We start from the raw sequence: 72,089 nt of genomic DNA on the forward strand, positions 1-72,089 counted from the left end.
AGATTGGTAGGAAAAGACCATCGCTCATCCCCGACCGCCACTCATAAGGAAGACAATCAATAAATAAATCATGCTCCGACTTCGTCACATAACGGTTCACCATACGTGCATGCTACGGGAATCACAAACTTTAACACAAGTATTCCTTAAATTCACAACTACTCAACTAGCATGACTTTAATATTATCACCTCCATATCTCAAAACAATTATCATGCTTCAATCTTTTCTTAGTATTCAACACACTCAAAAGAAAGTTTCACAAATCTTGAATACCAAGCATATTATTATTAAGCAAATTACCATGCTATTAAGAGACTCTCAAAATAATTTAAGTGAAGCATGAGAGATCAATAGTTTCTTTAAAATGAATCCACCACCGTGCTCTAAAATATCTAAGTGAAACACATAGAGCAAAATTATAACGCTCAAAAGATATAAGTGAAGCACATAGAGCAAAATTATCTAGCTCAAAAGATATAAGTGAAGCACATAGAGCAAAACTACTTAGCTCAAAAGATATAAGTGAAGCACATAGAGTATTCTATCAAATTTTAATTCATGTATGGCTCTCTCAAAATGTGTGTACAGAAAGGATGATTGTGGCATACTAAGACACAAAGACACAAATAATACAAGACGCTCCAAGCAAAACACATATCATGTTGGTGAAAAAAAATATAGCTCCAAGTAAATTACCGATGGAACTGGACGAAAGAGGGGATGCCTTCCGGGGCATCCCCAGGCTTTGACTTTTTGGTGTCCTTGGATTATCTTGGGGGTTCTGTGGGCATCCCCAAGCTTAGGCTCTTGCCACTCCTTGTTCCATGATCCATCAAAAGAATTCACCCAAAACTTGAAAACTTCACAACACAAAACTCAAAATAGAAAACTCGTGAGCTCCATTAGCAAAAGAAAACAAAAGACCACTTCAAGGTACTGTAATGAAATCATTCTTTATTTATATTGGTGTTAAACCTACTGTATTCCAACTTCTCTATGGATTATAAACTATTTTACTAGCCATGGATTCATCAAAATAAGAAAACAACACACGAAAAACAGAATCTGTCAAAAACAGAACAGTCTGTAGTAATCTGTAGCTAGCGCAAGATCTGGAACCCAAAAAATTCTAAAATAAATTGCTGGACGTGAGGAATTTATCTATTAATCATCTTCAAAAATAATTAACTAAATAGCACTCTTCAAATAAAAATTACAGCAGTTCTCGTGAGCGCTAAAGTTTCTGTTTTTTACAGCAAGTTCAACAAGACTTTCCCCAAGTCTTCCCAACGGTTCTACTTGGCACAAACACTAATTAAACACAAAAAACACAACCAAAACAGAGGCTAAATAATTTATTTATTACTAAACAGGAGCAAAAATCAAGGAATAAAAATAAAATTGGGTTGCCTCCCAACAAGCGCTATCGTTTAACGCCCCTAGCTAGGCATAAAAGCGAGGATAGATCTAGGTATTGCCATCTTTGGTAGGCAATCCATAAGTGGCTCTCATGATAGTTTCATATGGTAATTTTATTTTCTTTCTTGAAAAGTGTTCCATGCCCTTTTTTAATGGAAATTGAAATCTAATATTCCCTTCCTTCATATCAATAATCGCACCAACCGTTCTAAGGAAAGGTCTACCAAGAATAATAGGGCAAGAAGGATTGCAATCTATATCAAGAACAATGAAATCTACGGGCACATAATTCCTATTTGAAACAATAAGAACATCATTAATCCTTCCCATAGGTTTCTTAATAGTGGAATCCGCAAGATGCAAGTTTAGAGAGCAATCATCAAAATTACGGAAATCTAGCAAATCACACAAAGTCTTGGGAATAGTAGAGACACTAGCACCCAAATCACACAAAGCATAAAACTCATGATCTTTAATTTTAATTTTAATAGTTGGTTCCCACTCGTCATAGAGTTTTCTAGGGAGAGAAACTTTCAACTCAAGTTTTTCTTCATAAGATTGCATCAAGGCATCAACAATATGTTCGATGAAGGCTTTATTTTGACTATAAGCATGTGGAGAATTTAGCACGGATTGCAACAAGGAAATACAATCAATTGAAGAGCAACTTTCATAATTAAATTCCTTGAAATCCAATATAGTGGGTTTAGCAACATCTAGATTTTTATTTCTTTCAATCCCACTTTCATCAATTTCATCATTAAGATCTAAATACTCTGAATTTTTAGAACGCCTTCTAGGTAAAGGAAGATCATATTCAGTTTCATAAAGATTAATATTGCAAAATAAAGATTTAATAGGGGACACATCAATAACTTTTAGATCTTCATCTTGATTTTCATGGGAATCCGGTTTAGCAGCCATCTTATTAACTAAGGTGGCTTGCATATCCGAAATTTCAGCAGTCATCTTTTCTAGACGAGCAATTTGGGATCTTATACCCTCAAATTCTTTAGACATATAATCAAGCTCTTTATTCATATAACTCATAAAACTTTTTTGTTCCTTAAGCTCGTTTCTAAAGAAATTATTATGCTCAAATTGCAAAACCATAAACTTCCTAACATTGGTTTCGATCTCCTCTAACCTTTTAAGGTGAAGATCACCAAATCTCGGTTGAGACATCGCGACAAACAAGCAATCTAGCACACGAGCAAACAAAAAGCAAACAGGCAAAAGGAGGCAAATAGAGAGGGGGGATAGAGAGAGAGGGCGAATAAAACGGCAAGGGTGAATTGGGGGGAGAGGAAAACGAGAGGCAAATGGCAAATAATGCAATGCGAGAGATAGGGATTGTGATGGGTACTTGGTATGTTGACTTTTTGCGTAGACTCCATGGCAACGGCGCCAGAAATCCTTCTTGCTACGTCTTGAGCTTGCGTTGGTTTTCCCCGAAGAGGAAGGGATGATGCAGCAGAGTAGCGTAAGTATTTCCCTCAGTTTTTGAGAACCAAGGTATCAATCCAGTAGGAGGCCACGCTCAAGTCCCTCGTACCTGCACAAAGCGATAGCTACTCGCAACCAATGCGATTAGGGGTTGTCAATCCCTTCACGGTCACTTACGAGAGTGAGATCTGATAGATATAATATTTTTGGTATTTTTGGTATAAAGATGCAAAGTAAATAGTAAAGGCAAAGTAAAAAAGCAAAACAAGATTAAAGTAATGGAGATTGATATGATGAGAATAGACCTGGGGGCCATAGGTTTCACTAGTGTCTTCTCTCAAGAGCATAAGTATTCTACGGTGGGTGAACAAATTACTATTGAGCAATTGATAGAATTGAGCATAGTTATGAGAATATCTAGGCATGATCATGTATATAGGCATCACGTCCGTGACAAGTAGATCGAAACAATTCTGCATCTATTACTATTACTCCACTCATCGACCGCTATCCAGCATGCATCTAGAGTATTAAGTTAAAAACAGAGTAACGCCTTAAGCAAGATGACATGAAGTAGAGAGATAAATTCATGCAATATGAAATAAACCCCATCTTGTTATCCTCGATGGCAACGATGCAATACGTGCCTTGCTGCCCCTTCTGTCACTGGGTAAGGACACCGCAAGATCGAACCCAAAGCTAAACACTTCTCCCATGGCAATAACTACCAATCTAGTTGGCCAAACCAAACGGATAATTCGAAGAGACTTGCAAAGATAACCAATCATACATAAAAGAATTCAGAGAAGATTCAAATATTATTCATAGATAGACTTGATCATAAACCCACAATTCATCGGTCTCAACAAACACACCACAAAAAGAAGACTACATTGAATAGATCTCCACAAGAGAGGGGGAGAACTTTGTATTGAGATTCAAAGAGAGAGAACAAGCCATCTAGCTACTAACTATGGACCCAAAGGTCTGAGGTAAACTACTCACACTTCATCGGAGGGGCTAGGATGATGTAGAAGCCATCCTTGATGATGGCCCTCTTCCGACGGAGCTCCGGAACAGGCCCCAAGATGGGATCTTGTGGATACAGAAAGTTGCGGTGGTGGAATTAGGTTTTTGGCTCCTTTTCTGATCGTTTGGGGGTACATGTGTATATATAGGAGGAAGAAGTACGCCGGAGGAGCAACGGGGGGCCCACGAGGCAGGGGGTGCGCCCTAAGGGGGGCGCGCCCCCACCCTCGTGACCACCTCTTTTGTTCCTTGGAGCAGGGTCCAAGTCTCCTGGATCACGTTCGGTGAGAAAATCATGTTCCCGAAGATTTTATTCCGTTTGGACTCCGTTTGATATTCCGTTTCTTCGAAAGACTGAAATAGGCAAAAACAACAATTCTGGGCTGGGCCTCCGGTTAATAGGTTAGTCCCAAAAATAATATAGAAGTGGAAAATAAAGCCCAATATAGTCCAAAATAGTAGATAATATAGCATGGAGCAATCAAAAATTATAGATACGTTGGAGACATATCAGTTCCATAGGTAAGAATACATGCTCTTAGCATGTCCTCTAGAATTTGGTTCACACGTTCAGTTTGCCCTCCAGTCTGGGGGTGGTATGCTGTACTGAATACTAGTTGAGTTCCCAGAGCTTGTTGTAAATGATCCCAAAATCTAGAGACGAATTGAGTGCCTCTGTCGGATATTATGGTCTTTGGAATTCCATGCAGACAAACTATACGGGAGAGATTAAGTTTGGCAAGCTTCTGAGTGGTGTGGGTTGTCTTTACTGGGATGAAATGTGCCACCTTAGTTAATCTATCTGTGATGATCCATATGACATCATTTCCATGTCGTGACCGAGGTAGTCTGACACTAAAATCCATTCCAATTTCGTCCCATTTCCACTCAGGTATCCTATTTGGCTGTAATAGTCCTGCTGGTTTTTGGTGCTCGAATTTAATGCGCTGACATGAATCACAACATGCAATGAATGTGGCTATATCCCTCTTCATACCGTGCCACCAATTTTTTTTCTGAATGTCCTTGTACATTTTGGTTCCTCCAGGGTGGATTGAATATGGAGCGGTGTGGCCTTCGGCTAGAATTTGCTGTTTGAGGTCCTCTATATTTGGTACGCAAAGTCTGTCTCCGTACCATAATATTCCCTTATCGTCTATGACGAATTCTGAGGCCTTGCCCAGACTCACTTTTCTTTTTATGCCTTCGATGCTGGGGTGTCCATGCCGAGCCTTCTTAATCTGTTCCATTAGGGTGGGCTGTATTTCCAAATTTGACACATTGCCTTCAGTGACCATCACCAAGTTGGGTTTAGCAAACTCCTACTGAAATTCAGGTCTCAAGTTCTGTAGACTGTTGTTGCCTGAGCTGGGGTTTCGACTAAGAGCATCTGCCACTACATTCGCCTTTCCTGGATGGTAGTGAATGCCAACGTCATAATCTTTCACTAATTCTAACCAGCGCCGTTGTTGTAAATTGAGTTCTGGTTGTGTGAAAATATATTTGAGGCTTTTATGGTCCGTATATATTTCACAATGATTTCCAAGCAAAAAGTGCCTCCACTCTTTGAGTGCATGAATGACTGCTGCTAATTCCAAGTCATGAGTAGGATAATTTTCTTCATGCTTTCGTAGTTGCCGGGAAGCGTATGCGACTACTTTGCCTTCTTACATTAGTACGCATCTGAGGCCCTTCCGGGATGCGTCACAATATACTTCAAAACTTCTGTGTATGTCTGGTACAACCAATACTGGTGTTGTTGTTAATTTCCTTTTGAGTTCTTGGAAACTTTTCTCGCAAGCTTCAGTCCATACAAATTTCTTATCCTTCTTGAGTAACTGTGTCATTGGTTTTGCTATGGTGGAGAACCCCTCAATAAACCTTCGGTAATATCCAGCCATCCCCTGGAAACTTCGTACATCTATCACGTTGGCTGGTGGTTTCCAGCCAAGTACGGCCTTGACTTTTTCTGGGTCCATGGCAACACCTTCTTGGGTCAATACGTGGCCTAGAAAACCAACCTGTCTCAACCAAAATTCACATTTGCTGAATTTGGCGTATAATTGATGCTTCCTTAATTCTCCCAGTACAATTCTGAGATGTTCACATGTTCTTCTGGTGTCTTAGAGTATACCAGAATATCATCAATGAACACCACCACAAATTTGTCCATAAATTTCATAAACACTTTGTTCATGAGGTGGACAAAATATGCGGGGGCGTTTGTCAGTCCAAACGGCATTACTGAAAATTCATATAATCCGTATCTGGAGGTGAATGCTGTCTTAGGGATATCTTCTGTCCGTACTTTTAATTGATGATACCCCGACCTTAAATCAATTTTTGAGAAAACTTGGCTTGTGCGAGCTGGTCAAATAAATCATTTATCCGTGGCATCGGATATTTGTTTTTGATGGTGACCATGTTGAGTGCTCGATAGTCTATACATAATCTCAGTGTCCCATCCTTTTTCTTGATAAATAATACTGGTGAACCCCAAGGTGAGGAGCTGGCCCGTATAAATCCTTTGTCCAGTAATTCTTTTATTTGCTTCTTTAACTCTACCAACTCGGAGGGTGCCATTCTATAGGGTTTCTTGTAAATGGGGGTGGTTCCAGGTGCTAGTTCAATGATGAACTCTATTTCCCGGTCTGGTGGCATGCCTGGTAGTTCTTCGGGAAATACGTCACGGAACTCACACACCACTGGAACTTTTCTTAACTCCGAAATGTCCACCTTGTTCAACCTTGGTTGCCGTGATATTGGTCTTTCTTGAGCTGCAACTTTTATCGTCCTCCCGTGATGATGAGTAAGAATTACAGTCCGATTGAAGCAGTCTATAAATCCCTTGTTGGTGGTTAACCAGTCCATTCCTAGGATAACATCCAGTCCCTTATTTTCCAATACAATGAGGTTTGCCTGAAACTTTAGTCCCTCAATCTCAATAACCAAACCTTGGCAGTAACTCTGAGTGATTTGCTTAATCCCGGAGGACTTGATGGTCATGGATTTTTCCAAGGGAAGCATCGGAAAATCATGTTGCAAAGCAAATTTCTTTGAAATGAATGAGTGAGAAGCTCCAGAGTCAAACAAAACCGTGGCAGGTATTGTGTTGACAGGGAACGTACCGAGTACGATATCCGGGGCATTCTATGCTTCCTCCTTGGTCACATGGTTCAAGTGACCCTTCTTATGATTGTTATTGGGGTTGAAGTTGTTACGCTTGGGTGTTGAATTATTTCCACTATTATTCGGCTTGGGGGCCGAGTTTCTTGGCTTTGGGCACTGTTTGGCATAGTGTTCGTCCTCTCCACAAGCATAGCAAGTAATACCTGGGCGATATGTAAAATCCTTGTCTCTTGCATGAATTTTTTTGTTTGGGCATGGAATAATGGTTGTGGATTTGTTCGCTCCAATTTTTTGAAAATCAGTCTTGTTTCGATTGTTGCGAGCATGAGTAGTCTTGTCCCTTTTGCGCTTGCGAAAATCCTCCAAGCTGTGGCGCTCATTTTCCAATGTAATAGCTTTGTCCACAAGTGTTTTGAAATCTGGAAAGGTGTGTACGACCAGCTGGCATTTAAGTGCTGGTGCCAGACCGTCCAGAAATTTTTCCATCTTTTTATTTTCAGTCATATGCTCTTCGTTGGCATAACGAGATAATTGAGTAAACTGACTATTGTACTCAGTCACTGTCATGCTTCTTTTCTTGAGGTCATCAAACTCCCTTTTCTTGATCCTCATAATGCTTCTGGGAATGTGCGCCCCATGAAAACCTTCTTTAAATTCTTCCCAGGTGATGTTATTTTCATTGGGGTGCATGTGTAGGAAATTTTCCCACCATGATGCAGCTGCTCCAGTGAGGTAGTGAGGTGCATAAAGTACCTTCTCACGGACCGAACATTGTGCAATGATTAACTTCCTTTCAATGTCTCGAAGCCAATCATCGGCCTCAAGAGGTCTATTAGTGTGAGAGAACGTTGGGGGACGTGTCTTTTGTAGTTCTGACAATTTGGAATACTGCTCATATGGTTCACGGTGATTTCCCATATTGATAACATGGTTCATCATTTCTTGATGCTGCTTCTGGCTTTGCTCATAAAGGCGGCATACTTGAGAAAATGCTGCTTCACTGCCTTGCTGACTTGACTGCCCCTGTGTGAAATTGTTACCTGTCTGGGTACCATAATCTTCTTCCGGCGGACTTGGCATGGAACGAGTCCAGGGACGAGGCATTTTCTACTATGGGGTATTTTTGCAGAATTCATGAGAAAAACTGAGTGGCAAAAATAAATAATTTTACAAAGGCGGATTTTTTTTCAAGAAAATACTTGATTGCGCATGGAGAAGGACCGCTCAGTACATATCTTACACGCAAGACGTAATTATACAATACATCACTCAGGATGTGCGTACATATTCCTGACATGTTATTTAGGCTAGTGCACTTCTCCAGGTTCCTACATGATGCGCACACAAACTACTTCTCATCAAACCTATATACATATAAACATATCATACAAGCTGGTACATCGCACGGCTGCTTTGCGCACTTAGTCAGAGATGGTAAAAACCTCCCTCGGCCTGCCGAGGGTAAGACCCAGTGATGCTGGAGACTCAACCTCCTCCTCACTAATAGGCTCCAGACGTGAAGTACTGGGTTGAGGAGCTGGTGCGGGTGCGGCAGGTGGTGCAGCACTGACTGGAGTAAGAGCAATGACTTGGTCAAACTCCTCAGTGGTAGGCAGGCGGCGAGCGGTGGCTAAGATGGCAGGTGTATATGATGTTGAGGACGAGACGTAAGTCAGTGGTGGTGCTGTATGGAGGAGCTCCCTCCTGTTGGCGGCACAGCCCTGAACGAAGTCCATACAAGCAGCCACAAAATCATCCACGAGGTTATCAAAAGCTGCCTCCAGAGCTTTGAGATACTCAACCAACATTTCAATAGCCTCATCTCTCTCTCCCCTAGCGCAAGCGAACACATAGTGACAAGTGTATGGCACGTTGCATGGGAGGTAGCGGTAGCGACGAGTCTTCATCGAAGGGAGGGCATCCCGAAGACGTGCTATTGCCTCACGGGCAGCCATCCGCATGGCATGCCTCTCCGTAGGCATGGCCCTTCCCACAAATCGGAAGCGGCGTGACTCAGAACGTCCTCCCTTGAATTGCATCGCGGCCTGGTGCATAGACACGCTGTCGCTGATCTTGTGCTGGTAGAGTGTGAACTCCGGACGAGTCGATGGCCCGATCGCGACCTTGGTGATGGAGACGAGAAGTTTGATAAACCCCTCAGGTACATTGGCGAACACCTGTGACTCACAGTCGGCCATCTACAAAAGTAGACAAAAATTCCAGATAGTCAATTCATAAATTTATGATGACTAACAGAAAATTGCTACAATTGCAAAATGTTAAAAATAGCACTTATTATGCTAATAACCGATTAGCGATCGCACCTAGTGGCTTCCTACAGTCAGCCTGGCTCTGATACCAATGTTGTCAGGACAGGTTATCCAATAAAACATTTATTGAAAAACCGACCATTACATCAGACCAGTATAGAAGAATCCTCCTTACTGGTAGACAAATCCTTGATACAGAAATCCAGAAGTACTAAATAATATACAAGGTTGAGCTGAGGCTGCTCAACAATTTTATTACAAGCACGCCGATATTATACATAAAGGCGGATATGACACAAAGGGGTATGGTGGCATAACTACTGACTCGTAATAAAAGTGGTGGTGGATATGTCACAGTGAAGTGGGTGACATGACTCCAAAATCTTACAGCTCATCAAGTGCCGGAGTGAGGCTTGATGATTTTATTAGGGTAGCGGAAGCGTATATAATACAAGTGACCAACTCCAGGATCGCACAGGACTGACTGGGACTCCTCTAGGCGTCGGACTCGCTATCGTACTCTTCATCCATAAGATCGCCTTTGTCAACATCTGGCCAAATCAACAAGCCAAGTGAGTACTTTGAATGTACTCGCAAGATAGTTTGGACATAAGATATAACAAATGCAAACATGATGCACATGAGCAGATTAGTAATGCACACTCAGGTAATAAATTTGCACTGCATGATAAATGAAAGGAAGTTAGGCGGTAGTCCTCCCGAAATCCCAATAAAATAGCTGAAGACCGATCGGGTGTCTGAAGCGACGCCTCAAAAGGAAAAATAAATTAACATGCCGCAGTCGGGCGTCAGGGCGAAACCACATAAAGGGCTTATATTGAAACGTAAATGACAGTGTGTGCCACAGTCAGACGTCTAAGCGACATCTCGAAAAGGGCTTATAATGAAAGTAAATAACAAGGATGCCACAGTCGGACATCTGAGCGACATCACATAAAGGGCTTATATCAAAAATAAATAGCAAGAATGCCACAGTTGGACGTCTGAGCGACATCACATAAAGGGCTTATATCAAAAGTAAATAACAAGAATGCCACAGTCGGATGTCTGAGCGACATCACATAAAGGGCTTATATTTCGTCATTCGAATTCAAGTAACTCATGAAAGTAACATCATCCCCAAGGGATACTCGGTACATAAAAATAAACTGGTTAGTCCATCCATAGGAATAACATTCAGCCAGGTTTACCATTCATGCTTATTCTCCGGAGACTGTCACTGAGACTGACACTGAGACTGACACTGAGACTGACACTGAGACTGATACTAAGACTGACACTAATATGTTGATCAAAGTCCTTGACCACGGATATGGTTACTCGACTGGTTTTGACTCTGCAGAGTTTGTACTCTTTACCCACAGCCAACGGATTTCAGTAGTCACAAAGGACTAGTTCCGTTTACGGTATTTTAGAAGGAACACATCTAACCAGCACACACCCATTCCACATTCTGCTGCCAGGAATCACCCTAGGCAACGTTCAAGAAAAACTCTAAGACGAGGAGGCTACAACCTCGAATAGCATGGGCTCAAATTTATATCGCGCGCTCTAAGGGGTGCCCCCCTCTCGGTCCCAACCGGAAACACCCATGCCCCCTGACCGGATGACGGGCTTTAATCCAGGGCCATGGAACCCTCATCACGGCCCCCCTATTTGGTGTGTACAAGGAAAGAGGTTTGCAACTTACTAAACCGCATTCTTTGCAGGAAAACATGTGGTAGCACGGAAGGGGACGAACGGGAACAAGACTTGATCCATGTTAATACTGGAGTTAAACAGCTGATATAAAACTGGCATGCTTCAACAATACCAGCTTGCAACCTATCATGCCACCACATGATCAGGTTATATCACCATCATAAGAACGCATCAATATCGAAGCTCACTCGAGCTTACTTTGCATGAAATATGACCTTCACAAATGCTCATATAAACATGCCATGCAAAAACTACTCAAGCAAACATGAAAAACACTCATCATATCAAAGGTTCAAACATGCTTGCTGGTTCGGAGTAGTCAGAGTCTAGCTCGGCGAAGTTGGCGGCTCCGTCACCTCCTTCGGTATCTACGGTATAAAAGAAATCGAATACTAACGTAAATACCGTGTGTGCATAAAAATTGTTCCAAATATTTTTCAAACAAATATGATAAAAACTAGATAGAAAAATAAAGATGACAGAAAAAGAATCAACTCAAAATCATCTAGAAGTTATAAAGGTTTTAGTCCAGGGACTAATCTGTGATGAAACAGAAACTATCCAGGGGCTAGTTTAGAAAAACAGAAAACGCTTCGGTTGGAAATACGCCAACCCAAAGGGAACACGTACTTTGCACGAAGGCGCTTTCAGAAAACGGTTCGAATAAGAGAGGGGAGGCTGATGAGGGGGCCCCACCCGTCAGGTTTAAAAATTGAAAACAGAGCACACCGGCGCCCGAGGATCGCGGTGGTCGTCGGCATCGATCCACGGCGAGGTAGGGGGAACGGAAAGTACCTACGGACACACGAACCTCTCCCGCGTATGTGGGTGGTGGAGTTAGTCGTCGGCGAGCACCACGTCGACGGTGGCCTCCACTCCGGCGGGCGGTGGTTCAGGCGGTGATGGATCCCACCGAGGAGGGCTGCAGACGCCAAATTGGGGCTCGGGTTAGAAGAGGTAGTGGACTAGGAGGTTGCTGACAAAGTTAGGGAAGTGGGGGTGTTCTCACCAGAGAGAATCTTGCCGGAGCCCGAAGCGGATCGGGGCGGCCGGAGTCAGGGAAGAAGGCTCTCCCGAGGCCCTCTGATGAGCGTGGCGAGGTCTTGAGGCGAGGAAGGGAGGTGCTGGGTTGAGGACGAGCTCGGGGCCTCTATTTATAGCCGGCCCGAGGCGGTTGCCGAGAATGGTATTACTCCGGCGAGCGATTACGGCGAGGCAGAGGTTGGACAGAAGGTTAAGGTGACTGGGCAGCTTCGTTTTGGTCCACTGGCACCATTCAACGGCTAAACCTGGTCGGATTTGGCCTGCTCCCGTGGTTTCGACGAAACAGGGCTCATGGGCTCGTCGGCGGCAGAGAGCGCGCTCTGCGCCTCTCAGGCCACGGCGGTGGCTCTGCAGCGCGCCCAGAGAAGAGGACGGCCATGCGGAGGCTCAGAGTGGTGTGGGCGGTGCTGGACGGCGCCGTATGGCAGGGCTGGCCCTGCTGGCCGCCACGGGCGGTACTGCCACTGCGGGAGGCGCCGGAGTTGATGCAACACGTCGCCACCGACGCTCGCAACCGGTCAAGCAACTATGCGGCGCACTGGATAAGAAGGGGGAGCAGTGAGCAAGGCGCCAACGCGTGCACTGGCAAGATCGATGCCAAGGTTTTGAAGAAAACGACACTGCCACTGAAACTTAACACTGAATTCTGAAATTGAACAGAACCAGTGCACACCGGTTGTTCGACGAAATGTTTTAGGCACATGGAAAACTTTTCTTGAGCTGAACCTTGGTGAGGTGATCTCTTGATGCATCTGGAGACTGCCTGAATTATCTCAGATTTTTAGGAAAAGAAAAATAATGAATTTCACCAAAATTGGCAAATCTGGTCCAAACTTGCAGCAAGCACATTTTGAAAAATTTGAACTATGGACCAGCAGATCTTGACGGATCTAGGTTGAGGGTACTAAGGACTAGCCAGAGGAGTTTATTTGGGACCAAGACTCAAAGGAAATCTGGCAGTTCCTTTGTAAACCACCAAAGTCCAAATAAATGACAAAAAATGATTTTGAGATTAAAACAAATAGAAATAAAAATCTAGGAGAAGTTGAACCTTGCTGGACTTGATGCTTGACTTGACCCAAAGTAGGGAGGTGGGTTTTGGAAGAAGATTTTCTACATAGGCCATGGCAAGAGAGAAATTTTTGAATGGGGAAGAATAGATCCATAATTTATAGGAATTCTTTTTAATAAAAAGGAGTTGTAAAAACCTTCCAAAATTATTTGTGTTGAGCCAACACAATATGAAAAATCCTCAAGACCAAAGATCAAGATTGGGAAGAACCCAAAAAAATACTTGTCACAAATGAAAATTTTGAGAAGAAGAGTCTTTTAGAATTTTTTTAAATAATCTCCTTCCAATTAAATAAAGAATTTGATAAAAACCAAATCAAAATTTTTGGAGTGTTACAGCCCGCTTCTTCTTCTTCTTGCTCCTCCTCACCGGCTCCTCCTCCTCCTCCTCCTCTTCGTCCTCCTCCTCCTGCTCCTTCTGCTCCTCCTCGCCGTAGATGTAGCCGAACTCGCTGTCCATGCCGCCGCTTAGATCCACGGTGTCGTCCGGGGTGACGAACCTGGGAGACGCGGCGACCGCGACCGAGCCTGTCATGATGATGTCATCCATGTCGGCCTCGGTCTCGTCGGTGTCACCGAGGTGCGAGAAGGGCAGCGCACCACGGCGGAGGGGGGCGTCGGGAAGGACGCGTAGGCGGGCGGCGAGTAGTTGTATGGAGGGTACTGCACGTCGGTGAAGGCGGGCGAGGGCGTCCACTGGGCCGGGTGTCCATGGGGAAGGTGACGTCGGGGTTGAACCCACCGTGCGCGTCCCCGTTGGCGTAGCCCGGTCAGGGCGCGCATCCCCATGGCTGCAGTGACGGAGAACTGACGCTTTGCTGGCCCCAGGGCGCGTACTGGGCATGGCTGCCGGGTGGATTCATCATCCCGCGCGAGTCGCCTCGGCCTCGGCTTGGTCCGCCAAAGCCATAGCCGCACGCGCCACATTGTCACGGGCCTTCTTGGCGATCGCCCTGTTCTGCCGGTCGGCGGTGACAGCCTCCCATCGCTAAACTTCCACCCTTCACTCGGCGTTTGTCATGCCCGGTGGCTTGGATGACGGCGCCCTCTGCTTCCTCTGCTTCGGCTGGGCGACGGAGGCGGTCGCGGTTGCCGCGGCGCGAGGGACGACGTACTTCTTCAGTGGCATGGCGGCGGAGGCGAGTGGGAGATTTGTGACGCCCCCAATTCGATCGTACACTAATCATACACGCAAACGTGTACGATCAAGATCAGGGACTCACGGGAAGATATCACAACACAACTCTACAAATAAAATAAGTAATACAAGCATCATATTACAAGCCAGGGGCCTCGAGGGCTCGAATACAAGAGCTCGATCATAGACGAGTCAGCGGAAGCAACAATATCTGAGTACAGACATAAGTTAAACAAGTTTTCCTTAAGAAGGCTAGCACCAATTGGGATACAGATCGAAAGAGACGCATGCCTCATGCCTGGGATCCTCCTAAACTACTCCTGGTCGTCGTCAGCGGTCTGCATGTAGTAGTAGGCACCTCCCGAGTAGTAGCAGTCGTCGTAGACGGTGGCGTCTGGCTCCTGGACTCCATCGACTGGTCGCAACAATCGAATAGAGGAAGGGGGAAAAAGGGGGAGCAAAGCAACCGTGAGTACTCATCCAAAGTACTCGCAAGCAAGGAGCTACACTACATATGCATTGGTATCAATGAAAGGGGGTAGTATATGTGGACTGAACTGCGGAATGCCGGAATAAGAGGGGGATAGCTAGTCCTATCGAAGACTACACTTCTGGCAACCTCCATCTTGCAGCATGTAGAAGAGAGTAGATGGTAAGTTCACCAAGTAACATCGCATAGCATAACCCTACCCCGCGATCCTTCCCTTGTCGCCCTGTGAGAGAGCGATCACCGGTTGTATCTGGCACTTGGAAGGGTGTGTTTTATTAAGTATCCGGTTCTAGTTGTCATAATGTCAATGTACAACTCCGGGTCGTCCTTTTACTGAGGGACACGACTATTCAAATAGATCAACTTCCCTGCAGGGGTGCACCACATTTCCCAACACGCCCGATCTCCTTTGGCCGGACACACTTTCTTGGGTCATGCTCGGCCTCGAAAGATCAACACGTCACAACCCCACCTAGGCACAACAGAGAGGTCAGCACGCCGGTCTAAATTCTATGGCGCAGGGGTCTGGGCCCATCGCCCATTGCACACCTGCACGTTGCATACGCGGCCGGTGAGCAGACCTAGCAACCTCCATTACAAAGGAAGTTGCGTTACGCGGTCCAACCCGGCGCGCGCCGCTCAGTCGCTGATGTCACAAAGGCTTCGGCTGATACCACGACGTCGAGTGCCCATAACTGTTCCCGCGTAGTTGGTTAGTGCGTATAGGCCAGTGGCCAGACTCAGATCGAATACCAAGATCGCGTTAAGCGTGTTATCTTGAAGTAACCGCAAACGCCGACCAGGGCCAGACCCACCTCTCACCTGGGTGGTCTCAACCTGCCCTGTCGCTTTGCCACAAAGATCCACACAGAGGGCCGTCGGGAAAGTATGTCCTTTGAGCCCCCAATTCATGAATCAACCGCGACTACTCAACGAGCCGACCCGACCCGACTTTAGTCACAACATGTATCATGTGTAATATGTATAGTATATACCCGTGATCAACACCCGACGTGATCATGGCCCGATAGTATAGCATGGCAGACTGACAAGAATGTAGGGCCACTGATGATAAACTAGCATCCTATACTAAGCATTTAGGATTGCAGGTAAGGTATCAACAACTGTAGCAACAATGACAGGCTATGCATCAGAATAGGATTAACGGAAAGCAGTAACATGCTACACTACTCTAATGCAAGCAGTAGAGAGAAGAATAGGCGATATCTGGTGATCAGGGGGGGCTTGCCTGGTTGCTCTGGCAATTAGGGTCGTCAACAACGTAGTCGATCAGGGCACCAGCAGCGACGTCAGTCTCGTAGTCTACCGGAGAGAAGGGGGGAAGAAACAATGAATACAATGCAAACAGATGCATATCGATGCATGACATGTCAAGTAACAGTACTAGGTGTGCCCTAACGCAGTAAGAGGTGATACCGGTGAAGGGGGGAAACATCCGGGAAAGTATCCCTGGTGTTTCGCGTTTTCGGACAGATGAATCAGAGGGGAAAAGTTGTGTGTTCGCTATGCTAGGGGTGTGTGGCGGACAAACAGGCTGCGCATTCGGATTCGTCTCGTTGTTCCGAGCAACTTTCATGTACAAAGTTTTTTATCCGAGTTACGAATTATTTTATATTAATTTTCAAAGTTTAAATTCATTTCTGAAATTAATTTAATTCGAAATTAAATATTAAATGCTAAATGCACCTTGCCCTGTGTACACAGCAGTGTGTACAGAGGCTGACATGTGGGCCGGGGGGACCTAGTTGACCAGTCAATGTTTGACTGGTCAACAGGGGGTGGGCCCCCTGTCATTGACTGCTTAGGTTTATCTATTAGTTTAATTAAGTTACTAACTAATTAGTTAGTTAATTAGGCAATTAACTAAGTTAATTAATTAAATTACCAATTAATTAATATTATTATTATTTTTAGGGCGCTGGGGCCCATATGTCATAGATTAATTAGGAGGGGGAATTAGCACTAATTGGGGTTATCCCCTAAACTAATTGGGGTCGGGCCCATGGGGTAGTGGCCCAAGCCAGCCACGGCCACCGAGCAGCGCTCGATGCCCCCACAGGCAACGATGGTGGCCCGGGGCGCCGGCGGCCATGACGGCCAGGAGGAGCGCAGGTGGGAGGCGGCAGGGCACGCGAGGCGGGTGAGGCCAGCGAGGCCGGAGCGTGGGCGTGTGTGGCCGTGAGGTCGGGGCATGGCCCAGCGCAGCAAGGGAGAGGCGGTTGGGGCACAGCTGGGCGGCGGTGCCGGAGCTAGCAGCAACATGAGCAGTAAGAGACATCGGCATCGAAGAAGCACCAACAACAGCTACACGGCAGTAGTACGTGCACACACACAAGAGCTCGAGCTCCCATCCATGGTGGTTGAGCACGCGACGAGCAGCAGCAAGCGCAGGTCTCCTCGGTTGCAACCAGGGGTGCAACGAGCGCGGGCAGGGAGCCGGGCGTGTGGCAGGGCGCAGCAGTGGGCACGCACGGGGAGGCCAAGGTCGCGACGGGAGCGGGCGAGTACGCACAGGAGCGGAACTTCGGCACTCCGGCCATTGTGAGCTTTGGCCACGGCAGAACAACGACGAAAAAGAGGAGATTCGAGGGGGGGTGAGAAGGGGAATCGAAACAGGAGCTCACATCGAGCCTGCAGATGTGCTTAGTGGGCTTCGGGAAGGCTCGGAGGTGCCGGAATCGTCGGCGAAGCTCAACAGGGCCGAGGAAGAACAAGGTGGTGCGGGTCTCGACGCGGTGGCTCCCGACTCAGTCTAGTGGCACCGGAGGGCGTATGAGACGGCGACGAAGGTCGAGGACAAGCCGGCGAGGCGAGAGGCGGCTGGTGGCTGCGGGATCGATGCGGCGATGGTGACAACCGCGTTGGGTGGCTCTTCAGATTGGGGAGAAGAGCGAGGGGAAAGGGGTCCTGGGGTTCTAGGGTTAGTAGGGCGTGCATGGGCAACCTAGTAGGACGCCATGGGACCTAGATGGCCGCCCCGTGGCCATCCGCGGCCGCAGACGGTCGGTCGTCGTCCACCTCTCCCCTGATGAACAGAGGTAGGAGACAGTGGGGGGTTGGGCCGGCTTAGTTAGTTGGGCCTAGTGGCCCTGTAGATTAGGCTTCTTTTCTTTTTACTAGTATTTTCCGTTTACTTTTCTGTTTATTTACTTAGCTACTATTTTGCACTTTCCTTTTGCATAAAAATACTTTTGAAAAATGTAAAAGCTTGTCATTTAATTACTACACATTATTTTGCATTGTCACAACAAGTTTGGTTTCAAAATAATTTATTTAGTATGAGTTTATAATCAAGTGGGATAAAAAGGTGTTGTTGCTCCACTGTTTTAATATCCAAGGGCAATTTTATATTTTGAAAAATGTTAATTCTTTCATAATAATTATTGGTGAATATTTGCAACCCAACCTATATTTGTATTTTAACTTTTGAAAATTTTGATTATTTGACTTCAAATTAAATTTGAATTCGAACGAGATTTAAATCATCACGAGATTGACACAGTAATCATGGTGACGTGACATCATTAGTAGAGGTTCACTGTAGCTTAATTATCCGGACGTCACAAGATTGGCGGGAGGAATGGAGAGAATGGGAGGAAAGTGGGGGAAAAGCGGGATGAAACGGCGGGAAGAGGCGCTCGACTGACCGACAGGGCGGACCCACGCGCCTTTTCGCTTGTGCCGGCGCGCCCAGGCGCCCCGCAGGGCGCCGGGTTTGGCCTGGGTCCGCCGGCACCAGTTTCGGCCCGAGTCGGCAAAAAACGGGCTTCTGGGGCGCGACTGAGCCGTTTTTTCGGCGCCGGCGAGGCAAAAACGCATGGAAAGAGTCTGTTGGGGACGCGGCTGGAGATGCTCTAAGACGGACTGGGATCAGGTGACATGCGCTATGGTGACATGCGGCCCAAATGCAAATTTAAACATTGCGAAAAAATCTGAAAAAAATCATGCATGTTCTCAGCACATATTAAGATAATCCCTAAAAATTTCAGATCCCGAATGGTTCTCTGTAGACTATTCACATATGAGTTTCTCTTTTTCGTTTCTCGATGTATGTTTCGAATTTTGATCTGAAAATTTTAGGGGTTATCTTAATATGTGCTGTGAACATGCATGATTTTTTTTTCAGATTTTTTCGCAATGTTTAAATTTGCATTTGAGCCGCATATCATCGTGCATGTCACCGTAGCGCATGTCACCTGATCCCAGTCCCTCTAAGACATGATGTCCCGACCAGGACGCCTGCCGGGTCTCGGCGTTGTGACTGGAGATTGGACCTGTCGGCTAGGCCTTTGACGCATGCGCTGCTGTAACTACTTGAGCTGGCCCGTAAGGGCATCTCCAGCCGTTGGCCCCCCAGGAGGGGCAAAAAATCGCCCCTTGGGGACGCACCGGTGCTAAACCGCGCACTGGGGGCGTGATGCCCCCCAGTCGCGGCCCCCCACGAGTTTTTAAAAAAGTCAAATACGGCGCAAGCATGACTCAAATTTAATGCAAACATCGGCGATTTCGTTCAAATTTAAACATACTTTACAAAAAAGGGAAAAACTACCACGGGCTACCCCCGCCGTCTCCCTCGCCGCCCGCCCACGCGGTTCTACATGCCGAGGAGGCGGTAGAACCGTGTGTAGTCACCGCCGTCGTCGTCGTCGCCCCCGCCTACGCCTCCACCGTCCCTGCTGCATCCCTCCCCCGGTTGGCGCGGCGGGTTGGACGGTCCGGGGGCGTCGTCGTCGTCGTCGCTGTCGAGGACCATGATGCAGTGCTCGTCCTCGCGCCCACGCTTGCGGGCGGCGATCTCCTCCAGGGCCCGGCGCTGCCGGACCATCTCGTCGCGGAGGTAGTCGTCCCGCGCCCACCGTAGGGCGTCCTCATCGGAGAAGCCGCGCTGGGCTATCTCCTCGTACTCCGAGGGGAGGCCGGGCTCCGGCTTGGGCTCGACGAGGACGAAGTGGCCGGTGGGGGAGGCGTTGTCGCCGATGCGGACGCCGGAGCTGCGGGTGCGTGCGCTGACAGGCGTGCCCTGGGGCTCCGGCTTGACGGCGCGGAGGTGGAGGCAGGAAGAGCCGTCGGACGAGGAGGAGGACCCCCCCGGTCTCCATGCGCCTCGGGGTCCAGGAGCTTCCCCGGCGGCGTGAGAAGGACGGGGGAGCGGGGTACTCGAGGCGCGGCGTGTTGCCGCCCTCGATGTACTTGAGGACGGCCTCCAACGTGCGCCCGGGCACGCCCCACCACCGACGCCGGCCGGCGGCGTTGAGCCTGCCGGAGGGCACGACGCCGTTGGTGGCCTCGAGTTGCTCGGCGTAACGACGGCGGAAATAAGGCTCCCAGAGCGGGCTGTCGGGGACGTACCGTGACCCCTCCCTCGCCGCACGCGACAGGGACGAGCGGATGCGTGCGATCTCCGCACGCCGCGCCGCGCCGATGGGTACCGGGGGCACCGGCACGCCGCCGGCGCTGATCCTCCATGCCCCGGGCACCCGCATGTCCGGCGGGACCGGGTACTCGGCCTCGAAAAGGAGGCGAGCCTCGTTCTCGTGGAGATGGCGGCGGCCGAAGCCGTTCGCCGCCGCGCCGTCGCCTGGGAAGCGCTCGGCCATTGCTGTGATGAACTGGAGACGGCGAGAGAGAGGAGAGGGAGGAACGACGACGACGAGAGAGTGTGAGATCGCCGAGTGCGTTGGGGCGCGTCTTATGTAGGCCGAGGCGCCGCCCGTGCGCGTGCCGCCGTGTGTACGCGTGGCGGGCGAGGGAGGGCGAGGGACGCGCGTCATCCGGTCTTCACTGCGCCGCCCGTGAGGCATCAATGGCGCAGACTGACCGGCGCGACAGCGCGGCAGCTTTGGCATTGATTCGCCGCGGGAAACGAGGCGATGAGGATGACGAAGGGCCGAGAAGAGAGCCGTGTCGCTGACGCAGCGGGCCCGCGGCTGTTTTGCGGCAAAACAGTTTGCCCCAGCACCCCAGGCACCCCCCAGCACGCCGGGTTCGGCCTGGATTCGTCGGCGCTGTTTTCGGCTCAAGCCGGCGAAAATCGGGTTCCTGAGACGTGACTGGGCCAATTTTTCGGCGCCGGCGTAAAAAAAACGACTGAAGAGGCCTTCCTGGGACGCGGCTGGAGATGCCCTAAGGCCTCGCCGCTTCGCCTTCAGGCACGGCGGGGTCGGCTCGCCCCCGTCGCCGCCCACTTCGACACCACCCCAGGGCACCGCCCCACTTCCATCGATCTGGCAACAGCTTTGCTCTGCTGCAGCGACGTGCTGCCCCAATATCCCGTACAGCTCGGGTTCCGAGGCGGAGGCAGAGGGTGAGGAAGCGCAGGCGCTGGCGCTGCAGCTCGCGGACAAATCGAGGGAACTGCCCGTGGCGCGGACGGCGGGCGGTCGGGCGGGCGGTCGGGCAACGAGAGCTAGGTATGTCATGTGATTGCATTTCTGACTTTTTCGTAGCTTAGGTGCCAACTCGCGTACCATGGACATGCTTGGATGATTTGGTAGAAGAAACAAGTACTGCAATTTGAATCCACATCCTTGCAATAGAGATTGGGGAGTAAAAGGCGGAATTCTTAGGCGGTAATGTGTAAGCAGTCTTAGGGTTTGTGTGGACTTAATGTGGAAGGGGACGCGTCATGCTTGAAAACTCGTATATGTAGTAAACAAGCAGTATTTGAAGCTGGATATGATAATTACTGAATTGCAGTCTATGTATGATCAATGACGATGCCAGTTAAGCAAATTACCAACATTATCTAAGCAGATGCAAATTACCAACACAGTAGGCGTTTTCGTTTCACCGTCCAGATAAGAGGCTTGTCTCTGACATCCTGCCGGCATGATCAGACTGGAAGTTCCCCTCGTTGCTTATCGCTGGAACTCCAGAAATCGCTAACTGGAACAACCTTGGAACCGCAGGCAAGCACAGTTTGAGCCTTGAAACAACCTCAGTCATGGTCGGCCTGTTGATGGCTGCGTTTTCGACACAGTCCATGGCAAGGTCTACCACACTCTGCAGAGAACTGGCATCATACTGATCCAACAACCTCTTGTCCACAACTTCGTGAATACTGCCTGTAGCAATCTTTTGGCGCGTCCAGTTTGTTAGATGGATGGTTTGAGGGTACACCAGCACCGGGGGCTGGCCAGTGATGATCTCCAAGAGTACGATACCAAAGCTGTAAACATCTGCCTTGACAGTGAGCTGGAAAGTTGCATGGTACTCGGGGTCAAGGTAGCCAAGAGTGCCAGCAGCAACAGTAGATATGTGTGTGCGAGCTTCATTAAAGGCCCGTGAAAGCCCAAAATCAGATATTATCCTCACCAGGTTCTTGTCCAGAAGGATGTTGGGGGTCTTCACATCTCTATGAACTATTGATGGGGTGCATGACTTATGTAAATACTCCAGTCCTGTAGTTTATTGGAACACATACTTTGTCAACACACACAGATATACACGAAATAAATGTAATAAACACATATTTGAATGTGGACCTTGTGCAGCATCAAGTGCAATATGAAGTCACTGTTCCCAATTCAAACTATGATCATCTCCTGCATCAAAACATACCAAATTAATGCAAGTACCGTTTGACACATGCATGGTAGAATAAATATCAGTTTTTTGTAATGCTTGAACATATTTAAGCTAACAGCTGATATGTTACACATGCAACTATTCACCAATAACCATACCATCAATTGGTGCATTAAGAATAAAAAACTCTGCATAATAGGCCCTTTGATCTTTGAAAGGTCACTGCCTTTCCTTCTCATTACCAGGGCACTTCTTTATATACAGATTTAATTAGCAAGAGAACTAAGCTATTGAAGTATTAATTTAAGACGTGCCTCTTGCTATGTTTCTTACTGGTTTTTGAAAGATCTACACGTCTATAATTTGTGATTATCATGTCATGGTTATTTCTCTGAGAGTGTAACTGTGGTCGCCCCAATTTGTTATCAGTCTATGTGACTAGAACCTGCGGCTCTAAAAATGCAGCTATGGTCGTCTCACTTTTTAGTACGGTGTCTATAACACAATAATTAGGCCCGCCAGCACCAACTCAACTGCATTGACAAGTAGCAGCAATAACAGTCTAGGAAATCAACTACAACTTTAACCTGGAGATTCAGTTTTAGCTCAGTAGGATGTCAAAGCATATAGATGGTCCCTATATATATGAAATGTAGTAGGTGGTTAACCAAAGCTGTTGGCATCTGAATCGCTGTTTAGTTGGTTTTGCAGGAAATAAAACTCTGACTTGGTTAACTTGCTTTTTAGACTGAACAAATTTTATTTTTGATTCAATGATTCAATTTTACTAAATTAAAGTACAGATGGTCCCTGTAAAAATTGTAATACAAGTTAGTGATCGTAAGTTCATAACAAAACTGCAAGTAGGTTGGCCATACCTATATCAAGTAGTCAACTATGCTGAATAGAAACTTCTAAGAAAAGTTAAGAGAAAAACCTCCTCTTAAAAGTTGTTGGAGATTTCCTCTGGGCATGAAATCATAAACGAGTGCTAGGCATTTCTTGTTTTGGCAATATCCTTCCAAAGTCACGAGATTCTTGTGATGGACTTTGGACAATGTTTGCACCTGCGGCAACGGATATAATTAGAAGCATCCTAGAGCTGAAGCCAATTACATCAATTTATTGAATATGGAGTGTGGAAACTGTTTAGATGGCTTGCAAACTTATAGTTTACTTTCTAGTAAAGAACTCAATGATATGGCTTGTTTTCGTATTATACCTCGGGGAGGAAGTCTGTTGACTTTGCTATTGATGTCTCCATAAGCACCTTAACAGCTACTTCATCACCATTTTCCAGTATGCCATGGTAAACAATACCGAAACCTCCTTTTCCAATGATTGATTGGAAGTCCTTAGTCATGAGCTTCAGCTCTGCATATGTGAACCGTCTGATATCAATGTGTAGGGGAGTTTCCTCTTCATATGTAGCATAGTCCTCATGGTCCCCCGAGTTCCCTGCAAAGTCAGAAAGTAAAGGTTTGAAGCTATTGTCTAATATCTATTGCACACTGCCTTGATGAAAAGGGAATTTAGGGGAGGAGTGTTTGCTTACCTTTATGGCATAATTTCCAGAGTATGCACATCACTACTAGGAGGGATACCAATACCACTGGAACTATCACTGCGATGAGCACGGCAGGTGTGGTGTGCTTCTTCTTATTTGAACAGTACATATCTTTTACTTTTGAGCATATGGGATTGCCTTCTAGTCTAGTGACACAACTGTACAACATATAAAAGTGTAATTAAGTTATCTCAAAATCTGCTACAATAGCTCTATGCAGTTATGATTATAACGTGCCTCCATTTTCTAACACAACTAACCTTCTGATAGTACTTCTAAACAGAACTAACCTCTAAAAGAACAAACTGCATGGTTTCTAGATCACTATTACTGGTACATTCGTATCTGGCTCTCGTATCGAAAGCCCATAGGTGATAAAGCATTTGTAGTTATTAGATGCTAGTAAATGTAACTGATGGTATGATTGGATCAATACAATGATCTCCAGAATGTGGCTTGCCACACTTTGTGGTGCCCGAATCGGCCACCACAACGTAGTCAAAAGCTCAAAATTGGTTGGAGTTTATGTGTATGACAAAGTGGGGCATGACATTAAGCTAGAGAAAGTCGAACTTGCCTAACTCTAGCTTGGCAAAGTATGTTATGAACCAAACACGCATTTAGCTTCTCAACTGTTTTTAACCAATGCACTTGCATTAATACGTTGTATGTGCAAAGACTGTTGCTAAACCTTAAATTGGTATGCATCATTAATCTATAAAACCAACCTTGGGTTGAGCAATTTCATTTTGATGCAGTTGTTCAGCTTGTTACAACAGATCATATCGAGTAAGCAGTCGTGCAACAGAGCATACCAAACCTTAAGTCTAGCAGACCGGCCTGGAATCTTCGAAGAATATAACTGGGGATTGGTCCCTCGAGCTTGTTATTTGCCAAATTACTGAAAAATAGTAGCTGGAATCATTCATGTAAAATTTATGTCATTAATCAAATACTGCTCAGCACAGGGACTTACAGAACTGCTAGTGACTTTATTTGACAGTCTGGAATGGTGCCCACCAGATTGTTATATAATTTGTTATTAGGGTCACAAAAGATGCCAACATGATTTCATTTGGCGCATCAATATTATGTCATAGGTATCACTTACAAATTTTCCAGTGATGTCATGTTCAAAAGTGATATGGCTAATCCACCTTCCAGTCCGCTGCTAGACAGATTTCTGCAAGATATTCATCTTAATAAGTACTCCCAAATTCATTTCTGATAGCGCCGAACTAATATGTATTTTTAAGACATTGTTTCTGTGCTTCAGGTTTGAACCAAATTAAGGGACTGTATGTAATCCCACATTTTGATATACCTCTTAACTGAATTGATTATACTTTTTTTTATCATTATCAATATACCTCATCAATTATTCTAAAATACTTCAATACAAGTGTAATAAAAATAATATCATGGGAGCCCTTAGTCTTTCTGTTTTTGCAATATACCCCTTTTATGTATAGAAAATTTGTATATGTGCAAATCGAAGGAAATATATGGACCAAATGTTTTTTTTATAGAACTCACTTGAGTATACAGTAATATAGTTTATTAGGAATAAGAGTACTGGTCCTGGTTACATTCTTACACTCGGACAATCCTTGGATTCTTGTTGCTACTGGAGTAGCTGCAAGTCAAACCTTCCCAGGTATACTCTCTTGGGGAGCATGGATCTCCGTTCCAGTCTATTCTTGTCAAATTGTAGTGTGCTTTTACTTGTTTCATGTAATTGACTGCAATAACAAAAAGAGAATGAAAACAAACATGACTGGATTAATGGCAAATATATATGTTGGGCATAAGATTATTGTAGTATTAAGCATGATATAATAACAGCATAAGAAGATACATTATCATTTCATTTTATAAGGCTGAATAAATTGTATAAGTTTACTTATCTACTATGGTCTTCCTCGTGGCTAATTAGCATTTGACATGTACTCCCTCTGTAAACTAATATAAGATCGTATATATCACTGATCTTATATTAGTTTACAGAGGGAGTAGAATATAGTTTACTCAAAAGTTGAGTGCACAAATTAGTAGATCACTGATCTTATATTAGTTTACAGAGGGAGTAGAATATAGTTTACTCAAAAGTTGAGTGCACAAATTAGTTAGGATAATCTTGTTTCTGTAACTTCAGTGAAGAAGATCTTGACTATGTCAAATGGAGTCGGGAATCCTTAGGGGTCTACACACCGAGAACTTGGTCATTAACATCTATTCTATTATGTACTAAAAGTATACCACAACAGAAAAATAGCACAATACAAAAAAAAGGTGAACACGAAAACTATCACAAAAAAGGCAAAACATTCGGCCATTGGTCTGGTGGCACTTTTATAATCAAGACCGTTAGGTTTTCATAAACGTACCTATACAGATCATGACAATTAGATGTTCATAACTGCGAATAAACAGATCATGGCCATTAGATTATCATAACTGTATGTAAACATATCACAACCACTAGATCTCCATAATTGTACCTAAACAGATCTCAGCCATTAGATTATCATAATTGCACTTAAACATATCACAACTATAGATCTTCGCACCTAAACAAACCAGGCCCAGAGATCTGCATAATTCTCCCTAAACATATAACAATGAGTACATTACAACAAATCACCACATTGGCCACTATATCATGTATGTAACCACCACTTTTAGGAAATTTAACAAACAAACAAAAATCGCTTTCTTCAAGCTTGCTGTCTACGACCACTCAAATAACATAACATTGAAATCGATAATATACTAGAAAAATCTCTCATATATGATTCCACAGCTAGTATTTAATGAGGCTTGTTTCAGCGTTAATTGTATGTATTTTCATTCAAAGTTAACTGTTGCTGGTGTCATGTGCAAATTGTACCGCAGACGGAGATGATACTGTGATTTCCATGTAGTTTATTGGACTCGCAGCAGTCAATACATTTCTTTTTTGACTTAGCACTGAGGGACGACAACTCAGCCTTTTGTTCACTTGGCATCTTCTGATAGAAAGATACCATGTGTACGTTTGTTCTTATATTATCTATTTGAGGCTATAAGAATGTACAGAGATGTGATTGCAAGTTCATTTTCTAATTAGTAGTTCCTCCGTCCCATATTAATTGACGCTCAAACGGATGTATCTAGCACTGAAATATATCTGTTTGAGTGTCAATTAATATGGGACGGAGGGACTATGATTGACTTGGCAATAAATCTCCAAATGATCTCCATTAGATGGTTAATAATTTTTAATAGTACAAGCTTGAGGTGTATGCTCAATTATTCATTACATAATAGTGTCAAATTCTTGTGTTGCTACAACTTTGATACTGAACTAAAAATCACAAAAGCTATGGTCAATGCAAAGTTGTAAATTCAAGATTTTTCTTGAAAGTGAACCATTTTTTTCTATTGGAGTTTCTCCTTGCTACTAGATTTTAGCATAATCAGTTCCCCTTTTAGGATTGAGAATTTGTCTCGTTTCCAAATATGTATGCTTTCTTATTTTATGTTTATATGTGCCAACAAAATTGTTTGGTGATCCACAGTCCCTCAGAGTGGTACTGGATTACTTCCATGCACAGATGGTGCACAGTTGTCATTTAATTGTCCGCTGCCTGTGTGGGTTAGTGCTTGTAATACTTCAACAACGGGTTTACCACCTCTTTCAGTTAGTGCATCATTGAACTGATCTCTCAATGCCCGCTCCAGCAAGGTCCAAATGTTGGCATTAAATTTGTTTCAGATGATTTCCCAATTGTACACTACAATGTCTCCTAGTGGCAACACATGATAATTTTGTACCATACTTGCAGTTAATTGCAAATTTTGGGAAAGAAAGAAAAAGAGGGATGCATCATATGTTTTCTGGAAGGCGATGCAGTCTACCTATCCTCATCTGATGAACATGAAACTATGACATGAACTAAGTGAACATAAATTATGACTTTTTTTCTCTCTCTACATTTTTGTGGATCTATATGCTGTTCCTAAATTAAGTTGATAGACCCTTCTCTGTTCAAGCTATTGTAGAACATGAAACGATATACTTTGCACATTACATGGTGGATTTTAGTCTTTTGCAACAGTGACCCAATATTTTCTTTTGTCGAAGGTAAAAGGTAGGGCTGCGAACTATCACAAGAGTACACTGCCACCTAAGCAAAAAGAGGATGTGGCACTGCAATTAAGGATGTGAGAAGATTCTAGTATCATAACACGTCAAACAAGAAAAGTTAATTAGTAGATCCTAGCTACAATCTGGTATTGAGATTTTGTGCATGATACTAGTCTATGATACTATCTAGGGATGAAAATGGAGCACAAATGGATGGAACCGAGTGCAAGCAATGACCCCAGCACAAAGTAATAGATACAATCAACACAACATTGAAGGCCCCCCACCCCACCCAACAGACACAAACACACACAAAAGCGTGGTACTTTAAAACAACTCCCTCCGTTCCAAATTATAATATGGTCTAACTTTTCCTGAATCAGATGTATGTAGACACATTTTAGTGTGTTCACTTATTTCAGTCCGTACGTAGTCTATATTAAAAATATCCAAAGCAGCTTAAATCTAAACGTTAATACCAAACATTTTTTTTGTAAATCAAAGGATATAATACGATTAAATCTTATGCCATACTCAAAGTACTATTTTTTGGGCTTGGCATGTTTAAATGTACATGTCTAGGTTTTCTTGGATTCTCTAGGATTAGTTTGGTTTTCTTGGATTCTCTAGGATTAGTTTGGTTTCTCTTGGAAATGTGTCATTCATAGTAATAATAACTATGTAACAGTTTGCAACAAAAGCAAGAAACCGCGTTGGCATCTCAAATGTATATACTCTTCTTACAAGAATTAGATTATTAAAACTATAAGTAAGAGGTGACTAAAGCATAGCCCACGCAAATAACTGTGCTAGATTGTTTAAAAGCAGGAATCTGTAGATACACTTCAGGCAGTTTAAGCAGGTGAATATACTGCATGATGATAATGCGAATGTACCACATACATGACATATGTGTCATAAATGTATATGTGTAATAAGTGTGCAATATCCAGATCGATGATCGGTCTTACCATCCTCGGAGTCAGTGGTGAAGTTTTCCTTCCGAAGGAGTGAGTACACCTCGAACGCGTTGATGAGCGGGGGGAGGCTCGAGCCGCGCGTCTTGTTCAGGGTGTACACTGCATCGCCATTATACAAGAACTGCCCACTGTTGTACAAACTACTGGCCTGTAATCGCGACGGGGAGAAGCCCCGATGTAGTACATCGCCGGCATTGTAGATGTCAAAGCTTCTCTGCATGTTGTTACCACTGATTTCAGCAAAGTGGAAGATTGGGAGAAGGCGGACGCTCTCGGGAACAACATTGGGACCCAGTGACGCGTTAATCACGATGAGGAGTAGTTCGTGTCTAGGGTCGTGGCCTTCTGGAAGATGGCCATCGGCACATTGAAGTAGTCGTCGCCAGGGAGAATCTCCACTTGACTGCTAGTGTTCAGGTTGATCCAGGGGTAAGAATTGAGTGCCCACTGCTCCCAGAACCGGTCGTAAGGGTCCACTGGATATCTGCATCGCACACAAAAGACAAGGGAAATCATGTAAATAGCTAGCTAGCACGATACCACTGCCTTTTGGTTCCATTGGAGCTGGTAATCTCACATTCTTGGCAAGTTGAGATGTACTTTGTTTTCTGTTAGAAGTAGTTGTGGGATTCAGAAAGCATAAGAGCATTGACAGGCCAACAGATTTTAAAACCATTGACAGGCATAATTCAGTTATGATCCAAAAATATGATTGATGTCAGTCTCACCTTGTGATAAAGTTAGTGGCTTCACCGAATCTGATCCGTCTAAAGTAGCCCACTGATACGGAAGTATTCACAAAAGGGTACATCGCATCTAGCAGTGGCCTCAGCTCCAACGCAGACACGGATGGAGTCCCTAAACCGAAGTTTATCAGGCAGACTGACACAGAGTCGCCCGGAGCAACGGTGAGCACCTCCTTCCATAATGTGTTTGATGGATCCATATTTGTTAAGTTCAGCGTATCCCAAAAATTGACGCCGATATGGAGCCCAAACAGAAACAAAGTCCCGTCCACAGTCCTGTTCAACCCATCGTAGTCTCCGTAAGTAAACAAGGCCCTCAGCAAAAACTTTTTACCAGTGGTGGATGGCAGCGTGTAGCAATTCCGTGAGCCGTTGGGGAAGCTCCTCAAGGTTTTTTGGCTCTCATATACCGCACCAGACATGAACTCTGCTGCTATTTGGTGGGTCAAACCTCCCTCGACGAATCCAACATCGGACAGGAGCTGTATTCCTCGTATGACGCTGTCCTTGTAGGGGCTAGTGTTTCTGTACCCACAGTCGAGGCTTATGAATCCTGCATAACGGAGAATATGTATCGATTTCATGTGCTTGAAGTTTAAGATATGCTCAAAGATCAAAACCTGTGCGACTAGGGACCCAATAGCTAATAATATGTGAGTGTTAAGATCTTAGTAAACTGAGATTTCTTAAGTTGGACTGAAGTAAACTGAACTGTGCATGCAGAGCTTACAGAGGAGCAGGGATCTAGAAGAGAAAAGCATTACCAGAGGTAGAAGACTGGCCATGGACTCGAGTCATCGTGATCAGGATGAGCAGCAGCAGTGCCAAGATCCATGTCGGCATTCTACTTGCCAAGCAACTGAAGCTGATCACCATGGTATTCCTCGGTTCATGCAATGTTCTGTTCTGAAGTAATCATGCAAAACTAAGAGGCTACAAATGACTTATGTATGAGTTATTTGGCAGATAGACACAAGCAACGCAGTTTAGTACTACAGGATCTGGATTGACTTGGCCTCGGCACTTGATTAACAATGTGGGGAAACAGAGCGGTCTGTTCATCAGTAGGTAACCATCTCGTGAGAGCAATCATCTAAGAAAGGAAAGTGCAACTTGCCATGGATTTTAGTTTAACAATCTCTGCCTTGACGTACTGCCCATCAGCATGATAACGAAGTGCCAGTTTGAAGATTCGTGCATTTTGGCGAATCATGCAAGCAGCTCGCTCCTACAAGCTATAGCGACGCCTGCTGACGTTTCTCTGAACCAGTCTTCTGTGCTAAATTAAAAAGAGAGTGGCAGAGTGTAGTTCAGTAGTTACAAGACAAAAAGAAGAGGACAACTTGCAAGGCCAGTTCAATGACGTTGCGGTAAAAAAAATGTTTGGTACTGTTATTTAAAAATATACATTCAACGTGTATTTGAAAAATGTTGAACACTTATTAAAAAAATTTAAAAACATGTTTATGAAGAAATATTATTCATGTATTTGAAAATTGTTAAACATGTATAAAACTATATTTTAAAAAATATACAATATGTATGAAGAAATAGATATCAAAACATACATTTGAAAAAATCTTATTCATTGGAAATTTTTAAACGCATATAAAATGTTCCTGATGTATATGAAAAATGTGTACAAAAAATTTATACATGTTTTAGAAAATAAATAAAAAAAGTGAAGAAAATCAAAGGATAAAAATAAAAAAATCTACGAAAACCAGAGAAAATAAAATAAAACCGCTGCAAACAGTGGAAAAAAATCATTAAGAAACCACAGAGGGAAGAAAAAAAACACGCGTTCTCAGCTACAGTGTTGGGCTGGCTCTGTAGCCCCCGCGCAGAGGCGAGCAGGAGCTCTTGCCTCGCAGTAGGCGATAAATGGCTCTGGCGGTAGAAAATGGCATCGGCCTAGATTGGGAAGACCCGTAACAAGGCCCGTAGCCCCTTCGCCGTCAGGCACGGCACTGGCCGCCGGCGCCGCCCACTTCGACTCCACACCATGGCACGCGCCACGGGCATCAGTCGGGAAAAAGCTTGCTGTGCTGCCCACTATCTCTTGTCCAGCTCCGGTTTCGAGGCGGAGGCCGAGGGGGAGTGGGCGGAGGCGCTGCCCCTCGCGGACAAGTCAAGGAACAGCGCCGAGAGCTAGGTATGTCATGTGATTGCATTTCTGCCCTTTCATAAGCTCAGGCCCTCAAGCGCCAACTCGCGTACCATGGCATAATAACGTTGTGTTAGACTCCGGAGATGCGCAGATGATTTGGTAGAACAAACAAGTACATAAGTACTCCCCCCGTTTCTAAATATAAGCCTTTTTAGAGACACTTCCCTTTTTCAGTGGGCATGATCTGAACCCAGGGGCATCTGCATCTACTTTTCAAAAAATGCATTTTAAGTACGTTTTAAAATCTTAAAAAAATCAAAAGAAAATTCCATGCATACATGTTCACAAATGTGTGTGCACGACGCAAAGTTTTGTGCAAAAATATGTTTTTGTTTTGTCTCCGAAAAAAAGACAAATTTCTGTGCTTCTAAATAGCGTTTTACGACATAATTTTTTGTCTTTTTTGCACAGGCCATAAAAAAAGTTATTTTTCCGTGAAACTTTATGCACACACATAGAACATGAATACGTACCATGCAGCCCTTTTCGGAATTTTTTAGCATTTAGAAATGTGTTTTTTAAAGTGGGTTCATATCTACCTGGGTTCATCCATGCACTTTCCTTTTTAGAGATTCCAATATAGACTATGTACGGAGCAAAATGAGTGAATCTGCACTTCAAAATATATCTATATACATTCGTATGTACTTCGTATTGAAATCTCTAAAATGATTTATATTTAGAAATGGTGGGAGTACTTTGCTTTGAATCCACAGCCTAGTGAGCGAGGTTGGGGAATAAAAGGAGGAATTCCTAAGCGGCAATGTGTAAGCAGCCCACTTGTCCTAGGATTGAGGTGTGTGGATTTAATGTATAAGCACCAATTAATCGACCACCAAGTTCTCAAATGGAAGGGGATGCTTCATGCCTGAAAACCATTACCGGCAGTAAACGAGCAGTATTATAAACTGAAAATGACACAATTACTGAATCATCTTTTTTTTGCCGGGACATTACTGAATTTCGTTATAAACTGAAAATGATACAAGTACTGAATTCTGATTTACGGACGATATGGTGATGCACTTAAGTAAATTACCAAAAGTTATCTAAGTAGATGCCACAAAAAACACAGTATCCCTTTCACCGTCCAGAAAAGAGGCTCGTTTGTGACATCCCATTGGTATAGCCAGACTGGAAGGAGCTCCCCCCGTTGCTTGCTCCTGAAATCATCAGCTGGAACTGCCTTGGAATTTCACTATCCATGGAGTAGGTACGTCGAGGGGTCGCAGAAGCAGACTGCTTTTCACTTGAAACCGCTGGCAACAACCCTTTGAGCCTCGTGGCAACCACAGTCATGGTTGGCCTGTCGATGGCTGCGTTTTCCACGCAGTTCATGGCAAGGTCCACCACGCTCTGCAGGGAACTGGCATCGTACTGATCCAGCAGCCTCTTATCTACAACATCGTGAATGCTTCCCATAGCTATCTTTTGGCGCACCCAATTTGGTAGGTGGACGGTCTGAGGGTCCATTAATAGTGGGGGTTGTCCGGTGATGATCTCCAAGAGCACGACGCCGAAGCTGTAAACGTCTGTCTTGACAGTGATTTGGTAAGATGCATGGTACTCGGGGTCGATGTACCCAGGAGTGCCAGCAGCAGCAGCAGTAGATATGTGCGTGTGAGCATCGTTAAAAGCCCGCGAAAGCCCAAAATCAGATATTATCCCCACCAGATTCTTGTCCAGAAGGATGTTGGGGGTCTTCACATCTCTGTGCACTATTGATGGGGTGCATAACTCATGTAGATACTCCAGTCCTGCAGTTTATTCAAACCCGTACTTTGTCAACACACATACATGACCTAGAAAAGAAGAGAACACACACATACATACATGGCCTAAAGGCAAACACACAACTGAAATGCGGACCTTGTGCAGCATCAAGTGCAATATGGAGTCGTTGTTCCCAATTCAAACTATAGTTACCTCCTGCATCAGTACATACCTAATTAATGTGAGTTCCATTTGATATGTTCATGGTACTAGCATAAATACCAATTTCTGTAATTTTTGCACATATCTAAGCTAACTAATACATGCACTTTGATCTTCAAGAGATAACTGCTTTTCCTTTCCTCTAGTGGAGCATTTTTATGTACAAATCTAATCAGCGAGCGAACCAAGTTATTGACATATTCTTTGAACACATACCTCTCTAGTTTTTGGTTTGTTGCTGGCTTTGAAAGATGTACATGTTTATAATTTGTGGCTATCATGCCATGTTTAGGACCTATGACTAAGAATGTGACTGTGGCAGCCCCAATTGTTTACCTGATATTTATGATCATGCCATGACTATGACATTAAGATATGCTGCTCTGCGAATGCAGCTATGGTGGCCGCAATTGTTAGTACATTATCTACACAGAGTAAATTTGGTCTACCAACTCAACTATATTGAATAGCAGCAGTAACACTTTAGTCAATCAACTACACCTTTAACATGGAATTCAGTTTAACATGAATACCCTGATTGCAGTACAATGTCAAAGCCAGAGTAGCTTGGTTTTATAGTTTAATTTTTTATAGTAAGACTAGGTCATGTCAAATTAGTGATAATAATTAACTGCAAGCCTAAGTCAGCTATGCTTGATAGGAACACTAATAAAAGTTAAGGGAGAAACCACCTCTTAAAAGCTGTTGAAGATTTCCTCTAGGCATGAAATCATAAACAAGTGCTAGGCATTTCTTGTTTTGGCAATATCCTTGCAAAGTCACGAGATTCTTGTGATGAACTTTGGACAAGGTTTGCACCTGCGATAATTGATAGAGTTACCAAACATCCTAGACCTGAAGCCAGTTGCATTGTTTTATCGAATATGGACTGTGGAAATGATTTTGTAGGTTTTGCAACCTTAATTTTGTCTTGAGGAAAGTAATGACGTGGCCTAGTTGGTTTTGTGTTATACCTCAGGGAGGAAGTCTGTTGACTCTGCTATTGATGTCTCCATAAGCACCTTAACAGCTACTTCATCGTCATTCTCCAGTGTGCCATGATAAACAGTACCAAAACCTCCTTTTCCAACGATTGATTGGAAGTTGTTTGTTATGTGCTTCAGCTCTGCGTACGTGAACCGTCTGATATCAATATGTAGTGGAGTTTCCTCTTCATACATAGCAGAATCTTCATCATCTCCTGACTTCCCTGAAGAGTCAAGAATTTGTTTTTTACATGAAAGTTTAGGTACGAAGCTGCTGTCTTCTGTTTACCATATTGCACTGATGAAAGGTAAATTTAGAGCATAGAATTTCGTCTTACCTTTCCAGTATAACTTCCAGAGTATGCCCATCACTACTAGGAGGGATACCAGTACCACAGGAACTATCACTGCGATAAGCACGGTAGATGTGGTCTTCTTCTTCTTCTTTGAACAGTATGTATCTTTGACGTTTGAGCATACAGGATTGCCTTCTAATCTAGTGATACAATTAAATATCATGCGTAAAAAATAAGCTCAAAAGATCTCAGCTTCTCTATAAAGCTATGATTAATTGATTATAACACACCTCTATGTTCTAACACAACTAACTTGCTAATAGTGCTTCTAAACATCTCTACCTTCCAAAAGAACAAACTACATGGTTTCTAAATCATGTGCAGTTACTTTTTTTTAGAAAAGGAGGATGACCCCCGGCCTCTGCATCTGGGAGATGCATACAGCCACTTTATTGATTATTCTCGAGGACCTTACAAAGTATTACAACAATGTGCCTGAATCCACCATCTTGGCAACACATGCCGCTACTCCTATCCAAAATGATGAAGGGGTGCTAGCTGGGCCACTACCCAAACCACTCACCTAAGCCTAACATCAAAAGCCGGAAGTCGAAACATATTCGGAAGCCCCAGCCGAGCCACATACTGGGTCTGGGGCACAATCCGGTCAGACGCACTCGTGTGTCGTCGCCGCCATCTTCCACAGGTCCGTCTTCAGATCATATTGAGGCTTCTACCTTGTCTGGCCACTCTGCTATCGACGTCACCATGACGCCAGACAGCAACCTCCTCCTGCGCGAATCCATCTCCGTGCATCGGACGCCGAGCCTCCACAACGCCATGCCGCCGATATCCGCCGCCATCGATGTGTGAGATGAAGCACCGCTCCACCATCCCCCAGCCAGCACTTACTCCAAAACGATGCCCCCAGGAGGGAAAGCGATAAAACGCCATCATCGTCCGATCCGGAAGACCCAGATCTAGGGTTTCCCCCGAAGCATCCCGAGCCTGATGACGCAGACTGCAACGACGATGCCTCGACAAGGGAACGACATCTAAGACGCCGCCATCGTCCGCCATGACCGTAGTCAGCGCGATTTTCATCGACAGTTGCTCCACCAGACGTGCGCCGACGTCGCTGGTCCCTTCAACCGGAGCAAACTCCAAAACAATGCCCTAAAGAGGGACTACGACGCAAAAGCGCCGCCATCGCTCGATCCCAAGGAGATCTAGGGTTTCCCCCGTAGTTGCCCGCGCTGTTAAGGGCCAGACAAGGGTAGAATCCCGCGGATCTGCCCAGCTGCCGACGAGTCGCACCCACCACCGTGCCGACGACTGACCAGCGATCAATCCGGCCGCGCCGCCGCGAACCGATCCGGTCACACCGCCGCCGTCCCTGGCGGCCGCGACGCACCAGATCGCAAGGCCTCCTGCCGCAGGGAATCAACGTCGCCGAGGTGCCGCCACCACCCACCGTGGCGACCGGCCCGCCGCCACGCTCCGGCCCGGCGGCGCCGGCCCGCGCCAGCCCCACCCGAGCGAGAGGGCTCGAGTCCCCGCCGCCGCCGGCGACGGCTAGGCTTCGCCTGGCCGCGCCCTTGGATGGCGGCGAGGGAGGAGGAGGAGGAGTGGGAGAGGTTCGGCGGCGATGGGATCTGGGGCCTCCCGGTCGCCCACGCGGGGGGCGGCTCGGGAGGGAGACGTACGGGACGGGACGGGATCTCAGCACTAATAGGTCCTTATCTACCTCTCATTTTGAAAGCCCATAGATGACAAAAGTATTTATAGTCACTAGATGCTAGTACATGTAATTAAAGGCACATTTGGATCGATAAAATGCACAGGGAAGTGTGTCTCGAAGATCTTTTTGTGGCATCCAGATTGGCCACCACAATTTGGTAAAAAAATATCAAAAGTTTATGTATATGCCAAGTGGGGATGCTCTGGCATAGTGCTAGCAAAGTGTGGCACGCCACAAGTATGCCACTAACCAAACAGTGGCCAGAAAAAGGCAAATTCAGATGCGTTTTAACTTTTAACCAATGCACTGCTATATGTGCAAAGATTCTGCTAAACCTGGAATTGTTTTCTTTGATAACCAACTTTATGCTGAGCCTATTCCTTTTAGGTGTAGTTGTTTAGTTTTAAGAAAAAAAATCTAGTAAGGAATTGTGCAATGGAGCATGGCAAAACCTTAAGTCCAGCGAACCGGCCTGAAATCTTTGAAGAATAGAATCAGGGATTGGTCCATCTAGCTTGTTATTTGACAAGTCACTGAAAAATGATAGTAAAAATCATTCATCTAAAATTTAACAATCAACCACAAATGTAATCAGCACTACCATCAACCACAGATGTAATCAGCATGTAGACTTACAGAAATTTAAGTGACTGTAATTGATAGTCTGGAATAGCTCCCGTCAAATTGTTGTGTGATAAATCCCTATATATATATCGTTATTAGGATCACAAAACATGTCAACATAATTTCATTGAGCCCATCAATATTATGTGGTGGGCGCCACTTACAAGTTTTCAAGCGATGTCATGTTCATGAATGATATGGCAAATCCACCCCTCAGTCTGCTGGTAGACAGATTTCTGCAAAACCAACTCATTTTAATACAAGTCATCTTAATCTAGTGATAGCATCAAGCTAACATGGATTTTGAAGATAACGTAAATATTTTTATGTGGTTCAGGTCTACACTAAATTACATGTGCTTTCGGGTTTCAACTAAATTACATGTGTTTTCAAAATGTATATGATATAAGTCCTGGTTATGCTCTTACACTGTGACAATCCTCGGATTCTGGTTGCTCTTGGAGTAGTCGCAAGTCAAACCTTCCCAAGAATACTCTCTTGGGGAGCATGAATCTCCATTCCAGTTTCTTTGTGCCAAATTGTAGTGCGTCTTGACTTCTTTTATATACTTGGCTACAACAGCAAAAGACAATGGAAACAAATATGCGCGGCATAAAGTAGCTGTATAAGTTGGGTATGGGCGGCTTATATTGTATGTTTTTAGAAGATGAAAAGATTAGCTTAAGAAGTTGCAATATCATTACATATATATCCAAATATTATCTTATCATAGAACTGATAATTGTACTAATTCATTTATCATCTATGATCTTCCCATGGCACATTGGTATCAATTGACCTTAAGAAGATGGCTTACTCAGGAGTTGAGTGTACAACTAAATCTGTTGGTTGATAAATTTAATCCTATTACTCTAGTAAAGATCGTGACAATGTCAACTGGAGTTTGTTAATCTTTAGGGGTCTAGACAGCGAGACCTCGGTCATTAGCATTGGAAACTGCAAGATGATCATGTGAATCTGTCATACATGGCAAATGTGCAATGCATGTGCAGTATGTAAATTAATCTTACCATCGTCAGAGTCAGTGGTGAGATTATCCATCCGGATGAGCGAGTACACCTCCAAAGCGTTGATGAGTGGTGGAAGACTCGAGCCGCTCGTCTTGTTCAAGGTGAAGAATACATCGGCGTTGTGCAGGAAGTGCCCAATCTTGTACTTGCTGTCCATCTGGAATCGCGGCGGGGAGAAGTCTGGAAACAGCAAACCTTCGGCGCTGTAGATGTCAAACCTCCTGCTCAGGTTGCTGTTGCTGATATCAGCAAAGTGAAAGATCGGGAGAAGCTGTAGGCTCTTGGGGTCTAGATTGAGATCCGCTGCCACGGAGATGCGCATGCTGGAGTTGTTCATGTCTACGGTCAAGGCCTTCTCGAAGATGGCTGACGGCATGCTGAAGAGATTGCTGCTGGGGAGGCTGTCCACTTTATTGACAGTGTCCAGGTTGATAAAGGGGTAGAGAATTTTGTCGTAGCTTTCCCAGAACCGGTCATAATCATCTGTTGGATATCTTCATGGCAAACATAGACAAGGAAAAATAGATAAATAGGCAGCACATCATGCTAATGTTTTGGTATTTAGTATTTACTTAAAAGGCACTTGCTATAGGATTTAGCAATCCCAACTTCGTATCACCTTGAGATTTAATTTTTGTTACGTATACAACTTAAACGTAATTGCAGGATCTAGAGCCAAACACTTTAAATGCATTCGATCTGAATTATGCCTGTAAATGGTTCTATATTTAGTTTTTTTTACCCGCAAAAAAAAACTAAATATAGAACCATTGACAGGCATGATTCAGATCAAATCTTATAAATTAATAATGGATGGAAGCCTCGTCTCACCTTGTGATAGGGTCAGCGACGTTGCCAAATCTGATCCGCTTAAAGTAGCTGATTGACATTGAAGTATTCACAAAAGGGTACATGGTATCTTGCAGTGGTCTCAGCTCCAATGAAGACACGAAGGGAGTCCCTGTACCGAAGTTTATCAGACAGACCAACAGGTTGTTGCCTGGAGCAACAGTGAGCACCTCCTTCCATATGGTGCTTGATGGATCCATATTTGTCAAGTTCACCCCCTCCCAGAAATTGACACCGATGTGGAGCCCAAACCGAAACAAAGACCCGTCCATAGTTCTGTTCAACCTATCGTAGTTGCCGTAAGTAAATGTGGCCCTCAATAGATACTTCTTGCCAATGGTGGATGGCAGTGTATAGCAATTCCTTGAGCCGTCAGGGAAGCTCCTCAGGTTTTTTTGTTGCTCATTCGCTACACCAGACATGAACTCTTCCAAAATTTCGTAGCTCAAACCGCCGTCGACCAATTCACCATCAAAACGATACAGTATTTTTAGAGTGTTGTCGATGTAGGCACTAGTGTTTGTGAATCCACAATCGATGTTTACGAATCCTGCATAATGGAGAGAGTAAGTATCAGTTTCACGTGCTCCGAGTTTAAGATCTACCGAGAGCATCTCTAGCCCGTCCCTCGTAATTTCATTTAATTCCCCATTTTTAGGAATTAAACTTTTGTCCATCAAGCCCATCCCTCAAAACTTAATTTCCCAGATAGTTTTTTTGCACACAAATTCATTTCAAACACAAATTGAAACTAGTTCATTGCATATGAATCAACGGTATGACATTAAACATCAGACCTAGATCATACTGAGTGAACTCAATTGTATACCCATGTGGCAGTAAATACTCCGTTGGATCTTGAAAATCTAACGGCCAGATTCACACGGATTCGCCACCAAGCTCACAACCGTCTCCTCTTTCTTTGTGGTTGGTGTCAGAAGACGGTAGTTGAAGACCCTAGAGTTCCACGCGCATACCTCTTTATGGCTGCATACATCATTCTGATGCAGAGGCCAGGGGTAATCCTTTTTTTTTAAAACCTTTATTTTCTTCCCTGTGGGCACCATCCCGGTAATTCCTCTATCTATGACTATTTCTTGAACATGTCAGCACGTGAGGAGCCAAGCATAGCTATTCATAGGAGCGATTAGCCAATGACATCATAAGAGCATCACCGATTCGAGTACCTATAGTTAGTCCCGCTATTTTGAATGTAGAAGTACCTGATATGTTACATGCTTTTGCACGTACATCTTACTAGTATTCAGAAGTGCTCTTCTCAGAGAAAAATGGGCTAGAGGCCAGAGTTTTGGGGATGAAAAAAGCTGTTTTTTTTTAACTAAGAAATGACGGATCGGCTAGATGAGTGTTAATTCCCTAAACCAAAATGTTCTGTCCATATATATATGACTTTTGGGGGCTGGGCTAGAGATGCTCCAAGCAATGATCATGACATGTAATGGCTAGGCATGCGGTAGCTACTAATTTGTTGATTTCTGAGATTTTCAGTAAAGTGAGATTTCTTAAGTTGCACGCTGAAGTAAACTGAACTGTGGGTGCAGATGGAGCAGAGCTTATAAAGGTGCATGATATAGAAGGGTAAAAGCTCGGAGGATATGACATGAATTACCATCGGTAGTAGACTGGCCATGAACTTGAATCGTCGTGAGCAGGATGAGAAGCAGCGCAAAGGTCCATGTCAGCTTTGTACTTGCCGACCAACTGAAGCTGATCGCCATTTGGTGTTGTTCCGTTGTTGCAATGTTGGTAAGCAATCATGCAAATTAAGAAGCTTGGTATCCGCAACAAATGACTTGTGTACGCAGTTATATGGCCGAGGAAACCAAGTACAGTAACACAATTTAGTAGTATGCGGATTGACTTGACTTGACTTGGCCTCGGCGCTCAATTAACAATGTGGATGAAACAAAACGTTCTGATCATCAGTAGATGGCCTTTTCATGTAGGAAATGTAACTTGCATTTCACCTAAAATCGGAAAATGCAACTTGCCAAGTTGCCATGGAGTTTAGTTTGACTAGCTCGGTTCTAACCTACTACTGCCCGTCAGCGTGATAACGAGGTCCCAGCCCAGGATTGGTGCATTTTGGCGAGGAACCATGCAGGTAGCTCGCCCTTACAGCGACGCCCGCTGACATTTCTCTGAACCGGTCTTCTGTGGTAAATTCAGCGAGGGTAACAAAGTGTATATCTATGGTTACAAGACAAAAGTAAGAGGACAAGTTGCAAGACCAGTTCGACGATGTTGCGCCAAACCCAGCGTGACCTAACTAGGCTGACATAAAATGAGCGAGATCACGTATGTCTCCCCTCCGGTTCTGAAATATCATCTGGGATGTTTTACCCATGAATTTCCATGAGCATGCGGTTGGGCAATGCATGTCGAATTCTGGGAAACGAAGTAGAATTCATCGGCTGCGAGGTTTCAGCTTGGTTTCAATATTTGTTTTGGGTGCTTTCCCCTGCTTCTGCAAGCATCTACTAGAGCCAGGGCCGGCCCTGTGTTTCGGGAGGCCCTAGGCGAACTCGACGCCATATGCCCCTATGTCCTAAGATCATATATATGTATGTGTGTGCTTGGTACATAAACTTAAATATAATAATTGTTAGGCAATGCCATATTACAATAGAAATACTAAAAAGATAGAAAATTGAAACTAACATGATATGATTACCTCAAATAAGAACCAAATTCAACTGACTTCATCGACAACAATAATACTTAAGTACTTTCAGTTGTTGAATCTTCCGATCCCTTTCTATCTTTTTTTTTCCTTGTTTGAGCAACTGACAAATACTTCTTAGACAACATGGCGGGCTAATGTCCTAATATATTATGAAGAAAAAATTATTCAATGAATTAGAAATTTATACATAGAATGATTTGAATGATTGGAACCCTAGACATGTGCACAAAATGACAAAAAAAGGATGGTTGAATACATACTATGAAAGATTGAATTCGAAAACTTACATTAAAATTTTGGAACTTCGTGTACACTGAAATTAGAGGATGGATCATGGATGAATAGTTGAATACGTTCTAAAAAATAAAATAAATTGCTGAAATTGGGGTTTGCAGGGATGAAGAGTTATGCATGGATACGTATATGTACTGCTGTGGGCTTCGCTCACTGTTCACATACATACGTATACGTACTGCTGCAGGCTGCGGCTGCTGGATTGCCGCACGGCGGGCGACGCGCACAGCGGTGACCGAGGCGACCACAGCGACGAGAGGACGAACAGACGAGCGAGGCGTCCGCGAGATCTGATTTGTTTCACAATCGAAACGAGCGGCCCTGCCGTGCGGCGTGCGTGAGGCTTCGCTAATCGCTACCTGCTATCTGATGGGCCTACCTCATCTCGTTTTTATTCTCTCATAATTTTTTTCTCACCTATTTTTGCTTGGCTATATTATATATGTGCACTACATCATGGGCCCCTCCCTGGGCCGTCGCCCCCCTGCCCATACCCCAGGGCCGGCCCTGACTAGAGCACTAGAAGTTACTAGGTTTTACGCAGTTTTAATTTAGCCTCGGTAGAGCACTGGCATCTACCGAGGCTACAGTGCTAGTGGCAGCCTCGGGGCTCCTCAATGCGGGTACTTGTTGGCGCTGATCCGGCTCCGGTGACCTTGGGTCCGTGTCTCTCCGGCGTCCATGGTTGACGGCGTCGTATGCCGGGCAGCTCTGGCCTTGGCGGACCAGCAGCTGCGTCCCTTCTAGCTCGCTTGGCTCACCGATGTCCCGACAGCTATGGCCTCGGCAATATGGATCTGCGTTCCTCCAGTCCTTGTTTGCCGGCGTTGCTAATCGTCATCGGCCCACCTGCTTGTGGTTTGCTTTGCCGCCTGTCCTACCTGTATGCCTCAAAGCCTTGCCTTTTGCTAGATCCAGCGCTCGTGTGTTCAGAGACGGTGCCACCCTCTGAGGGTAGGTGCCTCCAATCCCCTTCCGACATGGTGGCTCCGACCAGCGTTGACTTCCTCATTCGACTCCAGATACGGCGGCTATGGGATTGCCCAGCCCGAGGCCTGGGAGAAATCCTTGCTCGGCTTGCCGGTGCTGGTAGCGACGGCGTCTGCGGATGTCGTTCCCTCTTTGAAGGCGCTATCAAGGTTCTCAACTGCGCCCCTCTTCGAGCTCAGGGAAAACCCTAGGTCTGGTTCCTCCGGACCGGATCGGATGGCAACGACGTCTTGGCAACGAATTCCTTCTTGAAGGCGCTATCTTGCTCGCTCGCGATGTCCCCGTGTTCTGGCTTATGTTGGAAGTCTTGCTAGTTTGGCATTGCCAGTCTCGGTTCGGGCTTGGTAGGTTAGCTGTGATGTATTCTCTATTCGGGCCGAGCATCCCTTGTCTGTCTGCTTTGGACACCATGTTCACGCCTGCATGCGTTCGTGTCATGAGTTGTACCCCTCTCTGTACTCATTCTACTCCTTTTATCAATGCATTCGGCAAAAAATTTAGAGGCTATGATGGAATAGACTTATAGACGCCTGAGTCTGCTGTCTGGCTGTGTGTCAGGCTGTCAGTACAGCAAATGTGTAAAGGTTACCGACAAACGACAAGCACACAAGTCGTCATCCAAAGGAGAGCTGGAGCACGCGATTGCTCGTGAGCGTGTGCTACGGCGGCGTCTTACCCAAAAAGGTTCTCATTTTGTATTTCAAAGTAACAAACACCGTTGTTGAGGCAAGCAGCACATCAAACCAAAAAAAAATGCCAAAAACGACAGCTCGACAAAGCATGAATGAACCGTCACTGCTGCGTCTTTTGAAGACAAATCATCATCATCCAAGGCTCCGATCTGCCACGTACAAAGCAGCACCTTTAAGAAAGAATGCGACGCCGACGACGCTGCTGTCCGGATGAGTCCTAGAGTTTCCCCCCGGTACATGGAGGAAAATGGAGGATGGCTACCACCAACACCCTCGAAGAAGGAATGGTGGCATCCGTCGGTGTCACCACATCGGAGCTGGCCGAAGCGGCAAGAATTTCTCCCGCACTCCAACCTCACCGCTCAACCGGAGCCGACCAGCCAAACCACCGCCCAACATCATGCGCCATCGCGGTTGCGCCGCCACCCAAACTGTCTCACTACGAGCACCAACACGAGGTCAAAAAGACCCGAAAGAAGAGCCAAGCGACGGAAGCAGCAACACCAAGGCCAAGCGGGAGGGAACCACCTTCTCCGCCGTTGTACGAGAGGCCCGCACATGCAGCATAGTCGCGGTTGCCGTCCGAACACGGCAGCGGGGCAAACCAGGCCACCCGTGGCCCGACCAGGTCCGCAACGGGCCCGCTAAGCCCCGCCGGCCATGCTGCAGCAGGCAGGCGCCAGCACCGCCAGCACCCCGCCGCTCAACACCGTTCCCCCGCCTCCCGTAAGTCTCGCCACAGATCAGCCCCACCACCGGCCCGCCCAAGCCCAGATGGGGCCTATAGGGCCTAGATCTGGGTCGAGCGTCGCCGCTAGGACCCGTCGCTGCGCCACCCTGCCGCCAACGCTGCCGTTGCCGTCCAGCCGCCCGCCCGCGCCGCGTCAGGGAACCCCGCCGCCACCCGGTCCGTCGCCGCCTAGGAGCACCCCCCGATGCACACTACTAGGAAAAGGGCTATAGATGATATGGCCACCAATGGCGTACCAGACATGTGGTGCGCCACTACTATATAGCAGTGGCACATCATGTGGCGCACCAGACCCACGGTACGCCACTAGTAACAACTTTTTTATTATTTTTTCAAAAATACTAATGGCGCATCAGGCAGGCACAGTGCGCCATTACTAGTTTTAACTGGTAATGGCGCACCTGCCACACAGTGCATCATTATTATAATTTTTTTTGCAAAACTACTAATGGCGCACCACAAGCACCCACGCACCCTCCCCCGCTCCACCGCTGTCGAGCACCCCCCCCCCCGCACCCTCCCCCGCTCCATCGCCGCCGACGACCCCCCGCACCCTCCCCCGCTCCACCGCCGCCGCCGACCCACCGCACCCTTCCCCGCTCCACCATTGCCGACGACCCACCACACCCTCCCTCGCTCCACCGCCGCCGACGACCCACCACACCCTCCCCCGCTCCACCGCCGCCGAGGACACCCCCGCACCCTCCCTCGCTCCACCGCCGTCGACGACCCACCGCACCCTCCCCCGCTCCACCGCCGCCGACGACCCACCGCACCCTCCCCGGCTCCACCGCCGCCGATGACCCACTGCACCCTCCCCCGCTCCACCGCCGTCGCCGACCCACCGCACCCTCCCCGCTCCACCGCCGCTGCCGACACCCCCGCACCCTCCCCTGCTCCACCGCCGTCGCCGACCCACCGCACCCTCCCCGCTCCACCGCCGCTGCCGACACCCCCGCACCCTCCCTCGCTCCACCGCCGCCGACGACCCACCGCACCCTCCCCCGCTCCACCGCCGCCGCCGACCCACCGCACCCTCCCTCGCTCCACCGCTGCCGAGGACCCCCCGCACCCTCCCCCGCTCCATCGCCGCCGACGACCCCCCGCACCCTTCCCCGCTCCACCGTCACAAATGAATGCAACTAAAAATCCAAAAAAACAAATTTGATTATATTTTCAAATAAAAAATTTGATGATATTTTCAAATAACAAATTTGATGATATTTTTTTTATATTCATAAATATTTTCAAATAACAAATTTGATGATATTTTTTAAAAAAATATTACTGTTTCTATAAAAATTTATTACTCTTTCATATTCATATTAATTTTCTAAAAAATTATTAGATGCAACAAAAAAAATTACTTATGGCGCACCGCTGGCTGGTGCGCCATTGCTATCTAAAAAAGATTACTTATGGCGCACCGCTCGGGGGTGCGCCATTGCTATAAAAAACATACTAATGGCGCACCGCTAGGGGGTGCGGCATTAGTAATCTTCAGCTAATTCGCCCGATCCCTTCGTCCCTCCCTCGCCAGATCCACTCCCCCCCCTCGCCACACCCTCACCCCCTCCTTCCGCCGCCCAGTCGTCGTCCCCCGACGCCATAGCCGCGCCACCGTGCTCCCCTCGCTCTGCCGCTGATCCCAGAAGCACCGCCGCATCTCCCTCGTCCTCCCCGACGGCTCACGTGACCGGAAGAGCCTCGAAGCGTCGTCCTCGACCCCTTCTTCCTTTTTCGGCCGCGGAGATCGCTGGCGACCCCACGCCATTCCCAGCCCTCCCCAGTAAGCCCCCTGGCTCCCCTCCCCCGCGCCCCTCACTTCTCCGTGGCTCGTGCTTGCCACGCGCCCTTGGTCTGACTTCTTGGGCTTACCTCTGTTGGAAATATGCCCTAGAGGCAATAATAAAATGGTTATTATTATATTTCCTTGTTCATGATAATTGTCTATTGTTCATGCTATAATTGTGTTATCCGGAAATCGTAATACATGTGTGAATACATAGACCACAACATGTCCCTAGTGAGCCTCTAGTTGACTAGCTCGTTGATCAACAGATGGTTACGGTTTCCTGACCATGGACATTGGATGTCATTGATAACGGGATCACATCATTAGGAGAATGATGTGATGGACAAGACCCAATCCTAAGCATAGCGCAAGATCGTGTAGTTCGTCTCATAAAGCTTTTCTAATGTCAAGTATCTTTTCCTTAGACCATGAGATTGTGCAACTCCCGGATACTGTAGGAATACTTTGGGTGTGCCAAATGCCACAACGTAACTGGGTGACTATAAAGGTGCACTACGGGTATCTCTGAAAGTGTCTGTTGGGTTGGCACGAATCGAGACTGGGATTTGTCACTCCGTATGACGGAGAGGTATCTCTAGGCCCACTCGTTAATACATCATCGAAATGAGCTCAATGTGACTAAGGGTTGGTCACGGGATGATGTGTTACGCAATGAGTAAAGTGACTTGCCGGTAACGAGATTGAACGAGGTATTGGAATACCGACGATCGAATCTCGGGCAAGTAACGTACCGATTGACAAAGGGAATTGTATACGGGATTGCTTGAATCCTCGACATCGTGGTTCATCCGATGAGATCATCGTCATCTCACCTTCACCTAGTCTCCGTTTATTTCGTAGCTTTTTATTTCGAGTTACTACCACTTATAAACCGAACCGGTATTTAATACCCTGGTGCTACTAGGAGTACTAGTAAAGTACACATTATAATTTATATCCAATATACTTCTATCGGCCTTGCCAGCCTTCTCATCTACCAAGCATCTAGGGTAGTTCTGCTTCAGTGACCGTTCCCCTCATTTCAGAAGCACTTAGTCTCGGGTTTGGGTTCAACCTTAGGTTTCTTCACTAGAGCAGCAACTGATTTGCCGTTTCATGAAGTATCCCTTTCTTTCCCTTGCCCTTCTTGAAACTAGTGGTTTTACTAACCATCAACAATTGATGCTCCTATTTGATTTTTACTTTTGCGGTGTCGCGAATAGCTCAAGGATCATCATATCTATCCCTGATATGTTATAGTTCATCACGAAGCTCTAGTAGCTTGGTGGCAGTGACTTTGGAGAACCATCACTATCTCATCTGGAAGATTAACTCCCACTCGATTCAAGCGATTGTAGTACTCATCCAATCTGAGCACATGCTCAATGATTGAGCTTTTCTCCTTTGTTTGCAGGCTTAAGAAACTTGTCAGAGTTCTCATACCTCTTGACGTGGGCACTAGCCTGAAATCCCAATTTCAGTCCTTGGAACATCTCATATGTTTTGTGATGTTTCAAAAACGTCTTTGGTGCCTCAATTCTAAACCATTTAGCACTACGCACTGAACTATCATGTAGTCATCAAAACGTGCATGTCAGATGTTCGCAACATCCAAAACCGATGCTCGAGGTTTAGCACACTGAGCGGTGCATTAAGGACATAATCCTTCTGCGCAGCAATGAGGACAATCCTCAGTTTACGGACCCAGTCCACATAATTGCTACTGTCAACTCTCAACTAAATTTTCTCTAGGAACATATATAAAACAGTAGAACCAAAGCGTGAGCTACGACATAATTTGCAAAGACCTTTTGATTATGTCCATGATAATTAAGTTCATCTAATCAAATTATTTAATGAACTCCCACTCATATAGACATCCCTCTAGTCATCTAAGTGATACATGATCCGAGTCAACTAGGCTGTGTCCGATCATCACGTGAGACGGACTAGTCATCATCGGTGAACATCTTCATGTTGATCGTATCCGCTATATGACTCATGTTCGACCTTTTGGTCTCTTGTGTTCCGAGGCCATGTCTGTACATGCTAGGCTCATCAAGTCAACCTAAGTGTTTTGCATGTGTAAATCTGGCTTACACTCGTTGTATGCGAACGTTAGAATCTATCACACCCGATCATCACGTGGTGCTTCGAAACAACGAACTTTTGCAACGGTGCATAGTTAGGGGGAACACTTTCTTGAAATTTTATGAGGGATCATCTTATTTATGCTACCGTCGTTCTAAGCAAATAAGATGTAAACATGACAAACATCACATGCAAATCATAGAGTGACATGATATGGCCAATATCATCTCGCGCCTTTGATCTTCATCTTTGAGGCGCGGCATGATCACCTTCGTCACCGGCATGACACCATGATCTCCATCATCATGATCTCCATCATCGTGTCTTCATGAAGTTGTCTCGCCAACTATTACTTCTACTACTATGGCTAACGGTTAGCAATAAAGTAAAGTAATTACATGGCGTTTTCAATGACACGCAGGTCATACAATAAATTAAGACAACTCCTATGGCTCCTGCCGGTTGTCATACTCATGGCCATGCAAGTCGTGATTCCTATTACAATAACATGGTCAATCTCATACATCACATATATATAATTCATCACATCCTTTTGGCCATATCACATCACATAGCATACCCTGCAAAAACAAGTTAGACGTCCTCTAATTGTTGTTGCATGTTTTACGTGGCTGCTATGGGTTTCTAGCAAGAACGTTTCTTACCTACACAAAAGCCACATCGTGATATGCCAATTTCTATTTACCCTTCATAAGGACCCTATTCATCGAATCCGATCCGACTAAAGTGGGAGAGACAGACACCCGCTAGCCACCTTATGCAACTAGTGCATGTCAGTCGGTGGAACACGTCTCACGTAAGCGTACGTGTAAGGTCGGTCTGGGCCGCTTCATCCCACGATGCCGCCGAATCAAGATAATACTAGTAACGGCAAGTAAACTGACAAAATCGACGCCCACAACAACTTGTGTTCTACTCGTGCATAGAAACTACGCATAGACCTAGCTCATGATGCCACTGTTGGGGATCGTTGCAGAAATTAAAAATTATTTTCTACGCATCACCAAGATCAATCTATGGAGAGACTAGCAACGAGAGAGAGGGGAGTGCATCTTCATACCCTTGAAGATCGCGATGCGGAAGCGTTACAAGAACGCGGATGAAGGAGTCGTACTCATAGCGATTCAGATCGCGGTTGATTCCGATCTAAGCGCCGAACAACGGCGCCTCCGCGTTCAACACACGTACAACCCGGGGACGTCTCCTCCTTCTTGATCCAGCAAGGGGAGAGGAGAAGTTGAGGGAGAGCTCCGGCAGCATGACGGCGTGGTGGTGGAGCTTGCAGTTCTCCGGCAGGGCTTAGCCAAGCACTACGGAGGAGGAGGTGTTGGGGAGGGAGAGGCTGCGCCAGGGGTAGGGGTGCGGCTCCCATGCGCCTTCCCACTATATATAGGGGTGGAGGGGGCTGGTTTCTTGCCCTCCAAGTCCATTGGGGCGTTGGCAAAGGTGGGGGAAAGAAATCCCATCATTTCCTTTCCCCACCGATTGTTATCCCCCCTTTTTAGGGATCTTGATCTTATCCCTTCGGGATATGATCTTATTCCTTCTAAGGGGGGATCTTGGTGCGCCTTGACCAGGGGTGTGGGGCCTTTCCCCCACTACGCACGTTCATGTGGGTCCCCCCATGCAGGTGGGCCCCACTCCGGAACCTTCTAGAACCTTCCCGGTACAATACCGAAAAATCCCGAACATTTTCCGGTGGCCAAAATAGGACTTCCCATATATAAATCTTTACCTCCGGACCATTCCGGAACTCCTCGTGACATCCGGGATCTCATCCGGGACTCCGAACAACATTCGGTAACTGCACACTAATTCCCATAACAACTCTAGCGTCACCGAACCTTAAGTGTGTAGACCCTACGGGTTCGGGAATCATGCAGACATGACCGAGACAGCTCTCTGGCCAATAACCAACAGCGGGATCTGGATACCCATGTTGGCTCCCACATGTTCGACGATGATATCATCGGATGAACCACAATGTTGAGGATTCAATCAATCCTGTATACAATTCCCTTTGTCAATCGACACGTTACTTGCCCGAGATTCGATCGTCGGTATCCCAATACCTCGTTCAATCTCGTTACCGGCAAGTCACTTTTACTCGTTCCGTAACACACCATCCCGTGATCAACTCTTTGGTCACATTGAGCTCATTATGATGATGTCCTACCGAGTGGGCCCAGAGATACCTTTCCATCACACGGAGTGACAAATCCCAGTCTCGATTCGTGCCAACCCAACAGACACTTTCGGAGATACCCATAGTGTGTCTTTATAGCCACCCAGTTACGTTGTGACGTTTGGCACACCCGAAGCATTCCTACGGTATCCGGGAGTTGCACAATCTCATGGTCTAAGGAAATGATACTTGACATTAGAAAATCTTTAGCAGACGAACTACACGATCTTGTGCTATGCTTAGGATTGGGTCTTGTCCATCACATCATTCTCCTAATGATGTGATCCCGTTATCAATGACATCCAATGTCCATGGTCAGGAAACCGTAACCATCTATTGATCAACGAGCTAGTCAACTAGAGGCTTACTAGGGACATATTGTGGTCTACGTATTCACACATGTATTACGGTCTCCGGTTAATACAATTATAGCATGCACAATAGACAATTATCATGAACAAGGAAATATAATAATAACCATTTTATTATTGCCTCTAGGGCATATTTCCAACATTTGATTGCCATAGCATCGACGCGCTTCCTCGAGCGCCTTTGGCTCAAAATTGCCGTCGTCCACCTCCGTGGCCACCAGTCTAGTAGTCTTGAGTTTGTTAGGAAGCCGTTGCCTCTTTGCTTTTTGTTCTACACCGGCTCCGCTCCCCGAGGCAGCGCCGGTCTCAGTCTCAGCGCCGGTCTCGATGCCGGTCTGAGTCTCAGCGCCGGTCTCAGTCTCAGCACTGGTCTCAGTCTCAGCGCCGGTCTCGATGCCGGTCTGAGTCTCAACGTCGGTCTTAGTCTCAGCACCGGTCTGCGTGTCAGTCTCAGTCCCCGATGCCACCGGTTGATCATCGGCAAGGCTAAAAAAATCGTCTGCCGCCTAGTAGACGTCGTCGCAATCACCAGAACCCTGTCCTGCATCGTTGCTAGCCATGTTTCCTACGATTAAATCTAGTAAATTAATTCTAGACCTAATAAAATGAATAATGACATACAAAAGGCCTATGTTTTGTAGGAACGTTGACTCCTTCCTGGTGCGGCAAATCCCGGGCACTCGATATGTCCTAGTTTGTAGCACAAGTCATGCTGAAATTCATGGAAAATTTCGGCATGACCTTTGCTAAAAAGTGGACAAATCGAGAACCTGAAATTTGCCAGAACGGAAATGAATCAACATTTCGGCAAAACATATATAGGCCACTCAGCTTCATTCAAACAACAATGCCACTTGGGCACAAACAACATGACCACTTCAATGAAAAGATATAATCAACAATAAAAGTCTAGGAAGGGATCATCTTTAAAATAAAACTTGCATAAATAACCTAGATAATTAGCCTAATTAAACTAGTTAACCTGACTAGTTCTCTGTCAAAGCCCTAACTAAATTTTTGCACTAACCTAGGTAATTAACCTAATTAAACTAGTTAACCTAACTACTTCTCTGTCAAAGCCCTAACTAAATTTTTGCCCTAACCTAGATAATTAACATAATTAAACTAGCTAGCCTATGCATGAGAGAGAGAGGAGGGGTGGGGGCTTACAGAGGATGGCTCCGGTGGTGGTGAGGGAGGCAGTGGTGGCGAGGGAGGCAGTGGTGGCGAGGGAGGCAGGGGCGTCTCCGATGACGGCGAGGGAGGCAGTTGTGGCGAGGGAGGATCCGGTGGCGTCGACGGTGGCTCCGGTGGCGTTGATGAGGCCGCGCGGCTCCGTGGCGTTGGGGGCGGCTCCGGTGGCGTCGACGGCGCACGGCTCTGGTGGCTCCGGGGGCGTCGACGTCGGTAGGAGACGGCGACGAAGTGGGGCGACGGCGAATCGGGGAGACGACGGCGGGGTGGGTCGAGAGATTTGGGGGGCAAGTGGTGGCCGGGGGGGGGGGACGGTTTTTTGGTTAAGTCAAAACTAGCGGTAGCGCGTTTCGCAGAACGCGCTATAGCTAAGGTAGCTATAGCGCTTTTTCCAAAACGCGCTACTACTATACATATGTAATTTTCTCTCTTTTTTATTTCCTTTTCTGTTTTTATAGCGGGGGTCCTGGAAACGCGCTGCAGCTGCGTTAGCTACAGCGCCTCTTACTAACACACGCTACAGCTAAGCCTTTCTCTGTTTTTTTCGCTTTTTCATTTATTTTGCTTTACATTTTATTTTTTTCTTTCTCCTTTTTCTATTTCTTTCATTTTCATTTACTTTTCTATTTGTTTTTCATTTTATTTTATTTCCATTAGCAGTAGTGTTGTTACAGGGAAACGCGCTGCTACTCATGCCCTAGCGGTAGCGCGCTTCCTGCAAGGCCGCTACTGCTATGCGTAGCCCATCGTTCCAGCAATGGGAATATTAGTAGTAGCGCTTTTACGGGCACACGCGCTACTGCTAGGATCGTATCTGCAGCGCGGTTTATTCTGAACCGCTACTGCTATCTAGCACTAGCGCCCTTTTTTAACCCGCGTTGTTGCTAAATTTCTGTGTATAAGGTTTTCCCTAGTAGTGATGGCAAATGGACGTCAAAACGGCATTCCTTAATGGTTTCCTTAAGGAAGAATTGTATATCATGCAGCCGGAAGGTTTTGTCGATCCTAAGAATGCTGACAAGGTGTGCAAGCTCCAACGCTCAATCTATGGGCTGGTGCAAGCCTCTCGGAGTTGGAACATTCGATTTGATGAGATGATCAAAGTGTTTGGGTTTACGCAGACTTATGGAGAAGCCTGTGTTTATAAGAAAGTGAGTGGGAGCTCTGTAGCATTTCTCATATTATATGTAGGTGACATACTATTGATGGGAAATGATATAGAATTCTTGGAAAGCATAAAGGCCTACTTGAACAAGTGTTTTTCAATGAAGGACCTTGGAGAAGCTGCTTATATATTAGGCATCAAGATCTATAAAGATAGATCGAGACGCCTCATTGGTGTTTCACAAAGTACGTACCTTGACAAGCTATTGAAGAAGTTCAATATGGATCAGTCCAAGAAGGGGTTCTTGCCTGTATTGCAAGGTATGAGATTGAGCACGGCTCAATGCCCGACCACGGCAGAAGATAGAGAAAAGATGAGTGTCATCCCCTATGCCTCGGCCATAGGGTCTATTATGTATGCCATGCTGTGTACCAAACCTGATGTAAACCTTGTCGTGAGTTTGGTAGGAAGGTACCAAAGTAATCCCGGCATGGAACACTGGACAGCGGTCAAGAATATCCTGAAGTACCTGAAAAGGACTAAGGATATGTTTCTCGTTTATGGAGGTGACGAAGAGCTCGTCGTAAAGGGTTACGTCGATGCTAGCTTCGACACAGATCTGGATGACTCCAAGTCACAAACCGGATACGTGTATATTTTGAATGGTGGGGCAGTCAGCTGGTGTAGTTGCAAGCAAAGCGTCGTGGCGAGATCTACATGTGAAGCGGAGTACATGGCAGCCTCGGAGGCAGCACAAGAAGAAATCTGGATGAAGGAGTTCATTACCGACCTAGGAGTTATTCCCAAAGCGTCGGGCCCGATGACTCTCTTCTGTGACAACACTGGAGTTATTGCCCTTGCCAAGGAGTCCAGGTTTCACAAGAAGACCAGGCATATCAAGCGTCACTTCAACTCCATTCGTGCAAATGTTCAAAATGGAGACATAGATATTTGTAAAGTGCATATAGACCTGAATGTCGCAGATCCGTTGACTAAACCTCTTCCTCGAGCAAAACATGATCAACACCAGAACTCTATGGGTGTTCGATTCATCACAATGTAACTAGATTATTGACTCTAGTGCAAGTGGGAGACTATTGTAAATATGCCCTAGAGGCAATAATAAAATGGTTATTATTATATTTCCTTGTTCATGATAATTGTCTATTGTTCATGCTATAATTGTGTTATCCGGAAATCGTAATACATGTGTGAATACATAGACCACAACATGTCCCTAGTGAGCCTCTAGTTGACTAGCTCATTGATCAACATATGGTTATCGTTTCCTGACCATGGACATTGGATGTCATTGATAACGGGATCACATCACTAGGAGAATGATGTGATGGACAAGACCCAATGCTAAGCATAGCGCAAGATTGTGTAGTTCGTTTGCTAAAGCTTTTCCAATGTCAAGTATCTTTTCCTTAGACCATGAGATTGTGCAACTCTCGGATACTGTAGGAATACTTTGGGTGTGCCAAACGTCACAACGTAACTGGGTGACTATAAAGGTTCACTACGGGTATCTCTGAAAGTGTCTGTTGGGTTGGCACGAATCGAGACTGGGATTTGTCACTCCGTATGACGGAGAGGTATCTCTGGGCCCACTCGGTAATACATCATCGAAATGAGCTCACTGTGGCTAAGGGTTGGTCACGGGATGATTTGTTACGCAACGAGTAAAGTGACTTACCGGCAACGAGATTGAACAAGGTATTGGGATACCGACGATCGAATCTCGGGCAAGTAACGTACCAATTGACAAAGGGAATTGTATACGGGATTGCTTGAATCCTCGACATCGTGGTTCATCCGATGAGATCATCGTGGAACATGTGGGAGCCAACATGGGTATCCAGATCCCGCTGTTGGTTATTGGCCGGAGAGTTGTCTCGGTCATGTCTGCATGGTTCCCGAACCCGTAGGGTCTACACACTTAAGGTTCGATGACGCTAGGGTTATTAGGAAGATTTGTATGTGATTACCGAATGTTGTTCGGAGTCCCGGATGAGATCCCGGATGTCACGAGGAGTTCCGGAATAGTCCGGAGGTGAAGATTTATATATGAGAAGTCATCATACGGTCACCGGAAATATTCGGGGGTATACCGGTATTGTACCGGGACCACCGGAGGGGTTCCGGGGGTCCACCGGGAGGGTCCACCTGCCCCGGAGGGCCTTTTGGGCTGTAGGTGGAAGGGAACCAGCCCCTAGTGGGCTGGGAGCCATCCCCCCTAGGGCCCATGCGCCTAGGGTTTGGGGGGAACCCTAAAGGGGGGGGCCTTGCTTGGGGGGCAAGCCCCCTCCCCCTTGGCCGCCGCCCCCCTCTAGATCTCATCTAGAGGGGACGGCCCCCTTTCCCCTTCTCCCTATAAATATAGGGGCGAGGGGAGGGCTGCAGCACCACATCCAAGGCGCAGCCCCTCCCCTCCCCAACACCTCTCCTCCTCCGCGTGAGCTTGGCGAAGCCCTGCCGGAGAACTGCCACTCCATCACCACCACATCGTCGTGCTGCTGTTGGAGCCTTCTTCCTCAACATCTCCCTCCTCCTTGCTGGATCAAGGTGCGGGAGACGTCACCCGGCTGCACGTGTGTTGAACGCGGAGGCACCGTTGTTCGGTGCTTAGATCGGATTCGGCCGCGATCTGAATCGCTACGTGTACGACTCCTCTAACCGCGTTCTTGCAACGCATCCGACTCGCGATCTTCAAGGGTATGAAGATGCACTCCCCTCTTGTTGCTAGTTACTCCATAGATTGATCTTGGTGATGCGTAGAAATTTTTTAATTTCTGCAACGATCCCCAACAACCTCGAGCAGGGCCGCGCGCTAGGGTTCCAGCGCTGCCGCCGACCTCGCCGCCACCGTCCCGGACCTCGCCGCCGCCGTCCCTGTACTCGCCGCCGCCGGTACCCACTCCCGCCGCAGCCCAGCCGTCCTCCACGGCCCTCTGCACCGGCTGCCCCTTTGCCCTCTACTGCAGTGGGGACAACAGGAAGCCGCCGCCGCGCCCCTCTGCACCGGCTGCCCACGATGAGCCATCGTTTCATATCTACTACTGTAGCTTGCTCCGAATAGAGGATGATCAGTGGCAGTTTGTGCAGTTGTGTTGTGTAGTATGACAAAACATGTAAATGTACATTACATTGTTACTCAACTCTATTTATAACTCTGTCAAATTCAGACAGACCATAGAATGCAGTAACAAAAATTTAGATTGGTGTTGGAATGCAGTCAAAATTCAGACATGTAGCCTTGCAAGCAAAAGTATATTTGTGGTGCTATAACCTTTTACTCAAAGTGGGTGGATGGATCTACATCAGCCATTTCTACTGCTACTTGTGAGGAGAAGTAGTGATGCTGATTGACGCAACACATATGGCAGTTGACACAATCAGTCGGAGATGCATATAATTTGCTAGAGCATGCGAGAATAATATCTGAATCAAGAATATATAACTCTTTGAAGCAAAAGAAATGGGAAAACAAAATTGTACAATCTTTTTTATGAAGATATGCCAAACTCCTCAACAGTTGGTTAGTCTCATTAGGGTAAAATAATAGGATACTTTGTTAAATTAGAAGTCGTCAACATGCTGCTGATGAACTGCTGATGTATCCTGCATGGTGTATGTGATGCTTCTGATGTATGGTTTTTTATCAAGAGGCCAAACATTCATCTAGTTTTGCTATGAACTGCTACTAATGTATGATATAGTTGCTTCACCTGCTATCTTGCTTACGATTTTGCACTGTGCCGTTTAAGAGTTTTTAGATGAACGTCTATAGTGCTTTTTCTTCTCTGCTAACTCCGTTCTGGAGTTGTTGTTGGCCGGTAACAACATGTTTGAAGTAAAATTGTTACCAATGTGGGCTTGTGGAATCCCATGACAAAAGTCTTGAGTTGGATTCAGTCATAGGATTTTGTGCTATTTCACATTTCCACCGGTACTTGGTCATTGCTGGTAGTCTCATTGTGATCTTCTAAAATGACCCATTGGCGACTTCATTACGCATGGATAATGATTTTGTAGGTACCCCAAGAGGCCCTTGAGTTTGCCGGAATGTCGATTAACTTCCGTTCCGGCAAATTCGGGTACTCCATATGTCCTATTTTCAGCAAAGGTCATGCTGAAATTTTCCGTGAATTTTAGCATGACTTTGCTAAAAATAGGACATATGGGGTACTTGCGACAAATGCATGGGCTGGGGTATCTTAGTACTTAATTAAGTAGGATCAACTGCCTCTTGTGTTATACATATAGAAGTGTGATATCAAGTCATAGTTATTACTAATGCCAGTTGCTCGTCATCGATAAACCCTAATCTGGTAGGATGACCTACTAAAAAAGCCCATACCACATATTCTATTTGGATGGCCCTGCTAACCCTTGACCATAAATACTTGAGATGGATGTAGCAGGCTTAAAGAAAGAAATGTTTTTAGGCCAACTCCACTCGGCCTGGCTGAAAATGCACAAGTGTGCATGACTAACAATATTCTATTATAAAGCTAAACAGGAAAGAGGAACCACTCATCCTAACCATTTGCTCTCAAAATTACCACTTCACTTCTTACTACTGAAAATCTTAGACCATCTCCATTCACCAATAGCTCAAACCAGTTCGAAGGGCGTGTTTTCACCACACTGTGGATTATCTTATTGGACCCAACGCAAGAGATGATGTAGTTTTGAATTATGAATGTAGGATATGTCGTCATCGGACGACGAAAGTCTCCCGGGGGAGTGCGGCTGGTGCCACGACGATCGAGGTCTGTGCGACATGCCTCACCCAGGCGATGATCGGTGCTTTAGCATTAAGCTCGAGGAGACCTTCAAAGTTGAAACGGTACACAACGACGACAAGTGTTATTTTATAATTAAGCATGACTTCAACTATTTCAATGTGTAATTTCCATCTTTTACAATTCGAGTATAGCTCATCCCATGCCATGCAAGACGCTATGTCTTGGAGAGGATGGATTTTGAAGACCATGAAAATTCTGAAACAAAGAAAATTCACATAAGGACTCATCATGACGTGGATTTTGAAGTAAATCTATATAATTCTGGGAGCGTAACCCATTTTGGTTGCAAAAATTGGGAAGCATTTGGCAAGATGTATGGTTTTGATGAGGGTATGCTTGTCACCATGGATCTTGGTGATCCTAAAATCGAGCAAGACAATATGGACATTTGGGTCCTTGTTGATACGCCTCCAATTCTACCGCTATGTGAGTTTCTCAAACATAGTTATTAGCTAATTTATATTGTTTATTTCAAAATAGTTGACAACTTATTTCCATTGACAGCTTATTTTTATTGTTCAAAGAATGTGCGGGAGATGGTAGACAAAACCCACTACACCGATGGCTCCGAATTAACTTACAAGGAGAAAAATCATCTGGTTGGATTTTGTACTGACATTGAGAATTACAATATCTACAATCAAACTCCTCAACATTATGGTCAATACGTGCCACTAGTGCATGTGTTCAACTACGGTAACTACCATGGAGATACCCTGGTAAGATTTTTTACTATTACGACATCCATGCATCTTTTGCATACTTCTAAAACTAGTACATCATTGCTAACTATGAAGTTATTACTATGTTTTTCAATAGATAATCCCAGAGAATTGTGTGGCTCATTTGATGTATCAGAAAGGTAGCCTTAATGTTTTGAACATACAGCCAGGTCATCCTATGAATCTCAACTGTCCATACCAGATTTCTAAAAGAAGTGAGACATGCAAATCAAAGGATGGAAAAAATGTATGGACAGCCGTAAGGAAGTTCTTGGAAGCAAAAGGAAGCGAAGCGCAAGAATTGGAGACATGATGATCTCCATTCTCCATAATGGAGAGTCAGGGTCTATATTGTTTTATGCTATTTTACCTTAAATAGGGTATTTAGGTCCTGCCTAATACTGATGATCATGTGCTAAGAACAATTAAGTAGGGTTGGTTCAATGACTATCAAGATGATGATCGTATGACTTGTTATTAATAACGAGTAGAAGTTGTATGATGATGATTAGTAGGACTTGTTAGGATTAGTATTACTTCCGACAAACTCGCTACTCACGGTCTCGAGACTTGTAATGTTCTATCTTTGTTCGGTCTTTTGAATTCGGAGACTAATATGATGAATTGTATTCGGAGACTAATCTTTTATTGTATTCGATGAATCTGTTGTTGTTGTGTGGTGCTGTCTATATTCTGTCCAGTAATATATTTTGTAACCTGTGCAAATATCAGAAAAAAATCCCTAATATTCATACTAGTGGCGCACCACAAACTAGTGCGCCATTAGTAAGCCAGAGACACTAGTGGCGCATCATCAACTAGTGCGCCATTAGTAAGCCAGAGCACATGGGTAAATGGCCCCTGGGAGGCATACTAATGGCGCACCGTGGGCTATACTAATGGTGCACTGCATGGTGCGCCATTAGTATACCAGATACTAATGGCGCACCAGTGGTGCGCCATTAGTAAAAAATTCTAATGGCATGGTGCTAGTGGCGCACCTGTAGTGCGCCATTAGTAGGCAAAACAGGTGCGCCACTAGTAGGCCTTTTCCTAGTAGTGGCAGCTCCGCCCCGCGCCGAAGAGCCGCCGGGAGGGGAAGGTCAAGGGGCCGCCGCCACCAGTGATGTAGCTATGTACCTAGGGTAGGGTCATAGGCCCGACCTAAACACCCTCCCCTAGGACATCACCCTAAAACCAGAAGCATTCAAGAGATAGCATCATCCACATGACCAGAAGCATTCCACTCGGAGGACTCGAAGACACTCGACCGCAAGAATTATCACTCGACGGATAGAAGATGTAAAGTCACTCTACACAGCAATGGTCGGGCGTTTACTCCATAGACTTAATAATCATTTATGTCACTTTATTACTCGCGTTACCTGTAACGCCATCTCTTTATGTACCTTAAACCCCTTGTAACATGGGCTGGCTGGGGTCTGGGGGCACTCTATATAAGCCACCCCCCTCCACTGGCACAAGGGTTCACACCCTCTATAACACACACACACACACACACACATAATCCAGTCGACCGCCTCTGGGCACCGAGATGTAGGGTTGTTACTTCCTCTGTGAAGGGCTTGAACTCGTAAAACCCGTGTGTACAACTTCGCCATAGCTAGGATCTTGCCTCCTCATACCTACCCCCATTCTACTGTCAGTCTTAGATCCACGACAGTTGGCGCCCACCGTGGGGCGGGTGTCTTAGCGACTTTTTGGTGGAGTTGCGATTTTTTCCGATTCTTATCATCATGGTTTCCACCGGTGGACTGGCTGAGGGCCGTGAGATCCGTCTCGGCGCGCTCGTTTTCGTTACCGACGACTCCGCTTGGCTTCAGGAAGCTCCACTCGACGTTGAGGCACTCCCCGTCCGCGGGTGATGCACTTTCGTGCGTGCGTCCACGGCGTCCTTCTCCGGCAGCCGTCGACCCAGTATCGGTCGACTCCTATGGTGCCCTCACCTCCCGCTGTTCGCCGGCGCAAGCATTCCGGTCGGTCGCGGCTCTAGCGGTGGGTGAGACACGCGGTGGCCCGTTAGTCGGCCACCCCACAAGTCGCGATAATCGAGCCCGACGAAACTCTCTACGGCCTGTTCGACTGGCTCCGTCGAGACCGCATCCGAGTGCGACAGCGGCGATCCCGCGGCGAAAGTCTTGATGGTCAACAGACCACGCAGTCCTCCTGGCTTCCCCCGCGACGACGGTGGTGATGACAACGGTGATCCGTCGCGCGTTCACGAGGAGTACCGCCCCAAGCCCCTTTCTTCGTAGCAGAGGGAAGAGCTTCGCCGCCGCAATATGGATGCGGTCCTTGGAGGAGGCACGCCTGGCCAACTTGGCTGAGCGCACTCAACTGGAGAACCTGCAGCATGCACTCGACGCGCGTGCTCGGCAGCGGATTCCTGAGTCCAGTCGACGACAGCTTTTTCCGCCTCAACCTCAGGTATATCGCACCCCAATTCAAAATCTCACGGCAGCGGCCCGCATAGCAGAGTCAATTTAGCCTTCCCAGTCGGAGGCTGGCAGAGGTTTGATGCAGATCCAGGCCTTGCTCCGGGCGGCCAGGGAGCATAACACATCAGTATCTCATTCGCGGAATAGGATTCATAGCAGATCTGTGATGGAATATACTGTTCAGTTGGCTCATAGCCCAAGATCGCCCCCGCGGCATGAAGGACGTGGGCACAGGCAAGATTAGTACAGAAACCACGAGCAATATGATCACCGACTCGGCCACGATGACCGTCGTCGAGTGCCCACGCCTCCTCCGAGGAGTGGGTCATATGTGCCTCGATAGCATGATGATAGACACCCCCACAGTGGCGAGCGAAGATTACTAGTCGACCCAAGGGAGCCGGGCTTTGATGCGAGATCTATTCTCGTTCAAGGTCTAGTTGACAGGAACAGAGCACATAGAGAAGTCCATGACAGAGATTACCCGACTGGCAGCCGAGTTCACGTTTCAGGTCCCGAGTGTTTCAGTAGAGCCATCAGGGCCGCAGTGATTCCTCCAACTTCAGGTTAGCGACTGGAGTCAGCAAGTTTACTGGTGAGTCTAAGCCTGACACTTGGCTTGAAGACTACCGAGTGGCTGTACAAATTGGTGGTAGCAATGATGAAGTGGCCATGAAGCACCTTCCTCTAATGTTGGAAGGCTCGGACAGAGCATGGTTGAACTAGTTAGCACCTGGTAGTATATTCAACTGGGAGGAACTCGCCCGAGTGTTTGTTAGGACTTTTGAAGGTACTTGCAAACGACCAGCGGGGTTGACAGAATTGCAGCATTGTGTGCAAAAACTGAGTGAAACTCCGAGAGATTTCATTCAGAGGTGGACTACTTTGCATCACACAGTGGAGAATGTGTCTGAGCATCAAGCAGTTTGTGCCTTTAAGGAAGGAGTTAAGTATCGAGAGCTAGTCCTGAAGTTCAGTCGAACAGGAGATATGTCCCTTACTCGGATGATGGAGATAGCCACTCGGTATGCTAACAGAGAAGAAGATGATCGACTCCGCAGTGGAAAGGGAAAACCAGTCGGACAGGATACCGGTGGAGGTACTTCCAATCGGAAACAGAAGCGTAAGGCCGAGCCAGCTGCTCCTGGTGAGGCTTTAGTTGTGGCTCAAGGAAAGTTCAAGGGGAAGCCCAAAGGGCCCCGAAACCCCAAGAAAGTGAAAGATCAAGCCAGAAATGATGTGTTGGATTTACCATGCCACATTCACACCAAGAAAGATGAAGAGGGTAATCTGATTTACCCTAAACACACCACTCGACAGTGTCGACTCCTGATCCAGTAGTTCCGAGAGAAACAACCCAATGAGAAGGAAAAGGAGTCGGACAAGGGTGAGGATAAGGAAGAGGATGATGATGGTTTTCCCAACGTCAACTCCACTCTGATGATTTCTGCTGATGTTGAGAGCAAAAGTCGATTGAAAGTTATCAACAGAGAAGTGAACATGGTTGCTCCGGCAACACCAAGTTATTTGAAGTGGTCCTAGACTGCCATCACGTTCAACCAGTCTGACCATCCAGCATGTATAGCCACTCCTGGGAGGCAAGCGTTGGTGGTCGACCCAGTTGTTGAAGGCACTCGACTGACTAAAGTGCTGATGGATGGTGGTAGCAGCCTGAATATCCTTTATGCTGAAACCTTGAAGGGAATGGGCATTCCGATGTCCAAACTTAGTGAAAGTAATATGAGTTTTCATGGCGTTATACCTGGCAAGAAGGCTGAATCACTCGGCCAGATTTCCCTTGATATGGTTTTCGGTGATTCCAAGAATTACCGCAAGGAAAAGTTGACATTTGAAGTAGTGGATTTCCATAGTGCTTATCATGCTATTTTGGGTAGGCCTACTGATGACCCACAAGTATAGGGGATCTATCGTAGTCCTTTCGGTAAGTAAGATGTCGAACCCAACAAGGAGCGGAAGGAAATGATAAGCGGTTTTCAGCAAGGTATTCTTTGCAAGCACTAAAATTGTAGGTAATAGATAGTTTTGTGATAAGATAATTTGTAACGAGCAACAAGTAACAAAAGTAAATAAAGTGCAGCAAGGTGGCCCAATCCTTTTTGTAGCAAAGGACAAGCCTGGACAAACTCTTATATGGAAGAAAGCGCTCCCGAGGACACACGTGAATTATCGTCAAGCTAGTTTTCATCACGTTCATATGATTCGCGTTCGGTACTTTGATAATTTGATATGTGGGTGGACCGGTGCTTGGGTGTTGTCCTTACTTGGACAAGCATCCCACTTATGATTAACTCCTATTGCAAGCATCCGCAACTACAAAAGAAGTATTAAGGTAAACCTAACCATAGCATGAAACATATGGATCCAAATCAGCGCCTTACGAAGCAACGCATAAACTAGGGTTTAAGCTTCTGTCACTCTAGCAACCCATCATCTACTTATTACTTCACAATGCCTTCCTCTAGGCCCAAATAATGGTGAAGTGTCATGTAGTCGACGTTCACATAACACCACTAGAGGAGAGACAACATACATCTCATCAAAATATCAAACGAATACCAAATTTACATGACTACTAATAGCAAGACTTCTCCCATGTCCTCAGGAACAAACGTAACTACTCACAAAGCATATTCATGTTCATGATCAGAGGTGTATTAATATGCATATAGGATCTGAACATATGATCTTTGATACGTCCATTTTGCATCATGCTATTATATCGATATTTATTGCATTATGGGCTATTATTACACATTATGTCACAATACTTATGCCTATTCTCTCTTATTTTACAAGGTTTACATAAAGAGGGAGAATGTTGGCAGCTGGGATTCTGGGCTGGAAAAGGAGCAAATATTAGAGACCTTTTCCACACAGCTCCAAAAGTCCTGAAACTTCACGGAAGTCATTTTCAAAATATATAAAAAAATAATGAGCGCAAGAAGTTCCAGAGGGGGGCCACACCCTGCCCACGAGGGTGTGCCCTACCCCCTGGGCGCGCCCCCTACCTCGTGGGTCCCCTGGTGGCCCTCCGATGCCCATCTTCTGCTATATGGAGTCTTTCGATGAGGAAAAAATCATAAGCCAGCTTTCGGGACGAGACTCTGCCGCCACGAGGCGGAACCTTGGCAGGACCAATCTAGGGCTCCGGCGGAGCTGTTCTGCCGGGGAAACTTCCCTCCGGGAGGGGGAAATCATCGCCATCGTCATCACCAACGATCCTCTCATTGGGAGGGGGTCAATCTCCATCAAAATATTCACCAGCACCATCCCTTCTCAAACCCTAGTTCATCTCTTGTATCCAATTCTTGTCTCTAAGTCCGGGATTGGTACCTGTGGGTTGCTAGTAGTGTTAATTACTCCTTGTAGTTGATGCTAGTTGGTTTATTTGGTGGAAGATCATATGTTCAGATCCTATATGCACATTAATACCCCTCTAATTATGAACATGAATATGCTTTGTGAGTAGTTATGTTTGTTCCTGAGGACATGGGAGAAGTCTTGCTATTAGTAGTCATGTGAATTTGGTATTCGTTCGATATTTTGATGAGATGTATGTTGTCTCTCCTCTAGTGGTGTTATGTGAACGTCGACTACATGACACTTCACCATTATTTGGGCCTAGAGGAAGGCATTGGGACGTAATAAGTAGAAGATGGGTTGCTAGAGTGACAGAAGCTTAAACCCTAGTTTATGCGTTGCTTTGTAAGGGGCTGATTTGGATCCATATGTTTCATGCTATGGTGGGGTTTACCTTAATACTTTTGTTGTAGTCGTGGATGCTTGCAATAGAGGTTAATCATAAGTGGGATGCTTGTCCAAGTAAGGACATCACCCATGCACTGGTCCACCCACATACCAAATTATCAAAGTACCGAACGCGAATCATATGAACATGATGAAACCTAGCTTGACGATAATTCCCATGTATCCTCGGGGGCACTTTTCTCTATTTAAGAATTTGTCCAGGCTTGTCCTTTGCTACAAAAAGGATTGGGCCACCTTGCTGCACCTTATTTACTTTTGTTACTTTTTGCTCGTTACAAATTATCTTATCACAAAACTATCTATCACCAACAATTTCATTGCTTACAAAGAATACCTTGATGAAAATCGCTTATCATTTCCTTCTGCTCCTCGTTGGGTTCGACACTCTTACTTATCGAAAGGACTACGATAGATCCTCTATACTTGTGGGTCATCAAGACTCTTTTCTGGCGCCGTTGCCGGGGAGTGAAGTGCCTGTGGTAGGTGGAATTTGGAGACGGAACAATGCATCCTGATGAGCACCTAATATATGTGGATGAAGTTTGTGGATTATTTAAGCTTGCAAGTGTGCCCAATGATGTTATTAAGAAGAAGGTCTTCCCTTTATATTTGAAGGGAGATGCATTGACATGGTATAGGCTATGTGATGATATGGGATCATGGAACTACAAACGATTGAAATTGGAATTTCATCAGAAGTTTTATGCTATGCATCTTGTTCATCATGATCGCAATTATATATGTAATTTTTGGCCTCGCAAAGGAGAAAGCATCGCTCAAGCTTGGGGGAGGCTTAAATCAATGTTATATTCATGCCCCAATCCTGAGCTTCCAAGAGAAATAATTATTCAAAATTTATATGCTCGGCTTTCTGATAACAATCGCACCATGCTCGATACTTCTTGTGCTGGCTCTTTTATGATGAAGACTATTGAATTCAAATGGGATTTATTGGAAATAATTAAACGCAACTCTAAAGATTGGGACCTCGACGATGGTAAGGAGTCAGGTATGACACCTAAGTTTGATTGTGTTAAATCTTTTATGGATACCGATGTTTTCCGTAAATTTAGCACTAAATATGGAGTTGACTCTGAAATAGTAGCTTCTTTCTGTGAATCTTTTGCTACTCATGTTGATCTCCCTAGGGAGAAGTGGTTTAAATATCATCCTCACATAGAAGTAAAAGTAGATGCACCTATTAAAGTTGAAGAAAAGACTGTCACTTATAATGATCCTATTGTTCCTACTGCTTATGTTGAGAAACCACCTTTTCATGTTAGGATAAAAGATCATGCTAAAGCTTCAAGTGTGGTTCGTAAAAGTAATATTAGAACCTATACACCTCCTGAGCAAATTAAAGTTGAACCTAATATTGCTATTGTTAAAGATCTCTTGTCTGATAATATTGATGGGCATGTTATTCATTTCCGTGATGAAACTGCTAGAATTGATAAACCTTGTGCTAAAGATAAACATATACTTGTGGTAGGCATGCCTGTTATTTCTGTTAAAATAGGAGATCATTGTTATCATGGCTTATGTGATATGGGTGCCAGTGCTAGTGCTATACCTCATGACTTATACAAAAAATTATACATGATATTGCACCTGCTGAGATAGAAGATATTAATGTCACAATTAAACTTGCCAATAGAGATACTATTTCACCAATTGGAATTGTTAGAGATGTTGAAGTCTTTTGTGGGAAAACTAAATATCCTGATGATTTTCTTGTTCTTGGTTCCCCACAAGATAGCTTTTGTCCCATTATATTTGGTAGACCCTTCTTGAACACAGTTAATGCTAAGATAGATTGCGAAAAGGATGTTGTTACTATTGGTTTAGGTGATATGTCTCATGAATTTAATTTCTCTAAATTTCATAGACAACACCGTGAAGAGGAATTGCCTAGTAAAGATGAAATATTGGTCTTGCTTCTATTGTCATGCCTCCTAGTGATCCTTTAGAACAATATTTGCTAGACCATGAAAATGACATGTTTATGAATGAAAGAAGGGAAATAGATGAAGTATTCTTTAAACAAGAACCCATCCTGAAACACAATTTGCCTGTCGAAATCCTAGGGCATCCTCCTCCACCCAAGGGTGATCCCGTGTTTGAGTTCAAACCGTTACCTGATACTCTTAAATATGCTTATCTTGATGAGAAAAAGATATATCTTATTATTATTAGTGCTAACCTTTCAGAGCATGAAGAAGAGAGATTATTGAAAACTCTGAAGAAGCACCGTGCTGCTATTGGATATACTCTCGATGATCTTAAGGGCATTAGTCCCACACTATGTCAAAACAAAATATATTTGAAGAAAGATGCCAAACCAGTTCATAATCACCAACGACGGCTGAATCCTAAGATGAAAGAAGTGGTAAGAAAGGAGATACTAAAGCTCCTTGAGGCAGGTATAATTTACCCCGTTGCTGATAGTCAGTGGGTAAGTCATGTCCATTGTGTTCCTAAAAAGGGAGGTATTACTGTCATTCCTAATGATAAAGATGAATTGATTCCGCAAAGAATTATTACAGGTTATAGGATGGTAATTGATTTCCGCAAATTAAATAAGGCTACTAAAAAAGATCATTACCCCTTACCTTTTATTGATCAAATGCTAGAAATATTATCCAAACATACACATTTTTGCTTTCTAGATGGTTATTCTGATTTCTCTCAAATACCTGTGTCAGCTGATGATCAATCTAAGACCACTTTTACTTGCCCGTTTGGTACTTTTGCTTATAGACGTATGCCTTTTGGTTTATGTAATGCACCTGCTACCTTCCAAAGATGCATGATGGCTATATTCTCTGACTTTTGTGAAAAGATTTGTGAGGTTTTCATGGATGATTTCTCCGTCTATGGATCCTCTTTTGATGATTGCTTAAGCAACCTTGATCGAGTTTTGCAGAGATGTGAAGAAACTAACCTTGTCTTGAATTGGGAGAAGTGCCACTTTATGGTTAATGAAGGTATTGTCTTGGGGCATAAAGTTTCTGAAAGAGGTATTGAAGTTGATAAAGCTAAGGTTGATGCTATTGAAAAGATGCCATGTCCCAAGGACATCAAAGGTATAAGAAGTTTCCTTGGTCACGCCGGTTTTTATAGGAGGTTCATTAAGGACTTCTCAAAAATTTGTCGGCCTCTGACTAATTTATTACAAAAAGATATACCATTTGTTTTTTATGATGATTGCGTAGAAGCATTTGAAATACTTAAGAAAGCATTAATCTCTGCACCCATCGTTCAGCCACCTGATTGGAATTTACCCATTGAAATTATGTGTGATGCTAGTGATTATGCTGTAGGTGTTGTTCTAGGGCGAAGAGTTGATAAGAAATTAAATGTTATTCAATATGCTAGTAAAACTCTAGACAATGCTCAGAGAAATTATGCTACTACTGAAAAAGAATTTTTGGCAGTTGTATTCGCTTGTGATAAGTTCAGACCTTATATTGTTGATTCTAAAGTAACTATTCACACGGATCATGCTGCTATCAAATACCTTATGGAAAATAAAGATGCTAAACCTAGACTTATTAGGTGGGTTCTCTTGCTACAAGAATTTGATTTGCATATTATTGATAGAAAGGGAGCTGAGAACCCCGTTGCAGACAACTTGTCTAGGCTAGAGAATGTTATTGATGACCCACTACCTATTGATGATAGCTTTCTTGATGAACAATTAAATGTCATAAATACTTCTCATACTGCTCCATGGTATGCTGATTATGCTAATTACATTGTTGCTAAATTTATACCACCTAGTTTCACATACCAGCAAAAGAAAAAGTTTTTCTATGATTTGAGGCATTACTTTTGGGATGATACACATCTTTATAAAGAAGGAGTAGATGATGTTATTAGACGTTGTGTACCTGAGCATGAACAGGAATAGATCCTACGCAAGTGTCAGTCCGAAGCTTATGGAGGACACCACACTGGAGATAGAACTGCAGATAAGGTATTGCAATCCGGTTTTTATTGGCCTACTCTCTTCAAGGATGCCCGTAAGTTTGTTGTATCTTGTGATGAATGTCAAAGAATTGGTAATATTAGTAGACGTCAAGAAATTCCTATGAATTATTCACTTGTTATCGAACCATTTGATGTTCGGGGCTTTGATTATATGGGACCTTTTCCTGCCTCTAATGGATATACACATATTTTAGTTGCTGTTGATTAAGTTACTAAGTGGGTAGAAGCTATTCCAACTAGTAGTGCTGATCATAACACCTCTATTAAGATGCTTAAAGAAGTTACTTTTCCAAGGTTTGGAGTTCCTAGATATTTCATGACTGATGGTGGTTCACATTTTATTCATGGTGCTTTCCATAAAATGCTTGCTAAATATGATGTTAATCATAGAATTGCATCTCCTTATCACCCACAGTCTAGTGGTCAAGTAGAATTGAGCAATAGAGAACTCAAATTAATTTTGCAAAAGACTGTTAATAGATCTAGAAAGAATTGGTCCAAGAAACTTGATGATGAATTATGGGCCTATAGAACTGCATCTAAAAATCCTATGGGTATGTTTCCGTATAAAATGGTTTATGGAAAAGCATGTCTGTCGGTGTCAAAACCGGCGGATCTCGGGTAGGGGGTCCCGAACTGTGCGTCTAGGACGGATGGTAACAGGAGGCAGGGGACACGATGTTTTACCCAGGTTCGGGCCCTCTTGATGGAGGTAAAACCCTACGTCCTGCTTGATTGATATTGATGATATGGGTAGTACAAGAGTAGATCTACCATGAGATCATAGAGGCTGAACCCTAGAAGCTAGCCTATGGTATGATTATATGTTGTGATTGTTGTCCTACGGACTAAAACCCTTTGGTTTATATAGACACCGAAGAGGGTTAGGGTTACACAAGGTCGGTTACAAAGGAGGAGATATCCATATCCGTATTGCCTAGCTTGCATTCCACGCCAAGTAGAGTCCCATCCGGACACGAGACGAAGTCTTCAATCTTGTATCTTCATAGTCTAACAGTCCGGCCAATGGAGATAGTCCGGCTGTCCGGAGACCCCCTTATCCAGGACTCCCTCAATGTCACTTACCTCTCGAACTAGAACATAAGGCTTATTGGGCTATTAAAGAGCTCAACTATGATTTCAAACTTGCCGATGAGAAGAGGTTATTTGACATTAGCTCACTTGATGAATGGAGATCCCAAGCCTATGAAAATGCCAAATTGTTTAAAGAAAAAGTTAAAAGATGGCATGACAAAAGGATACAAAAGCGTGAGTTTAATGTAGGTGATTATGTATTGCTATACAACTCCCGTTTAAGATTTTTTGCAGGAAAGCTTCTCTCTAAATGGGAAGGTCCTTACGTTATCAAGGAGGTCTATCGTTCCGGTGCCATAAAAATCAACAACTTCGAAGGCACAAATCCGAAGGTGGTGAACGGTCAAAGAATCAAACATTATATCTCAGGTAATCCTATAAATGTTGAAACCAATGTTATTGAAACCGTAACCCCGGAGGAATACATAAGGGACACTTTCTGGAATGTTTCAGACTCTGAAAAGGAATAGGCATGTGGTACGGTAAGTAAACCGACTCCAAAACAGTTCTAATGGCAATTTTTCTCTGTTTTGGAATATTTAGAAAAATAGAAAAATAAGAAGCAGTCCGGAAGGGACACGAGGGCTCCACGAGGGTGGAGGGCGCGCCCTACCCCCTGGGCGCGCCCCTTACCTCGTGGGCACCTCGTGTGCTCTCCGGACTCCGTTTTCTTACACGACACGTATTTTGGTCAGTAAAAATTCATTATATAACCTCCCGAAGGTTTTGACCACTGTATCACGCAAAAATCTCCTGTCTTTGTTTCGAGTTGTTTTTCTGATAGATCCAGGTCGTCATGTCGTCTTCAAGTGCCCCCAAGGACCAGTTCTTCAAGAAGGTCATCAACCCCTACCTCGCGGAAGTGCTACAACACCCTCAAACCATTGAGATGCGTGAGGGGTTGTTGCACATCCGCGATGTTGAGGGACCAAGGAAGACCGGAAGCATAGAGGCAAGGCTCGAGGCATTGGAGCAAGAAGTTTTCAAGTGTCAGGAGATGGTGGAGCGTGGACTCGATTCCAATCACATTATTATCACGGAGTTCACCAATAACCACAAGCTGGACGTCAAGGACATTGGGGAGGCCATCTTCAAGCTTCATGAGAAAATCGAGCACCTCCAAGCCCAGATCTATGACCTGCAAAATCAAAACTGTGAGTATGAATATAGATTCAAGAGGATGAGTTTGGCTGCAGATTTGAGGTTTCAGGAGACTCGATCATCCTTCTATGATGGTGAGCCTATGCCTTGGAAGAAGGACGACAAGCCTACACCATCAACAAAACCACCATCTTCTTCACCAACAAAGGAGACATAATCACATGGGTATGGGCACTCCCCTTGGCAACCGCCAAGCTTGGGGGAGGTGCCCCGATATCGTATCACCATCACTTTTATCTTTACCGCTTTTCTTAGTTCGATCCTTTTGGTAATATCTTGATCTAGTAGAATAAAGTTTTAGTATGATCTAGTTGTGAGTTTTGCTTTATGGTCCTTCTATGTAATCGAGTCCGTGAGCTATATATAATAAAGATTAGTGTTGAGTCCAGGGCTTGATTATCTTGCTATGATCTTGAGGGAATAAAAAAGAGAAAGAATAAAAAGGAAATAAAAGAGATCATATGGATCTTATGGAGAGTAATGAGCTCACATATAAAA

At 45.3% G+C, this 72,089-nt stretch overlaps 1 protein-coding gene, 2 long non-coding RNA genes and 1 pseudogene across 4 annotated transcripts; 2 read left to right on the forward strand and 2 right to left on the reverse strand.

Moving 5' to 3' along the window:
• Positions 1-20,890: 20,890 nt before the first annotated feature.
• Positions 20,891-30,841, forward strand: LOC125545099 (uncharacterized). The gene is made up of 3 exons (XR_007299896.2): positions 20,891-21,191; positions 30,454-30,607; positions 30,697-30,841. It is a non-coding gene; the product is annotated as an uncharacterized LOC125545099 (long non-coding RNA).
• On the reverse strand, positions 23,629-30,705 carry LOC125545098 (putative LRR receptor-like serine/threonine-protein kinase PAM74; annotated as a pseudogene). Its single transcript, XR_015619398.1, has 9 exons — positions 30,495-30,705; positions 29,713-30,283; positions 28,976-29,468; positions 25,473-25,617; positions 24,987-25,058; positions 24,852-24,879; positions 24,696-24,776; positions 23,864-24,033; positions 23,629-23,766 (listed from the first exon to the last, which is right to left on the reverse strand). The product of XR_015619398.1 is annotated as a putative LRR receptor-like serine/threonine-protein kinase PAM74 (transcript).
• LOC147980532 (uncharacterized) lies at positions 23,717-24,979 on the forward strand. Its single transcript, XR_015619399.1, has 3 exons — positions 23,717-23,787; positions 23,884-23,950; positions 24,634-24,979. It is a non-coding gene; the product is annotated as an uncharacterized LOC147980532 (long non-coding RNA).
• Positions 30,842-32,736: 1,895 nt separating the features above from the next.
• Positions 32,737-41,123, reverse strand: LOC125545100 (senescence-induced receptor-like serine/threonine-protein kinase). The gene is made up of 12 exons (XM_048708967.2): positions 40,993-41,123; positions 39,345-39,912; positions 38,514-39,007; positions 37,911-38,055; positions 37,647-37,718; positions 37,495-37,560; positions 37,311-37,391; positions 35,160-35,317; positions 34,810-35,045; positions 34,528-34,654; positions 33,770-33,829; positions 32,737-33,657 (listed from the first exon to the last, which is right to left on the reverse strand). Exons 1-12 carry the CDS (start codon positions 41,099-41,101, stop codon positions 32,984-32,986), a joined length of 2,790 nt encoding a protein of 929 aa, XP_048564924.1. The 5' UTR covers positions 41,102-41,123; the 3' UTR covers positions 32,737-32,983.
• Between the last annotated feature and the right edge of the window lie 30,966 nt (positions 41,124-72,089).

The sequence above is a fragment of the Triticum urartu genome, chromosome 3A (assembly GCF_056163025.1).
Source record: "Triticum urartu cultivar PI428250 chromosome 3A, HENAU_Tu73, whole genome shotgun sequence".
NCBI classification, from domain to species: domain Eukaryota; kingdom Viridiplantae; phylum Streptophyta; class Magnoliopsida; order Poales; family Poaceae; genus Triticum; species Triticum urartu.

What these genes read in the sequence shown, in the direction of transcription:
- LOC125545100 (XM_048708967.2), bottom strand. Translation starts at nt 41,101, where the DNA reads ATGGCGATCAGCTTCAGTTGGTCGGCAAGTACAAAGCTGACATGGACC. An exon ending in TGGCCAGTCTACTACCGATG is followed by an intron (nt 39,913 to 40,992) that starts GTAATTCATGTC and finishes TCCATTATGCAG; the next exon opens with GATTCGTAAACATCGATTGT. An exon ending in GTCGCTGACCCTATCACAAG is followed by an intron (nt 39,008 to 39,344) that starts GTGAGACGAGGC and finishes TTTGCCATGAAG; the next exon opens with ATATCCAACAGATGATTATG.